The sequence below is a fragment of the Ambystoma mexicanum genome, chromosome 11 (genome assembly GCF_040938575.1).
Source record: "Ambystoma mexicanum isolate Mex_15411 chromosome 11, UKY_AmexF1_1, whole genome shotgun sequence".
NCBI lineage: Eukaryota > Metazoa > Chordata > Amphibia > Caudata > Ambystomatidae > Ambystoma > Ambystoma mexicanum.
The window spans coordinates 1,306,326,633-1,306,398,721 of NC_090934.1; positions in this window are offsets into that span (position 1 = coordinate 1,306,326,633).

The window sequence follows — 72,089 nt, forward strand, 5'->3', positions numbered from 1 at the left end:
CAATATGTAGGGGAACCCTTGTGTCAATCACAGGGACATTATTTGGGGTCACCAGGGGTCGCAACCCCTGAGCTCTCCCTTAATACCCCTGTGGTCTCCCTAGCTACCCCTGGGGAAAAACATTGTATTTATTTGTTTAAATGCAAGCTCTTGTGGCCAGCGCCATGTGGCTATTTCTGGAGTGGCTGACTTTCTTGTTCAGGCCTCTTAAAAAAACGGGGTTCCACAAGTCTGACACTTTCAGCAGTGACCCTAAATAAGAAAGAATAGGAATTACAAATCATCATTTGTCTTTCTGGAATTCTATACAATAATTGCTAGACTCATTAAAGGTTTATTTTAGGTACACTTCAGGGGGTGAGTCACTGATTTAGTCTATTCTTAAACACCTCAACTCAGCCTTTCATCCTTCTGAGGCTGATATATGAGTACCAACACAGGTTGGGTGATATCTTATGTATATTTGTTTTATATAAAGTGCTTAAGCGTAAGTGCTACATAATAAGAAATCATTATCATTTGACTATGGATTTCTGCTTGCATTCACAGTAATTTGGTAATATGGGCCTATACACACTGATCTGAACAATACATATGGTGATCCATTTTTGTACGAAATATATCTCACATTATAGTGATATTGTAACCATATTTTTCGTAGTGTACCTAGGTCGTGTTCCATCGCTTCCCTTGATATCACTTAGGGGCGGGGTTGAATTACATGACTTCCTGTGATCTCATAAGAGGTCAAGGGTCATGTGATGTCACTTCCGCTACCCTTGGCATTTTGGTGAAATGACATCCCTGGTCAATCAGTTGCTATGTGATGCAGAAAGAGTTTATCACGGTGGAAGATATTTTATAGTATAACACAAAAAAGGGAACGGATGGATTTTTATTAAAACTGACCTTACTAAAAGAAATAAAGAAACTTTGAGAAGAACTCTACTGACCCCAGATTATATACGGGTCCATAGAGGATGATTTGTTTTATGCCTTTGTCAAAAAATTGGAAGTCAAGAGAGCCCTAACCGACAGCTCGCTCTCTATTAAAGTGCAACTAATAACATCAGTCTAAATATACAGTGAGCAGACAATATTTCTGAACCTTCACTACTTATTTTAAAATACCATCCCTTCAAAGGGAGATTTTCTGAATGTGTTATGCTACCCTGAGAGTGTGTGTGTGTGGTTCGAACAGTGACAATGTATAGGTGGCACCCCAATGATTTGTGGACACTGTCGTCAAATTAGATGAAGTGGTTTCTGCAATTCATTAGTAGTTTCATCCCTCGAGACGAAGGCCGTAAATAACATTCTCTTTTCATGTCGCTGTACTCAACCAAGACATGCATTTCAATGCGTGGACTGCATGGTTCTGCGTCCTTCTGATCTATCAGAGTGCAGATGGGCCTGACAAGTGGTCATGTTGCAACAACATGGGATTTTGCTAAGTCAGGAAATGGATGAGCTGGTATCAATTTTGTTTGCCTGGAGATAAAGGCATGGTCACATGGGAAATGAGCACTCAAGACCATGATGAGATGACCATTAAAAACATAATGCCTGAGTCAAGAGTTTCATCAAAATCTCAACACGAAGGAAGAGGTGATCCTTTTGACTCATAATTTTGCGTTTGCGTCAAGCCCATCTGCACTATGAAATGCAAGGTGGGCACTTGACAATGACCCTTGCTAGATGGGACTTTGAAAGACACTTTTATGAGTGGGGGTGTGCTTTCTTGTTTGTATTGATCTTATTCTGTCATTTTTGATGACCTGCGTGGCCTATTGGTCTTTCATTTACCCCTGACCATTCTTGTGCGCACATGCTATTGCCAAGTATTATTTGAATTCTCTCTGTTTTTACTATATTTGACATTTAGGATTTTAACTTGGATTGCATATCTTCTGGCACAGAAATGAAGTCTCAAGACGGGCATGGGCTTCTACCTGATCGAGCTAAGGATAAGTCGTCTCGTTGTGCTATTACGGTAGTACTTCATCTTACTGGAGCACTCGGTGTTGAACCTGCAGTGGTCCCACCAAGTGACAGTAGCCTCATGTCACCTCAAAAAACTAAACGCAAAAGGGTGTGTAACCAGAGCGCTAATCCCCTATTAAGTCAGAGTTTGAAGTAAAATACTGTAACACAGGTAGTGTGTGGATTCTCTCATCAACAATCATAATTGAAAAACATCCTAAATTTATATAAATAAAAATGTAAATGTTCGTTTGTTCAAAATCTTAAATCTCCAAAGGTTCTTCACTGATTGCTTTGAAAATCTGACACAACTTTGTTTTGGAATAGGCACTTGTTTTTATATACCTACTATACGTAGATGTCACAACTGTGATAGGTAAAAACATGCTTTTCCTGAAAACAGTGCCATCTGTCAGACATAAAAGCAACCCACACTATAATAAATATTTTATATGTGCCGAAGAAGCAGCAGAGCGTCGTGCAGCCAGACTTCAGGATGCATGGTTGCGAGCACAGCGATCGAGTTCTGCAGCTTCAGATCTGCTTTGTTCTCAACAGAATGACCGCGACAGGATGAGAATGGCTGAAAGACGTCAATGAGAAACAGCAGATCAGCATTAATCATGACTCTGTGCTCAGCAACATGCAATTACAATCGCCTTACATTCCGGTACAACCCAGCTGATGAGTATAGATTGAGCCGACATGTTCTCATCGGCACCATGACTGAAGTGTGTCCTTATTGCAAGGCTCTGAAATTTAATAGAGAAACAAAAGAAATGTGTTACGCTGCCGGGAAAAATGAAATGCCTCAACTTGGAGAAGCGCCAGAGCCATTACAAACTACCCACAAGCATTGTGAAATTAAACATATTAGAAACATGCGCTTTCTCTTTTCTTTCTTTTCCATTTAACCAGACGTAGCCACAGCAATGCGTGCCCAGGGACAGCTAATAAATCATAAAAAAGTTGATATAGTTGTTCTTTTTAATGGGTAGCCTGAAAACCCAACACGTGTTTTGACCCATATTGTCTTCATCAGGGCTTGATCAAATTGTGGATGAAAAAAAGTAACTGAAGTGAAGTGTGTTTCTGATGTGAGTAGCAACGCATGTTTACTGACAACCAATTACACACAGCAGCAGTACAACTCTCGGCACCTGTAACATCACCATCCACCTCAGCCTCATAATCAATTATTTAGGTCATCAAACCTCGAGCCTGCAAGTGGAAAATGCACACTCACACCACCACAGCCATCGCAGCAGAAATACCAATCACATATGTGATGGCATCATTAGCAGAGTCATCATAAACACCAGACCCAATGTGGCCTCAATTGAACTAAATCAACCATTATTACTAATAGCTGCATCCGTACCACCATGATCAGTGGGCTTGGAGTCCGAGCCCAAAAATGTGGTCCTGGCTGGGGCTTGCATAGAAGAACCAGGTTATCTGCAGAACACTATCCAATCAACATCAAACCGCAGCCAAAGAATATTAGCTTCCAGCCAAAATGCATCAAGGTATGAGCCAAATAACACATTGGCATCATTATTAGTTTTAGACAACATATTTTTTAAATTGTACAATTTGATGAAATCCATTTGTTTAATAAGAAATGAAGTATCAACACATGTTAAAAGGAATTGCAACAAAAAGAAAGCAAATACCATGAAAAAAGAAATGAAAAACATTGCCAACAATATTATAAATGAAGTGATATCTCAATTGCCAAGCTATGCCTAAAATGTATCAACCACTGCTCCCCATCCATCCCTTTGCTTATTAGCATCATGCATACTTAATGTGTAGCACTTGTTGGGAGAGAAGCAGACTAGTAGCCCCTCAAGGACTCCTAGCACAAGAAAAAGACAGATAGCCAGGTGAAGCAAGACATAGCAGCAGGTATCATCACTGGTACGTGACGTTAGTGATGCAGTCACCAAAACAAGCAGTACATGCAGGGAGTCATGCCCACTCATTTAGAGCAGCATCAGGGAATGTCAGCCTCATGCCCCATGTGGTCTGGTTGGCTTCATAAATAATTTTGAATTGGACCTAAATTGGACTTTTTTTTTATTAAAGACAACCGATTAAGCTAATATTGTATTTTATTTTATTTTTTAGTATAGCGCTTAATTTTAACATACAGTAGCTCCAAGGTAAATTGGGGAAAGAAATGTGTTAATAGAATTAAGAAATAATCCAAAACAACATGTCTAAAAAGAAATTTAAGATCTGATGAAGAGTAGAACAGGTGAGCCTTCAGTGCACATCTGAATCCCACATTCAATGGGCGTAGCGGGAGCAAGTCCAGAGGGATGGGCCTTGACGATGTAGGATCTACCCACAGAATAGGTCTATTTTGACTATTGTAGGGGCAGCAATTTATGGAAGACTTCCTTCACCTTCTGGTTGGCTGGTAGTTTTTTTTAACTTTAAGCAGTTCCTGCCATTGATCCTTTGTGATTCTGCCATAGGGTCTTAATATTGATTAGTTGCTTAACAGGGTAATAATATAGGCACTTTAAAGACACAGAAATGTGATTCAAACTTTTCAGACCCAAGATTAGATGGCAGGAATAATTTTGATCCCTTTGCAAAGGCTGTAATTATGTAGCTTGTAATACTTCGAAGATTCCTTTGCAGTATTTGAATCAAGTTTTGGATGCTACAGGAATCAGCAAAATCCTTAGTGAATTACACAGTAAAGGGAGGACTTATTTCAATAGTCACAGGTGTTATACAAATATTTTGTGACATACTTTTTCTGTGGAATACAGGACAGGCCTTTGTCAAAGATGACCTACATTTCTCACTTGGGATGTTGGAGTCAGGTTTTCAGCCAACTCGTAATGCCAAAGGGAAAGGAAAAGAGGTGTTGTCAGCAGGTCCCAGTAGTTGGATCACAGTCTTAAGGGCAGAGATTATTCATAGCCATGTATTCATGGATATCATTGAGATGGTGTCCAAAACCTTGATGACCCCCAGTGTCTTCATGTTATTACAGATGAAGCTGGGTATTATCTACATTCATTTGAAAGCCAAGATAATAATGGCCAGATATTTTATGTGTGATAACGTGTTGGGTAGATTGTCAACCAAGGTTTTGTAGTCACCATTTTTTAATATTTATGAATTTCTATAGCTCCGAAAACCTGCAGGCATCGGGGCACTGTAACAAAAACACAGAAGACATTCCAAATAAGATGGTACAGGATTGCAAGGTTCTAAAGGCTCAAGGGGGCAGGAGTGTTATCTAAATAAACAGGTTTTCAGTGCTTTCTGAAAAGCTTTCAGATTACTGCCTTCCATCAGAGTGGTGGGCATAAGGTTCCATAATTTGGCTGCCTTGAACGTGAACGATTTTCCTAGTCCTTTTTCTCATTTGAATCAAGGGCATTTTATCAGTTTCTTCCCTGCTGAACACAGTGCTATTGTCGGTAGGTAATGGGGGATGAGTTTTTATCACATTTATGCACAATTGATCCAATTTTGAAATAAATTCTGGTCTTGGACGGATTGCCAGTGTAGCCTTTTCTTATGCTGCGTGATGTGTTCGCGTTTTGCCAGCTTGTTCACCATACGCACAGAGTTGTTTTGTGTCACCTGGCATTTGCCCACATTTGTGGCTGAGGCCCCCGATCAGAATGGAGTTACAGTAATCCAGTTTGGATAGTACTGTGGCTCGGGGGATGTTTGCAGCATTATTCTGGTATACGCAGGGGCGAATGTTTCTCAAAAGATGGAGGAAGTAGTTACAACTTTTTATAGTCTGATTAAAATGTACGTTGGAGGCTATAGTGGCCGCCAGTTGGATTTCCATGTTTTCACTTTATCAAGGACCGGTATACAGTTTGCCCCGATTTGGAATTTAGAATACTCTGAGTCCAGTTTTGTGCGTGAGGCAGGTGAGCCAAAGATCATTAGCTCCGTTTTTTCCCCCCATTTAAACATAGCCAATTAGTTGACATCCAAGTCTCAATGAGATGATATGTCATTGCTAGTGTTGTTGTATCTTTATCAAAAGCTCCTTTGATTTCAAGGACTAACTGTGTGTTGTCAGCATAGTTCATGAAAAACACACCCAAGTCATCAACAAGTGACAAAAAGGCCTGGCATAGAGATTAAAGAGCAACAGGGAAAAGCTTGCCCCCCGTGGAACATCACACCATATGGGGGACTTTGGAGATTGTGTGTCGCCCCATTTGATTCTTGCTTCCCTGTCCAATAGGAAGGAAAGAAACCATTCACCTGCCGGATCCGAGCCTTGACCTAAGTGGCCGAGTGTTTCTTTCAGAATACCATGGTCCACCAGGTCAAATGCAGTGGATAGTTCTAACAAGGTCAGCATGCCCATTTTATCTTCCTCGATGATATGTAGCATGTGAGACTGAAGTTGTATAAGGGCGGTCCCTGTATTGTAATTTGGCCCAAAGCCCAATTGTTTAAGATGCAAGATGTTTTCTGCATTGATAAATGATTGGTATTGTTTATCTGCAGCTTTGTCCAGTATTTTAAGAAGAATTTTGCAGTTAGTGATGGGTCTAAGGTTCGTTGGGTTTTTAGGGATCAGATTAGGCTTTTTGAGTATTGGGGCAATTTCTACTGTCTTAATGCCATTGGGAACCTTTCCTTTCCGGAAGGATGCATTGATGAGTCTGGTGAAAAAGGGTGCAAAAATGTCCTTATGTTTTAAAAATATTTTAGAAGGAATAATGTTCTTGGAGCATGCTGTGTGTTTCATAGATTGTAGAATGTTTTCCATGTCAGGAATCTCTATTTTGCAGAATTAAAAGGTATGGCGTGGCTGACCAAGAATATGGTAATATGGTGTCCATGCTATAGGAAATTTTGGAAAATGGTAATACATTGTGAGATACTGTCAATCCATGAGACCTGACATGTAAGCGAGTAAGGCTTGTGGACCCCGTACTTCCCCAGCAAGTATAGAAATGCCTCTGAGTTGGGAACATGATTCCCTTTGCTGGAAATATAGTTACTGGTGGACAGCGACCCGTAACCAACCTACCTGAAATTCTGTTCTTGCAAAGGATGTTCTATTCAGATTGCAGGAGATTTCCAACTGCAGTGATGTCAGAATCAGAGAACATTGGCTCAAGGGTGGCAAGCAGGTAGATCGAATTATCAGTCATGTTATCATGAGTAAGAAAGACTATGCTGTCTGCAGAGGATGGACCATGTGAGGCGCCTTTATAGTGGAGTCCGAGAGCATGACGTTTTTCAGAGTGTCATTTATCCAATCGTGTTTGTGAAAAGACTGTTGATTAATGTCTTTGGTGTCACGATATCAAGCATAGATCAATTTGATTTGTGGAATCAGCAGGAGAAATACATGATAGCTGTGAAGAAGTTGGGATTATACTCCAGGAGGAAAAGGTGAAATAGTATCCTCCAATGAGAAAGAGTGGGAGGAGCCTGTATCACTTTGTTTGTAGACTTTAAGAGTGACTTTTTAGTGAGACACATGAGGTATGAACTATAAATACACATAGTGGCTAATAACGGTGAAATGGTTTGGCAGTCTGATTTTGCAGCTCAGCAATGGGACACTGATGTCAAGATTTGTTGTGGGGAGTGCAAGGCTTTGCTGTTTACAGAGCCATAAAACACATCTTTCAATGTACAGGTTATCATGACTGACTGAGACACTAAGCCGAGGAATATATTGCATTGAGTTCAGATACCATAATTCCGGCAAGAGGTAATATTGTAAGTTTGATTTACCCAATAAGTAGCTCTTTTTCACATGTCTTCTCACCCTAATTTGGATGACGTGACATCCCTTGAGCTACGTTTCCCTTCCCTAGACATCAATGGGTTCACCCAAACAAAGGTTAGGGGGTGATGTTTGTCTTCTGACTGCAAGTTCATGAATTGGTAATTGAACCAACATTCCCTTATGCCCCCCTTCTGTCCTCTCCCAGACAAGTCATTTGCAACAAAATTAGAATATCTAACATTTAGGTTGATGAGCAGGCAATAGCATGAGTTCTTGCACACTGCTCGAGAAACCACTATGACAGTCAGTCATTAGTAAGTGAAAAAAGACTTGCCTCTGTTCTATCGTCTCGCAGACTGGTGCTAATGAGTTGCTCCCCTTGAAATGAAGAAAACCAAATCGAATGATATAATTTAAACTGAACCATTTATTGCGGTTATGATTAAAACAATTACACAGATTTACAAACTGCACTGCAAAGCATTGAATGGAAAGTCAGTGACACAAGTCAGAATGGCATCCTGACAATAAGTTAGGAGGTAGCATTTGCTCCTGAAGAGAGTTGGTGTTTACAGGGCAGTATGGAAAGACAGACAAGAGTTGGGGTTTTCAGGACATATGGTAGTGTGTTTAAAGGGTGTCCGATAAGGAGTAAAGTAGAAAGGTCCTTTCTCTCTTCTTGCTCCACTTGCATGGAAATCTCTTCCCCGGAACATCCGAGAAACAGTCCACATGGATTTGTTCAAAACCAAACTAAAACCCTAACTCCTTGCCTCCAAGTTACCCCCTCAACTTACCTCTCATCTATCTGCTAGCTAACATTTTTCCCTCGCCTCTGGCCTGCCCCTGTCCCTCACTTTCAGTGCATCCACTTTAGTACTTCACTCATCACGGTCACATCCCAAGCACAGCTAACTGTAACGCCTACCTGCACTTAAAAAGCTCTAATGTTAGTTGTCTTTAATCTATGTATGTCCGCTTACGTATTGTCCCCGGTGACTGTTCCATTTTTTCCCCTCTGCAACCTGGTAAGAATTCCCCTCAAACTCACCCCGTTGTAAGAAACTCACTGCTTCCCGTAAAATCTGATTTATTATCTATGGTACATTCTTTTGTGATCAAAAGAGCATTGTTCTCCCTCCATATATGAATACATAAATAAAATAGAGTTCTGTAATTGAGCTGAGTGAACTTTGCAAATGTGTCTTCATTCAAAATGAGGACACGCTCACGTTCTGGGTGAAGTGAGTGAACTGTCACGTGATTGAGAACAAGTGGAAGAGTTAAAGGAAGATTCCATGGGAGGGCCACCTGGAAACAGACGGGAAACGAAGGAGAGGAAATTTATGGAAAATATGTGTAATGTAACCCCAGCCTTCTCTTTTCAACCAAATCTCATGAAAACGCATGACTTTGTGTTATTGTTTCCCATCTAGTCCATACTCACTGCAAACTGGCTGTTAAAGGGTGGTAAAACATGCAAACCTACCTGTACGGAGTATTTGCGAGAACATGAAGATGTACAAAAACAGGAAACGGCATGTCAGGAAGACATGTGGAGGACAACTGGTACATATCCCAAATTACGTCATGGTGCAAATGGAACTGCTTCCTCTCCAATACCTGAACTTGCAGGGAAGGATATTTATAAGTGTTCAGGTTCACTATAAACGGCAGATGTTAATTAGGGGCTGGTCCTCAAAGGAACATCATTATAAAGCCTACTATTGAAAATCCTCTCCAGTAGTGGGTGGATGAATAACTAGAAAGCTGTTCACTTTTCAATAAAAGTGATATAGTTTTACTTTAAAGCAGTAAGCAATCCCATTATGCATTGGTATGTGACAATCTAGTTGGGCAGCACTTAAAAGATAGCTTGTCCTACTTGTAAGTGGGACACAAAGGAAGGCTGTTGACCACAAAATGGCACCATCGAATAGGATGGTTCAGAAGTCAGCAGGGTGCACGACTTTGAGATGGTCGCCCATAGTAATAACGTGCATGGGTTAATATGGAATTGCCTTGTGGAAACTATGAGGAATTCAGCAGCGGCATTCTGGATACGCTGCAGTTTCTCAAGGAGCAAAAACGTAAGGTCCAAATAGAGTGATTTCCCATAATGCAACCTCAACGTGAGAGTCCTAAGGACCAGCAGGGTTTGGTTTGGAGAGAGAAGGTAAGAGAGAATCTTTTTTTAGGGATCTGAAGATCTAAATAACAGGCTCTCAACAGTAGTGGGCAAGAAAACGAGAGGTGGGGGAAGTAGTCCACCAATCATGTTGATGCTTTTGCATATAAAGCAATAATGACTCCCCTAGTGGTTACTCATTAAACAAGATGCGCGCCAGAACGCTCCCTTGAACAGTCAACAGCTGGGCCCCCAAAAAGACAATACCAAGTTCAAACAGTTCTCAGAGAAGCATCAAAGATTAATTAATTATTCCAAAATGTCTATCACATCCCAACTTTTTGAAAGCATCTTCTCTAAAGTGATGTCATATTGAAGATGACAATTCTACATAATGGGTTTTGCACTATTTGTGGCCTACTTCACATAGCTGTGAACATCCAAAAAATATTCAATTACACTTTTTATATGCAGCAATCAATGGAAAATAACACAGCTACGGTAAACATAGACTTATACATTTTTTAAAAAAATGTATTAGCATAGAACTGGAGTTGGTGATCTCACTGGTCATAGAAGCAGAACAATGCGGGTATGTGTCCAACATGCACTTGGCATGTGCCATATGTTTCCATGCGTCCCTTTTCTCTCTTATAATGGTCGCCTTCTCTGTACTTTCAGGACATTCTCTGTACTTTAAGGGAAATCAATAGAGCGCCAACACCGATAATAATAGAAAGCAAACGATATTGGATATGCTGCAACTCAAACATACAAACACAATGAAATATCCAATAACACGATGCTCTGATGTTTTGCTAAACATTATCTACACACTTATCAATTACAAGTGTAGATATTGTACACAATATGTAGATCCAAAAAGCAGTATTGTTTGCCGAATCAGGGCTAGGGTCAGGTATTGGCTCATCCCTGACCCCAGCCCTGCTTCTACAAACAATAATGCAATGTGCAATATAATGGCCTGGAATATAGCTGGGGTAGGGAAACATTTGAATTATACCAATTAGTAAGATTTTATAAGAGGATATGACTCAATATGCCTACAGCAGAATTAGTCCCTTGATGAAATTCAGATTCAGGATTATACAGCATTTAATGGACCTGCTAAAAAGGGCCCCAGAGGGGGACCCTGTGGAGGACTATTAATTTGGATAATAATTTGTCTAAATTGGGATATCAAGCTTTGTGTGACTGGAATACCATATCTCCAACATCTAATAGTGAACATATAACCGTATAAACATCTTTTAATATTTCATATGTATAATAGGCCATATGGGAGTTCCCCACTAGCCACCTGGATTTTAATGCAAGAATACAGTCATAGGGAGAACATCATAACTTGGATGGTATTCATATTTTAGTTGCCTGTGATCTCAATCTCCAATTCGGACCCTTGAAGGAACTCGAGGATATGTGGGAAGAGCAGGATCTGGCCTGGGAGATACAGGCACTTGTGGTGGATTATCCATCTAAAACTCATAGGCCCTCATTACGACCCAGGCGGTAAGGGGTTTACGCCGGCGTAAACTTCGCCGACCCTTACCGCCTGAGTACGAGTTCCCGTAGCGCCATGGTGATTTTTACGCCTGCTTTTTGCAGGCGGTAAAATCCATGGCGCTAAGGGACTTGTTGTTAATTACGCCACCGTAATTTACGGTGGCGTAATTAACGCCTTCCCCACTCCCATTATGCCCTATGGGGCAAAAATGGGAATGGGGAAGGGTAAATGGGGATTGGGGACTTACCGCCCCGCCAAGGTCGGAATGGGGCGGTAAGTCCGCCAACCACCATGGCGGAGTTGGCAACTTAGCGCCATGGACCATGGTGCTAATAGCACCATGGTTCTCCGCCAAGGTCGTAATGAGGGCCATAATCAGGCTTCTGAAACTGCTCAGATTTTGTATGGGGCTAATCTGAGGGTGGTCAATAGTCATACTAACCAAGATCAACCAGTTATAAAGCAACCTTTATCGGCCACAATGGTTCATCCACTATTGATTATCTCTTAATTTCAGTAGGGGACTGAGAATTAATTAGTAGATTTGAAGTACTGGATCGCCATGAGAGTGACCACAAACCACTGTCGAGTGTAGTTTGGTTGCCGGGGAGCACTGGCACGGATGTACCAGTAAGCAGCAGGTCTACATTGATCTCCGTTAGTGGTCATGCACGCTGTTCTTGCAAGTGGGCTAAAGTATTGGCTAATGACAAAAAGCCAGATATTTATCATGCCGTCATCACTAATATTGAGAATGTAGGCAACAGTGAACATATAAATCAGAGAGTGTTGGCACAATTTGCAACCCTGACCAAAGGTTTATATACTCTGTTAACAGGCCCTGCTGTAGAAAATAGGAAATTGGCCTTGAGGAAAAATAACTGGTTCGATGAGGGCTTTGTCTATCAGTCCATACACCTATTCATAAGCCACTGTTAAATGCCCTTAGGGCAGATTGTAAATGTGTAAAAACAAAAATGAAAAAGGTCTATTTTAGCCAAAAGTGGGATGATTTGCTATATGCTGTTAAAAGGAGACACTCTGCATTGCTTTGGAAACAGGTGATTGGCTTGGAATCTCGTTGTGATCCCGAGCTTATGTATGGAATATAACACCAGATATGTGGAGGAGCCACGTCCAAGGATTGGGTAGGGATACTTTGATATTCCCAACTCCAGTAATTGTGGCTGATTCATCAGATTAAGGTATATTGGCTGTAGGCAGTGGGGGGGGGGGGTAGCCTAGCAATAAACGAGGTTGATGAAGCAATAGATGCCCTGAGAGGTCAGAAAGCCCCTGTCCCAATCAAATTCCATTGACATCTATAAGGACAAACAACAGGTATGGGCCCCATTATCGTGCCGGCTTTATAATGCAGTAATCAGTTTGAATGTATTGCCTGAATCTTGGCGCAGGGCTGAAAGGGTCCCAATTTAGAAAAAATGGGTCAGGGGTTGTCCTGGGAACTACCATCCGAGTTCACTCCTTGACGCCTCAGGACAAATATTTGCTAAGGTAATCTTAAAGCATCTTCAGAGCTGGGTGAAAACAGATGATATGCTCAAGAATTTACAGGCTCGCTTTCAAACAAGAAGAAGTACTATTGGTCAGAGTGTTTGCCTATATTTAAATTTGTCGAAATATATGATCTTCAGAAAATGCAAGGTCAATGCGATTTTTGTAGATCTAAAAATCACCTTTGATGGTGTGTCCAGGAAGATGTTATGACAGGTTCTAGACAAGAAGAGAATACGACAATAAGAGAATACCAGGCCATCTACTGGGAATAATCCAGAATGTATATGTTGACACAAAAGTGATTATGCGCTGAGGAGCTGGAGGTTAGACCATCAATCCAATCGATTTATAGAAGGACTTGAGGCAGGGATGTGTCCTGGCCCCTCTCCTTCTCTGCATGTATATAAATGGGGTTATTGGGGAGCAGGTCGCTCATTGTCTGGATTCTCATAGATTGGGTGAAGAAAGAATACAAGCCTGTTTTTTGCTGACAATGTGGTCTCTTTGGCAACTACACCTAAGGCTAAGGCTAAGGCATACTTTGGATAGTTTCATCACCAAGTGCAAACAGTTGAGACTTGAAATCAATAAGGAAAAGACTAAGACAATAATCCCATTGGCCTAAACATAGTGATTGACAGTCATATATTTTAGCAGGTTACCTTCTTTGATTATTTAGGTAGTAGGTTTACTGAAAATGGCCTATGGACAGCTCAGGTGGCCAAAGCGTGTGCAAAGCATGTGCAGTGATGGACAAAAATAGTGGTAGCATAAGGAAGTTTGCTGCCCACCATGGGTGATGTGGAGATGTGGAGATGTTACCCCTGCCCTCGAGAGCTATAAATTGCAAGCTATGCCCTCAGCCCTTTATGGTGCAGAGATATGGGGATTTCTAGTCCCCAGTCATTGGCAGCATTGGAAAACACATTTTCAAAGTCACTGCTTCCGATGAGCACCCACAATGTCCTGGTCCATATGGAGTGTGACCTGAAACCTATAGTGGATGTAGTGAACAGAAGGCTGCTGGTGTCTTGGGTCAGGATTTGAGGAACACCAGGATTAGTGAAGTATAGTGAAGCCCTCCTGCATATCATTACACTATAGGGAGGCCAATTACTACCCAGGCTCAAGCATTTAAGGCAAAGGCTAGCTGTGTTGAACCTTGAACACTCTGGGAAACCCCACTGGAGATTGGGAGCGAGAGTAAACACAGAATAAAAAATGCTGCTATAAGTGTATCAAGGAAGATCATGGAGGATGCTTGTCTTCAATTGAGATTTTTTGATATCTCTGTTTAGCTTCAGCACTTGCAACAGCATGCATTTAAAACATGAGGAATTTGCTTGCTGTAATACCTTTTCTATTTTGGGTCCTCTTTAGCTGCAATGCCAGACTCATTGCTGTGCGGAGAAAACACAATCCTCTATATAATGAAAGACAGTGATAGGCTACACACGTTTTTATAATAGTGCTCCTTTGCATTTACCTGGATTTGTTTCAAATGGGACAGGATCGAATTACGGATTATCAAAACACAATTAGAAAATCATAGAATAACATGAAACACTCATATATATGTGAATAAAGATTAGTCAAATGCAAACATGGAAGTCTCTTTTCTACCGACAATACCATGGAGCATTACCCATTTTATGCATTCCTGAACGTCTCAACAAATGCAAACAAAACACTCTGATGTCCCACAAGAGCACTTGGCAAGTGATGCAGAGTTATATCAGCAACTTTGGAAGGCTCTGGGTGATTATGCAATCTAGCAAATTACTAAGAGAACTAACCACTATATTTTAGTACATGAAAAGAATGATGTCATACTTTCAAAAAATATTTCTAAAAGCTTTAGAAGTGCTCTGCCTGTGGCGCTGACAGCGAAACCCCTTTCTGCGGGACACAGGCCTTGTGCCCCCGTCAGTCTCTGTAGTCAGCTCAGTGGAGGACACCCGACACCCTCCTTTCACTCCTGCAGACTCTCAACACACAGCAGCCTGGCTCAATCTCAGATCGCCTTCCACAGCAACCACTGAAACTCCCCAATGTTCCTTCTCTCTCAAATCCCTTCTTGATTCCTCTTTCTCCCTGCAAAAGACCACCCCTTCTCACTCTCTCTCCCTTTTAAAGCATTCTCTCTGCCATCCTACTTTTCTTATTCCTTCCTCCAGGAAGTATATTATTTCCCAGCCCTGGTCGTGATGTCATGCATCAATCAGACACCTCCCCTAGCAAGGCCAGGCCTTCAGTAAGTTTTGAGAAGTCTTTTCATTTTTTTTGTATCACCATTGTAAAGCATTGATTCTCCAGGCTCAGATGAAAATGCAACATTACCATCCTGCTCTTCCTGCTCAAACAATGAGTTTTCTTTTATAACAGAATTCCGTAGATTCATCCTGCCCTGAGCCTCAAGTCCGCACACTGTGGATTGGTTTGCAATTTATGCATTTTGTTTTCTAAACCATCATCCACAGTTTGCACCTACAGTTTGCGCTGTGGGCTATGGCACAGGCTAATCTCCCACTAATCACTATCAGATTAGTTTGGTTGAGATTAAAGGTTAATGGGCTATTCCTTAGTAATTAGTATGTTAATTGTTAGCCTACACCGTCGTGCTGTGCTATATCCTAGGCTTTGCTCACTCCTCTCTTTGATTGTATCATTCTCACCAATGTCTCACATCAGAGCTAAGGCACACAGGCTGCAACACCATCTTCATTTATAAACCGTCACACATTTTCTATAGGAGTCTGAGGTGCCACAATAATTCCTGCACGGTATACATGCTGCTAAAATTCTTGCATGGTTGAAATCATACTACTTGTTCCTACAATACACCGTGTTTATGCAACAAAGAGGAGTTTGGATTTGAAGTGTATCTTGACAGAATCTCACTACCATTTGCAAGAGCACTTTACATGGAGTATAGGCTAAACACATTGAAGGGGGCTACATTTCCGCAGAATTGGCATGGTTTTGATACCACCACCTTCAAGGTATGTGGTAAGGGCGATGAATCTATTTCACATATGTTGCTTTGTGAAGGGTATGATGTGCTGAGGAGAACATATTTATTACCCTTACTAGAACATCTGGTACTAGATGCCTGGGGGAAGCGAATGCCAACATTTACAGATGAATGGTGACTGCAGATATGGTTCAATATGTGCAGGAAATTGGCAAACACTACATTAGCCATCATGCTTATGCAAGTGTGCATATGCAGGCTTTAAAGCTATTCACTAAGCACTGACCCAAACCATCAGAAATGTTCCTCTGGCAATGTTAACTTGGGAAAGATGGTACATAATTTGATTCTAGTGACGCACTGGCATCATTCTAACCTAACGTCTGTGAGCAGGGCAAACAGAAGCTACATTCCCATTATTACTTTGGAAGAATGAAAAAGTGCCAATCAAGTTCATTCACATAATGTTACAGAGATATTGCTTACATTTTAAGTCTCAACACAGCTCATATTTTGATTCCTTTCCACAAAAACTTCACACATTATAGCAATTTATGATGTAGTTAAACACACAAATAATACAGAATTATCAAAATCTTGTGAGAGTTGGTGTACTCAAATATTTCCTTTCATCTATTTAATTGCTTATGATTTACAGCAAACCTTTGCAATAGCGCACACTCATTATTATGGCAAACAGTTCAAAACACACACTAAAATAGGTTACCAGTCATTTGGTCGAAAACCAAATGGTCGAATGATCGATGTAAAATGGTCGAAAAAAAAAGGTTGAATTTCTTTTTTTTTTTTTATTTTATGGGGGGGTTCCCCCCAACCCCCCTTTTTCTTTATTTAAAAATACTTTTTAAGCAACCAAACTAAAAATAAATAAATAAATAAATGAATAAATAAATAAATTCGACCTTTTTTTTCCGACCATTTTGATTCGATCAAATGGTCATTCGACCATTTATTTTCGACCAAATGACCGGACACCACTAAAATATGGGCAATTCCAAAAACAATGTTTTCGTTTACTTATTTTAAAATCAATTCTAAGAATTTTAAGATCAATGTATCCAAAGAAAATACATTGCTGTTCAACATTCTGGACCAGAACAATTCTATGTTTAGAAAAAGTGAATTGTAAACAAATCGTCCAGAAAATTCAGAGCGCAGTTCATAAAGTGCATTACAAAAAAATGACAAGGTGATGAAGTGATTCCACTTCATTAGCACTGAATCTACAAATGTGTAGGTTCCTAAGGATATTCTCCCTTGCGCCTGGTACTTCTCTAGTAGGGAGTACATTAAATTTAAAGTGCAACATGTCAAATCTATGCTTTCTTGAAGGGTGCTTTTGTAAATAAAAAGGCAACACATTAAAAGCTTTGATTTCATATTTAAAATGGTAGAAGAGGTAACAATTCATTAATGAAAGCTTGATTATTGATCCTGTCAGTTTCAAACATTTTCTTTTTTACTCTATTTGGAAAAGCAGTGAGATCTACTTCACAATAATATAAGCACTTAGTACTTCCATAATTTGCTGATTCCAATCACGTAAAGCCTTACAAGAATTCTGGTCCAATTCTACCCTTAGATCAAAAAATAAACAGTTGTCTGTGGGGGTGAGGGGTGGTGAAAGGTTTCTTAATAGTTGCACCAGTTAGCACAGGACTCAAATATGAAGGCAGAATTGTATTGACAACTTAAAGCCGTTTAGTGTATTACCTAAAGTTAAGACAGCATCATGTATCAAATAAATACATCTAATTATTGCTCATCGATCATGCCAAAAGAATATGAAGAGAGAAGACATTTTATCCAGAAGGTCTTACATTGCATTAGTTTCTGATCCATGTTTGCCATTCATCTTGCTCTTTTGCCAATTCTAGCACGACAACATTGATTTGGTGTAATGTAATATTTCATTTGAAGGAAAACCTTGACTTTTCATTCTACACCCTAATGTTCAGCTTATGAATCACTCATCGAAATTCCCTTAACAATATTATCTTGCCAGTCAAAGGCTGGAGTATGGTATTTCATTCAATCCTCCTTTTACAATTGCTACACTTCAGTCAATAATAGGTACGTGTGTCAGTTTCAGTAAAACATTGTTTTTGTTCTCCCCTTCTTTCTGATGATACAAGTATTTCGCACAAATGTCACCTCCATCTATGTGTCATCTACTCAGGCTTTGAAAACAATGTGTACGTATGCAACAACAATATTGTCCAATGTGCATTCATACTTATTTTATTAAGTTGAGTTTGTTTTGAGTATATAGATACATACATTGTTTCTCATTTGGGTGCCTTAGTTTCTATCATAAGCAATTCAAATCACTATTTTTTTTTTAATTGTTTTGATTAACATTTGGCAATATAAACGTTATACCCAACATCCCCTTCCCTCCCTCTGCCCCAACCCACTTTTGCCCTCTTAATCCTCCCCCTTTCAATCTCCTAAGGTCTTGTCTATCCATCTTGTCTACTTCCTTTGCTATCTCCTCCCATTACTTTTTACATCAGGTCCAAAATGTGCAGTTTATTCGGACACCACAGCACCCTGAAGTCACTTTGGAGGAATGCCAACACTTGACTTGTTCACAGTCCTGTTTGAACTGTGCCTGATAATCTTGCAGGCCATATGTAATCCACGCCAGAGCTACAAAGTCCCATATTCTTTGCAATCAATCAAATTCTGTCTGCCGTTGCTTTTGATTCAATTTATGTGCCATAGTCAACCATGCTGCTACAAGCAGAAACATGTATGTTTTTTATTTGTGCTTTAGAAGGTAAGCTGTTGTCCGGGCCCACAAGCCACCAAGACACACCTTCATGCTCACCTCTTTTTCTGTGGAACACCTCACCCAATTGTACAATTACTCCCTCCCAGAAAGGTTTGAGTGTCGGGCAGTTCCACCAAATGTGAGTCTTGTACCCTTTCCCTGTGCACCCTCACCAGGCAGTTGGGAGATACATTGGGAAGCAGAGTGTGTAGTGTTTCTGGTGTGTAATGCAACTGCAACATTGTTTTATACCACATTTCCTTAAGTTGGATGGAACACAGTAATTTTGGAATATTACCCTATACATATTCCCACCTCTCATTAGGTATGGTGCAGTAAAATGACGTTTCCCACTTTCATATATAGGACCATTGAGTTTGAGTTGGGTTGTCTATAAGGATAGTATATAGCGATGAGATTAATTTCCTTGACCCGAGTGTGTTGGAATGACTTTTTTGAAGGGGGGTCAATTGTCTGCTAGCTGCTGCCTTAATCCTAGAGTCTGATATTCAATGTCCTAACTAATAATACTGTATCCTCTCCCCTTCATCCACCCCACTTGTTGCTTACATGCTTCAAAGATGTAACCTCCTGCCCCTGCAACATGTCCCTCAGTTTGAGACATCTGACATGTTGCTACAGTTTAAATGCTCCTTTTTACTGCCCCAGGGAAAATAGTGGGTTGCGAAATAGGGGTGTAAATGTGGATGGTTGGTAGATAGGTCCCCCCATGTTAGCAGGAAATCTCATGTGTCAGCCACTAAGCCCACAATGCGAGTGATATACATGTTGGGTGGTCTGTGTGCTTTTTCTAACCGCAGTATCACCGATAGGAGAGTTCCAACCACCGCCCTGTCAATTCATGTCCATATCCTGGAGGAGTCACCCAAACACCATTCCCGTATTCCTCTTAGATGTTCAGCTTCATAATAGTTAACGAAGTTTTGCAATCCCAGGCCTCCTTTATTCCTTGATGCCATTAAGCTTCTCATCTCAATCCGGGGATGTTTATTTTGCCATACTAAAGCTGATATATTTTTATTTAAGGATCTAAAAAAGGATCTGGGGAGTGGAATGAGAAAGTAATAGAGAACCCTCGGCAGAATCACACTTTTTATTGACCCAATCCTCCCTAACCAGAAAATGGAGAGAGGGCACCACCTCAGAAAGTCAGACTTAACTTTATGCAATAGGTGCAGATAATTTGCACCATATAATAAAGTTCTGGTGATTCCTTCTTGTGCCCATCTAAATCGGATGCGTGATCTAATCTGTTGCATCTGGTCTTGCCGAACCAATCGTTTTAAGTTTTCTGACTTTTGCGTATTTATTTTAAAACTAGCCACCTTCCCAAACATCCCCAGTTCCCATACAAGAGCGTTGAGTGAACTTGCAGACTCTGCTAGTGTTAAGCGTCAGTGAAAGCCACCATTTTATGCTCTCCCCCACGATAGGATACATGGCGGCGAACAGGGTTTCTGTTCGTCACACACAGAACTCACCATTTGACCTGGAGATTGGGGGCTGGATGAGGCAGCTGTCCTCCAGTTCACACAAGGGACTTGCTTCTGGATGCAGCATGGCACACACTGCGTTTTGAGGTGCTTTCCTCCGACCAACTCAGTGCGTGTCACTCTGAGACCGAAGGCAGTCAGAGGCATCATAATGGAAGGCAGCAAGCATGACCAGTTCTTTGCTCAATGGTCTACCTTATCTGTACTCACATTTCTGAACTTTTCTGTTAAGAAAGTACTCTGGACACTAGTACTCAGCCTTGCCTCTTTCCTCATATGCATGTGATTAGTTATTTTCCATTTAGTATTGTCCTTTCCTATTCCCAAGGAATCCGACTTTTACACAAGGGTTTCCATTACCCAGACTTAGTATCCATGCTCTGTGCAACAGAGCAGCAGGTAAGCCTCTGATCATGGTGCTATTCTTGTATTAAGGTGCTGTAGTGCTGTGTGATTTTCAAGTCTATGTTTGTGTTCCCCTGTAGCCCCAGTGCCTATCTCTGGGTGTTTTATGGAAGGAGGTGTGTCAAGTAGCACTCCAGTCTTCTGTGAAAGGGCCACACATATTGTGCTAGCAATATCCAACCATCAGGATGTTCCTTGAGGTTAGGAGGGAACTTTCTTCTGTGGCTCCTGAGGATTTTCCAGCCCACCCATAATCAGTCCTCAAGGCTGACATCCCCAAAGCTAATCCCCCTAATTGATTCAGTGCTGTGTATCTTGGCTAGGAAAGTTCTAAATATAGGGCAAATAGCAATGGGGAGAGAGAGCACCCCTGTTCCATTCCATGTGCTATTGGAATTTGTCTGGTGAGGTTTCCATTAATTGATAACCTTATGACAGGGGAGAAATAATTTGGCCTGATAATTTGAATACATTTGGACCCAAACCCAATGTGTCCCAGTGAATGTAAGAGGAAAGATCACTCAACTAGGTTGAATGCTTTCTCTGCATCAAGGGACACCAATGGCACTGGATTCCTTGTAAGTGAGGTCTTCTCAATCAGGTTGCATACTCATCTTATATTATCCAATGTCTGTGGGCTTCATTACGAGGTGGGCGGTAAGGGATTACCGGCACCGGTAAGGGCACCGGTAATCCCTTACCGCCCTACTACGAGTTCCCTTTGCAGGTCCTCCCTTAATGCCTGGTTTTACCAGGCGTTAAGGACGTGATCCGCAAAGGGACTTGGAGCTAATTATGGTACCGCAATTTGTACCTATGGGGTCTCAAATGGGAATGGGGAAGGGCCCTGGTGAATGGGGAATTACCGCCCCTGCCAACCTTGGAATGGGGCGGTAATAGCTCCATTCACCAGGGCGGAGTCGATAAGGATTTGGAGGCAGCCATGGCACAATAGCGCCATGGTTACCTCCAACCTCGTAATGACCCCATGTCTCTCTGGGATTAACCTGGATTCATTTGAGCCTAATAATTTCGGTAGCAGTGTGGTCAATCTTTTCACTAAGATTTTGGTATAAATCTTCGGTTCTAGGTTGCGACTAGGTTTTGATAAATGCTATAGGTCTGTAAGACCCACAGTGTGAAGGATCTTTGTTGGGTTTCAGAAATAGACCACTTTTGTCATTGACACTGTTACCTTCCCTGATGTCCCAAAAAAGTTTTATAATTGTGTTAACCAGGGAACTAATCTGGCATTCTATTTTTTTTTATAAAAGATAGCCTTTTAAACATCTGGTCCCTGAGCTTTATTAAGCTTTATTAAGCAGAAGAGGTGTAATAGCATCCACCACTTCCTCTTCTTGAATCTCTATCTCCTAGTCTTCCCTTTCCATTATGGTGATCTTTTGAAGTGGGGTTGAGTTTAAGTATTCTATTTGTATGTCTTTGACTAGGTCATCTGAGGTATATAGAGCGGTGTAGTATTCCGCAAATACATCTATAATCGTTGTATTGTCAGTGACTTCATCGCCCTCCAGAGTTTTCATTTTGAGGACAGTTTGGGCTGCTGCTCTGTTTCTGAGCTTCCTCGCCAGTATACAGTCTGCTAAATTCACACCTACATAGTATCTCTGTTTTGCGTTTAACCACATTTTCTCTACTCGGCGTGTACGGATCAGGTGAAGTTGGCCTCTGACATGTTTAAATGCCTTTTGCAGTGCTTTATTCAGTAGTGTCATCAGAGTCAACAAAATCTCTTTTAGCTGTCCCTCCTTCTCCTTCTCAAATTGTCCCCATTGTTTTTCTCTTTGGGCTTCCATCACTATTAATGCTCCTCTTATTATGACTTTAAAGGCACCCCATACTGTCTCTTGCCTCATCCCAGAGAAGGAATTATTTGAAAACTACATATCTTTTCCCCAATTGATTTCTCTAGGACTTGGTCTTTTAAAATCTTTCTTGGGAACCCCCACTTCCATGGTCCTCCACTGCTCCTAGGAGTATCTATCTTGACTGTGATCAATCCATGATTTGATAATGACATAGAGCCTAGTTCAAAACTCCCAGGGTAGAATCAAAGTTTCTATTGAGTCCTGGGCACTAGGCCTGCGGCATTGACCCTCCTACTAACCCGGATAATGAACTGTGTGGTTTCACTAAGACCCCCTCTACCAGATTCCAAGCATCTCTCAGTAGCTTTCACAGTCCACACCACTGCATCTCTATTTGTTGCAATGTCTCACAAATGTTCCATCTTCCCTGTCACTAAGCTAAGTTTACGTGTACTGATATTTGGTATAAGTTAGCCCATTTTTATAGCACCTGGGGCTTTGTCATATTTGTAAACAGATGTTCCTCTGGATCCTAATCAAGCAGTTCTGGCATTATCGACTAAGCCACATGGCCTCCCCCTAAGGGGATCTGTGGGGGTGCTTTCTTTTGGCCCGTTTTTGCCACTTTCACCCACTGCCAGGGTTTCCTTTTAGGAGGCATGGGGTTAGAGCCTGCAACAGTGATCTCTTGAGCATCCATTGTCAACTGTATGAGGTGGGCTCCTTTTTCAGAATCTGGTTTTGGGTAACATCACAGGTAAATAAAAGTCTGAAAGAAAATGTCCACTTATATTTTATCTGTTTTTAGGATAGGGTTCTCACTATTGGCCCCATTGCTCTTCACATTTGTAGAGTGCTTTGGGGCAAGTCTTGGTACAGCTGAATCTCCAATCCATTAATTCTCATGGGACCTTCCGAGCAAGCAGCTGTCATGATCTGCTCTATTTGGCTGTATGTTGTCATTGCTGCCAGGACATCTCTGGGTCTAGCCCCTGGCTCCCCTCTTCTTGCATCTACTGGATGAATCTGGTTGATTGGAACAGACGCCCCGGGTAGTCTCCCAACAAATCTGTGAAGAGTTGTTTCAACGTGTCTTTTAGATCTTTGTCCCCAATGTCCTACGGTAGATTTTTAACGTGAATATTCAATCTAATTCAGCATTACTCCAAGTCTTTTTTTCCTGGGGTCTTCAACTACTTCCTGTAGAGTGCTTTATGTAGTGTTCATCCTTTCCTCGACTTTGGACAGGTCCCCTTTCAGTTAGTTCAGGAATTGTTTCAGTTCTGTTTTTAGCAGTATGAATTGAGATTGTAAGGACTCTCTGGTCTTTTCTTGGAAGTCCTTAAAGCACTGCTTAAGGTCTTCATTGCTGAACGCTGTGGTGAATGGTGATTGCCCACTCCATTCTTCTTCTTCGAGATCTCCAGGTCCTCCACTCCTTTCTTGTCAAACCTCTTGGCCCCAGCACTGTGGAATACTACCATCTTGAGGTTCACAAGGGATTTGAGTTTGGCCGCTGAGTTCTTGCCCTTGCCCTTTGACAGCAGGTGAACTTTGCAGAGCCTTCAACTGTTGTTGTATGAGGATAAGGTACTGACGCTGCCCTAGTTCTCCATCCTATGCTCAGGCTCCCCTAGCTGGTATCACAGTGTCTTTTATAATGTCACGTAAGGGATATATAACATTTATCTGCTCAGCTATTCTCCCTTGCATCCGAGAGATTGCCCCTGAGCACCCAGTCCTTATATTGTGAGCCTGGTAGATATACTCCTGTCTCTCAGCATCCACATCCAATACATCACCCACAGGTGTCAGGGTCCGCCTTGCACCCACAGCGCCTTCTCCTTTCTCGCTGAGCTGGTCACCCCCTTTCACCTTGGGCCTGCTGCTGGTTCTGAATCCCCACCGGATATCAACCTCTGGTGCAGCCACATGACCCCCCCCACCACAGCCATGCCTGCTGTGAGGGCTGCTTACCGGAAAGGATGTGGGAAGGCTATCCTCTCTGATCTTCTACTCCTTCAACCCTGCCCCCTCTCTATACTTCTCAAGGGGCTCCTGTCCACTGCCTAAGAGGGGCTCAGGGCTCTGCTATTCTGTCTCGTATGGGTGGTAATTCTATTGGGGCCTAGCGGTCAGGCCTTCCAGTCCCTGCCTGAGCAGGCCCACACTGCAGTCAAATAGATTAGTCGGGGGCGTGTCACACCTTCGAGAACCCTCAGCTCTCCGCTGCCACTTTCCAACTTCAGAGGTCGTCAGGCTGATCTCTTTCACCACCCCGCTCACTGATCCGTCCCTGAGACACTGCTGCAGCTCCCAGCCACGCACTGCCTGCCCTGCCTCGCCGCCTGCCATTTTGGGCATTTTCTGTCCCCGCCACCCTAAGATCTTTCATTGGGTAGTCGTCATGAGCTGCTTGAGACTTTTCATTTAACTTGGATGTGTGGATGGTGCTGCCTTTTATATTTTGTGCTGTTGTTTGGCACAGTGTGGATGGAGCTCCTCCTGCATGTCCTCCCTATGTCGGTCACCATCTTGTAATGCAAATCACAATTATTTACCTAATTGTGTCTGAGACTCAAAAAGGTTAATTTCATCACAGTTTCTTTCAATTCGCTTCTTTTTCATTCCTTCAATCTTTTCAGACAACATTGAAGGGTCAGATATGATTCTCTTGGCTCTTTAAAATTATCGAAAAGGAAGTGACTCCTCTGTACTATGATTGGGGTGTTACCTTAAGAATTATATTGTTCAACTTAAGTGGATCAATGTCAGATATAAACTGAATTCTTGAATGAAGAGTATTCACATATATGCACAAATCTCCAAGCTCTGTTTGAGCACTGCCGCAAATGCAATGTATTTGGTTGATGTAATTGCACCAAAATGATGCCTCAACCCTTCACTGTTCATGGCTTAGAAGCAAAAGAAAGTGTGCTATAAACATGTAGGAGTTAGCTGTTCTACATCCCCTCTACAAAATGGAATGTTAAGTGTTTGAAACAAAACACATTTCACTGTCTTCACGATGTGGAATAGGGGTGTAGCAACTAACATATATAGTGAAAATAGGATCTTCTTCAGTAATGCCATGTAAATTGTGCAAATTATTAAATTAAATAAAATGTATAAAACACTGACATGACTGGGGTCAAATTATACAGAAAAGCCTCCGTTTCTTATGTGATGATGCTCTTCTCTTACGGTTTATCCAGAATTCTTCTGGTCTGATATTCAAAAGTTGGGTAATTATCTAAAATTATGGAATTCGATTCCTGACTTATCTGGTATTAACATTCTGATGTATTTTATGATCACTGCGCAAAACCACTAAAGCACCACCCTTATGCACTGGTCGATAATACCCTTATCCACTGGTATTATAGTTTATGTTATTATACAGATTTTTCAAAGCATTCAGTGTGTTGCCAAACATATTATAATGACTTGTAGTCTTATAGTTCAAAAGTTTTCAATCTCTAAGTGCTAACCTCTAAAATAATTCAATTTTGTGTTCTACACAAGAGTTCAAATGGACTCATGTGTCATAGTATCATTTACTTCAAAGAAGAGCTTAAGTTTTTTATTTATTTTTTAAATTAACCATACAAAGACAACTCTTTCAATTAAGTATTCAAAGTGGAGTACGGGGCAAACAATAATACATTCATTTTAAGTGGCTGAATTTGAAACCTAGATAAAGGGATTTATGAAAAACGTATAACTATCATTGCTTTGCTGTCTGTCGAGTAGACAAGCTTGTTATTTTTCTTTTCTTGTCTTCTCTTAGGTTTTCTTTGTTTAGTGTGAGTTGAAAGGTGCCAGTTCTGGCAAAGTCACATTGGCTGCTCTTTCTAAGACATATGTTTTATATGTTATGTTTACATTCCGTCCCCCTCGCCAAGGGAAGAGGGCAGGAGCCCCTTCCCCATCACAGAAGCCAGGATTACAGCTGTTAGCTGTGCGGCATCATCCGAGGCACATTACAAGGCCTGCCTGACCTTGTCTCTTCGCCCTGCCTGACCCCCGCATGCCGGGCGCTTCGCGGCACGAAAATTAGGCTGAGCCTCGCATTTGAATCCAATTTCCCGCCGGCAGACGGATCCGACGGCGGCGCACACGAAGGCCACACAAAGGCCTGTTCCTGCGCCCTGGACCCTCATTCCATCCCCCTCGCCAAGGGAAGAGGGCAGGAGCCCCTTCCCCATCACAGAAGCCAGGATTACAGCTGTTAGCTGTGCGGCATCATCCGAGGCACATTACAAGGCCTGCCTGACCTTGTCTCTTCGCCCTGCCTGACCCCCTCATGCCGGGCGCTTCGCAGCGCGAAAACGAGGCTGAGCCTCGCATTTGAATCCAATTTCCCGCCGGCAGGCGGATCCGACGGCGGCGCACACGAAGGCCACACAAAGGCCTGTTCCTGCGCCTGTTCCGAGCATTCTGAGCCTGGGCCAGAGACGCTGCCCCTCACCAGATCCTTCCTGAACACCATCTGATCATTCTGTCCACAACCATATAACTGCCCAGGGCATCCGTTAAATCCTGCATTTACCGATGAGGCGCCCTCGATGATCCATCACAACCATGCACCTGTATATCCAGTCGGCCATGTGAGTAAACTGTCACCCAATCCTAGGCGCTACCTAACGCACGATGCACTACTCTGGACCTAGATGCTGCCACACTGCATCATGTGCTGCATTTGATTTGTGTTGTGCCCTATGGTCGCTAATAGACTTCGTTTGATTTGTGTTGTGCCCTATGGTTGCTAATAGACCTCATTTGATCTGTGTTGTGCCCTATGGTCGCTAATAGACCTCACTTGACCTGTGTTGTGCCCTATGGTCGCTAATAGACCTCACTTGACCTGTGTTGTGCCCTATGGTCGCTAATAGACCTCATTTGACCTGTGTTGTGCCCTATGGTCGCTAATAGACCTCATTTGATCTGTGCTGTACCCTATGGTCGCTAAGAGACCTCGTTTGACCTGTGTGTGCCCTATGGTCGCTAATAGACCTCACTTGACCTGTGTTGTGCCCTATGGTCGCTAATATACCTCATTTGATCTGTGTTGTGCCCTATGGTCACTAATAGACCTCATTTGATCTGTGTTGTGCCTTAGGGTCGCTAATAGACCTCATTGACCTGTGTTGTGCCTTACCTGTAGTCACTACTGCACTCTTGCTAAAAACCTACGATTTTTACCGGCACGACCATCAGAGCCAAGCCACCTACAATGGCCCGTTTAGAGGCGCCACTCTAACTATGGCTACCCTCCTCCCGTTGCTCCACGCCCACACAACCACACCACTTTACCCAGACCTACTATCTCCAATAGAATGGATAAACAGATTTGCCCGTCCACCTTCACCATGCATACCCTGTCCCACACCCCTTAGAAATACAAGACTAGGTTCTCGCCTTGTTGTACCCTCTACCACATGCCTGAACGCAGCCCCACTGACCATAACTAGAAATGATAGACTCAGCTATCGTACGAATCTTGTCACAAAATTCACTAGAATGCTCACCAATCAGACTACGAACCTCAAGCAGCCTACCTCACTTTCTGAACTCCCACCCAGTCACAACCCTACTATACCCCACTCGCCACCACAGACGAAAACTAACCCTCCACAGACTTCTATCAAGGGAGCCCTCATCAACGCTCGCTCATTGGTTGCCCACGCGCCTGATGTCGCCGACATTATCTCCACTAACCACCTAGACTTTATCGCCATCACGGAAACATGGCTAAACCCAGCAGCTGGTCCCACAATAGCGCTAGCCACTCCAGACAACTACAACATCATCCGAGCTGACAGGAAAAGTGGAATAGGCGGAGGAATAGCAATTATTGCAAAATCCACTCTTAACATCAGAGAAGTAACCAGCACAACCCTACCTTCTGCCGAACTACTATCTGTCAAACTGCCATTATCTGACACACAAACCATCTTGCTCCATATTATGTACAGACCCCCAGGACCCCCCTCTACCTTTGAAGAGGATATCTCTCTCCTACTCACTACCAATTTGAAACCGAAATCCCAAATCATCATTCTCGGAGATTTCAACCTGGGACTCAACGACCCTAATGACAACCAAGCCACTTCCCTAAACGACATGCTTACTCATCTAGGCTTCACCCAACACATTAACCAACCTACACACACAAAAGGAAGATCCTTGGATTGGCTTGCAGATGCTAATTGCAACCTTTCACTGACTGACATCACACCCTGTGCTTGGACTGACCATCATCTCATTACCTTCTCCTTACCCAGATCCCTACTATCTATCACACAACTCACAAAGTTACCTCAGATAATCTCCAGAAACAACCACAACATCACTATAGAGAACCTCAAACCTCTTCTCGCGCCTATCAGTAAAGCTAATCTACCCACGCAAAAAAACAACCCAGCAGCCATAGTAGACCTATATAACAAGACTTTAGAACTAGCCCTTAACCAAATAGCTCCTCTCAAACAACGAAAAGCCAAACCTATTGCCCATTCCAACAAATGGTTCTCAGCAGAATTAAAAGCTCTCTGCAATATTAAAAGAACTGCAGAAACTAGCTGGAGAAAAGCCCCTTCTCTCTCCACTAAAGACAAATTCGCTTCAGTTGCCTCCACCTACAAATCCGCCATCTTAAATGCTAAGAAAGAGACCTACAATTTGAGAATACAAAATGCCAAATCTGGCACCAAAGAACTTTTCTCTATACTAAGAGAACTTGAATTACCACTGCCCCCTACAGAGGACTGCATTAAAGACAAGGCCTGGTGTAACAATATCCAGCTCGCCCTTGCTAACAAAATTGCATTCCTACAAACTAAGATAGAAGCAAAAAAAGCTAGCCTTGCCTCTAAACAGAACCCCAGCAGCAAAATTAACCACACTACCCCTATCTGCCCATCTATCCACTTCTCACCAGTCACAGAAGAGGAAGTAATCAAGATAATCGCCAGCCTCAAACCATCCAATTGCAAAGGTAACATTTGCCCAGCATCCGTCATCAAAGATGGTGCTAATGAGTTAGCCCCTCTCATCACCTCTCTGATCAACTCCTCCTTCAAAAACTCATTGGCCCCCAACAACCTTAAAGAAGCGTGGGTCCTACCCCTGCTCAAAGAACCTAACCTAGATCCCAACATTCCCAGAAATTACAGGCCCATCACCACAGTCCCATTTCTTCTCAAAATCTTGGACAGGGTAGCCTATCTCCAAATACAACAACATTTGGAAGATAACAACCTCCTATGCCTGTGACAATCCGGCTTCAGACCAAGGCACGGGACTGAAACTGCCCTCTTGGATCTAAAAATCCAAATGGATGACGCCAAAGACAAGGGCAAACTGGCAATTTTGCTCGTGCTGGATCTCTCTGCTGCCTTTGATCTGGTTGACCACCAGATCCTCACTCAACACCTCTCCTCGGCTGCTGCATTCTCCCAGAATGCCACTAAGTGGATCCAGTCATTTCTGTCTGACAGGACGACTAGAGTCTTTGCCCCCACTGCGGCTGCGGACCCTATCCCAATCACATGTGGAGTGCCACAAGGCTCCTGCATTTCTCCCACACTTTACAACATCTTCACGAAGCTCCTATCTGATCGTCTTGACGATCTGGGTGTCAGCTACACTAATTATGCTGACGACACCCAGGTCCTCATCACGCTCACTGGTAGCTATGAGGAAGATGTTGCAAAGCTTAATGATATCTACTTAGAAATCCAAGCCTGGATGGCCACACACAGTCTTTGCCTTAACGACAATAAGACAGAATTGCTTATCGTAGGCTCCCAGGCGCGCCTCAACAAACTGGACCAAAGGTGCCATTCCTTTACTATTGATGGCAACATCATAAAAGCGATTGTACCCTATCACTAAAGAAACAAATAAACTCTACCATCGCAGCTACCTCATACACCAATAAATTGATCAATGCCTGCAGGCCTTTTCTCTCCACCTCTAGCTGCCTCACCCTATCTAGAGCGCTGATATTGTCTAAATTAAACTATTGCAACACACTCTACTTAGGCACTACCACTAAAATCTTGAATAGACTCCAGATCCTGCAAAATAATGCACTAAGATGTGCCCTCAACCTCCCGCGCAAGGCGCACATATCTACGGCTAGAAAAGAAGTCCACTGGCTCCCGATCTGTGACAGAATTAAGCTAAGAACACTGGTCATCACCCACAAGTGCCTATCACACACTACCCCACGGTACCTTTCTGACAAATTTTCTAGACACTGCCCCATTAGACCCACCAGAACACCTTACCTACACCAACTAAAGATCCCAAATTATAACCTAAAAACAGCAGGGGGCTCCAGTTTTCCAGTGCTCGCAGCACAATGTTGGAACACCCCCCCCCACTACAATTAGATTGGAAGCCGCATTCTGGCCATTCAGAGCCATGGTAAAATCATGGCTACTAGCCTAAACTCCCAGATTATCACCGTCATGACCTGCTAGCCGCCGCTCTCCACCTGTAGTAATGTTTACTCTACCTACAGCATAGTCAGGACCAACCTGTAACCCGGTCCGCATTAGCCACTGTAACTTTTATTCCTCATTCCATATTCTCTGTACATACTTTTCTTTTCTTGGTATATTCTACTCTTGTATGTAAGCACTCAGAGCTTGGACTAATGTACGCTCTGTCTGTTGTAATATGATGTTCGTGCAACGATATGCAACCCTGCTGTACACATGATTATGCGCCCAGTTACCTGATGGTTCGGATGCGCTTTATAAATAAAATATAGTATGCAGGCTGAACTGGATCATTCTCCACTGAATGGATCACTACAAGCAGGGTCAGTAGTAGTTTGTGTATTTGCTCTCTTAGGGTGTATGTGTTCCTAAACGTGTTGCAAGGTTTCTAACATTAAGTCAAATGTATACCTTACAAATTTATAAGCCTTTGTCTGTTCTAAATTAGATTAGAAGTTTGCTAATTGTTCATTAATATCAGCTAATATGTGTGCAAAGTCATGCTTGAAATAGTTTGTAGAAGTTGCAGCTCCAAATCATGTGTTTCCAAATTTACAAAAGAGTATTAATCCATCTTGTTATTTAACACTTTAAAGGATATGTGTATGCCCATTGGTATGAGTTTCACTTAATAATATTGGGTCAAGGTTGAGGCATTTACTTTCTTGTCATATGAGAAGTTTCCAGTGTTGTCCAATTCTGGGGAAGCATATTGATACATTCTTACAACCTCTAGTTGTAAGAGCAAGTTCTTCTTTACAAGACAGCATAGACACAATTTCCATGGTAGAATGCTGGCCATTTGACATACGATGCTATATACCAATATTTCCGATGAGGAAGCATTGGAGTTATCTCAGTTAGCCTTTGCTACTCATCCAACTCCAAATCAAGTAGCTACAGATTTCATTTTAAAATATTTCATTGTTGCTTTAGGCATAAATGTCTTTGTGTTGGGGAGCCAACACTATTTACAGATCAAAGGTTCGTGATGGGGGCCACATATGACCCCAAACTAGCATATTTATCTATGGCTTGCTGTGAAGTAAAAATATATTTCAAGACCATGGCCAATGTAAGGAAGGAAGGGGCGAATTAGCCCTCCCTCCCTCAAACATTCTACACAAGATGAACGGCTTGCTCTTGCACTAGTTGGGGACGCCTCCATCTCCCTTCTGCTGTCCTGAGGAATAAGGCCTCAGCTGGAGCAGAGGTGGGGCTATTGCAAGACACACTTGAACTCCATGATGTGTGCCCTCGACTCCATCTTTAGACTAGGCTGCACTCCGGCACTACGAAGTCTCCTCTCCCCTCTGCAGTGCCGTGCACAGCGAGCACCAACCGCCCCACCTTTTCTGCGTGGCACAAGTCCCTTTCTCACGGATGTGCTGAAGCTAACTGTAACAATTAAGACTATGTATCCTATCATTCTTCCTCTGAGATCACTGTCCTGTGTGTGAACCATCCCGAACCATGACTTGTAACTCATCCATCTCCCCAAACCTGCTCCTGCACCCCTCACCCACACTGTTGGAAAAGTACTGCTTGTGAAACCCTGTGCCCTCCTAAGGTATTCTCTAGATGTAACAGAAGCGTGCCCCCACTGTGCTGACCACCCCAGAATGCCCCTAATAAACCCAAACCCCTGTCACAGTATATCCTGTCCTAAACTAACATGTGTCACTCCACTCCCTGTCTCGCCCTGATGTACCAGACCAGCCCAGTCTCCAGGTTATCACAGAAGGCAAGAGCCCCACACCCTTCACCTTTATAAATGACCCGATGTGAGACAATGCAGTTACATATGTACAATTTATAGTCCTCTAAGATTTATTCAATGGTATATTGATGTTCATGATTTATTGCATGTTTAGACCAGCCCATCTGAATCACGTGATGTCCCACCTCCCGCCAGGTCATCAGCGAAACCTGTGGATCCAGCCCAAAAATAACTATATGTGCACCTCCCTTCTAATCAATGATATGTAACTTGCTGGCTGTATAGAAATCATCACTGATGACGCTGTAACCTTTTAAAAACAAATTGGGCCTCATTACGAGGTGGCCGGTAAGGGGTTAACGGTGCCGGTAAAGGTGCCGGAGCCGTTCACCCCATACCTCCCTATTACGAGGTCCCCTTGCGGGACCCGCTCTGGATGTCTGGTTTTACCAGACGTCCTAGGCGGGTCCTGCGAGAGGGCCAGCATGCTAACAACTGGCCTGTCATTAACGGGCCCGTTGTTAGCATGCTCCTCATTCCCATTGATCCCTATGGGGGCTAAAATGGGAATGGGGATGTCCGGGTCCGGGTTCCCTGAAGGGGGAAATACTGGGCCCTCCAAGGTCGGTATGGCCCGGTATTTCCCCATGCAGGGAACCCGCACCTGAACCTGAGTTTGGAGGCAGCCATGCCATTATTAAGGAAGCACCCTGAAGGCCCCTCTATTCCACTATGGTGGGGCAAGTGTTGTCATAGCGGAAAAGATTACAGCACTTTGAATGGGCAACCTCAACCCCTTATTAAGGGCATGGCTGCCTCCAAACTTATAATGAGGCCCATTGTATTGTTTTGTTTGCCAGAGCGCTCTAAAGGCAGCAGAGTTATTTGGATGCTGAATCTTATATAAATCTTTGACTACTCAGAATCATCTCTCGTGGTCTCATTCCCTACTGGGATGCGTCCTTTATTCAGAATTTCTTTGGTATTGTGGGGAGTGAGTACTTTCACTTGGTGACCCCCGTGACATGATCGAGGGTGCACCGAGAGAAGCCCCTGTGCCGTGCCGTGTTCCTGGGACGCCCCCAGCAAAACCATTGCCTCCTGCAGCTGACCAGTGTGCGCACAAAAGAAGAGGTTCCAAGGGTACCCGCATTGCGAATACCCGACTGCTCGCCAAGGCGGGTCACGGCTTGGTTGGGGTGCAGCCCGATTGTGGATTGACCTTGAACGGAGGCTCTCGGATCACCCTGGACACATGAGTACTGGTTGCGAGAATCTCAAAGAAGGGGAATTTGTAAAAACAATTGGTGTAAGGACAGCAATAACAAAGTAGTGGGGAGTCAGATTTAGGGCCTAGGAACTGTGTGAGTGTAACTGCTTTTTCTTCTCTTTTCTTTACATGGCCATTAGGCTTTGAATACAGAGGCAACGGAATAAGGGAAGAGTACAGGAACCTAGCTCCGAAGTGGGTAGAAAGCGGCGCTGCGTAGCATTGTCTGAAGCAGTGCAGGAAATAAGTGGAGATTGAAAACCGTTGGAGTCTCATATATTGAGTAGACTCAGGAGATATTAGTAACTTTAGTAAATTATTTTTCTTGCAAACGTAATTCTTTAAAAGTCAGCACAAAGGGGCCCAGGGAAGGAGGGAAAGAAGAGTGAATGGGAAAACAGAATATGGATAAGTGTGTCTAGGATAGGGTAGGAGTATAACTAGCAGCAAAGCAAAATACGTGTTCTATGTTATCTGTCGTTAAAGTCAAATTTGTTGGTCTGTTCAAAAAGTATATGTAAGTTTGTCATCTGTGTATGAAATATTGAAGGTATGTCCTATTGTCGCTCATATAGAAGCAAGAAGGTGTAAGTAACAATGTTTTTGTGATAATACGCAGTGAGTGTTGAAGTATTGCCAGAGTAAACAGACATATTTTTTCAATTGTATTTGTGTCACACTACCCACACACGAGTAAACACAAAGGTAAACAGGGGAGCCATGGGGGGAGACACACCTTTAGCTCATATCTATCAGCACCTCCCTCTGTATAGTGAACAAATACAAAAATACCATGAACAGTGGATCACTGAAATAAAGGGAGAGGGATTGTCAGAAGGAGGGTCATTTGATAAAAGAGTGTTAGACCTTGTGATAACCCACCTGCTAGCAAAGTATTGAGGTAACTAGCTCCAAAATAGATGTGAAATATTAAATCTTTGGAGGATGCATCCCCAGGTAATGACGTAATGAAAGAGGTATCACTGCAAGCGGCATCAGCCCCAACAGGAGAGGGGGGAGTAATAACAGAAGAAAAAATGGTAAAAGCGGGAGACAATGACCTCACTAGATTATGCACACTATTAACTAAGCCCGCAGCGTGGTACAGTGACCCATCTTATTTGCCCAAACCAAGTGCCCCTTCAACCCCTGCAGCCACCACCCTGCCTCCTTGTGATCCTAGAGGGCTGTATGGACCTACCAGTGCCCCTCCAGTAAAATTAGCATGTCTTACTGGGGACTTGGAAAGACAACTTGCCTCCACACAGATGTAGTTAACATGATTACGAGCATTATGTGACAGAGGACAAATGTTGCCTGGGGCAGGGGACGCACCATCAAGTGTAGCGGGTGGGTCAACACCTTTGCCCCAGGCACAGGGGAATTTTTGCAACATGGCCCAAACATGAATGGAAATCAGGAGAGTTTTTCTTCCACCTTAATGACACCCCCATAAGAATTGTACGGACAGAACAAGGAGGAAGTAAAGCAGGGGAGGAACAAGGAAGCGATGACTCAGACAGGGAAATATACAAGGTATGGAGTGATTTAGATGAGTACGAAGAGGGGGCAGAAGCAGCAGGATTATCCCCACCCCTGCGAGAGGACCCACAGGATGGGGTAGTAAGGCAAAGATGGCAGGGAAGACTGAGGAGCAGGTTGGGAAACATGTCATTGGGCAAAGCTAAAGGAGTAAAGGTAAGTAAAAAGGAAAGTAATGTAAGATTGCAAATGTCTCTCATCCACAAGGGAGCACGGAGACCCCACTACATACAATGGGCACAGATGGACAAGAATAACCTGTTGAAGCTACTCCCCCCGCTGTCAGGAGGGGCAGAAAGTGGATACATGCATTTGAAAAGAATACAGCAGGAGTGCCACTGGCTATAGGGGATGTAAAAACTTTATTAGTGTCTGCGGTGGGAGATCAAGCAGACTGGGTGTGGGTGAAGGCAGGTTTTCCAGGATTAACAATAAATTGTGACCGCCATGATGGGTCAGCCTTTAACAATGTGAGAGCCCAAGTGTGGGATGCACTGCGGAGAACTTTCCCTGACACCTCAGATTTACACTTGGTAATGCAATGTACTATGAGTGAGGAGGAGGAGGCTCTGCAGTTCATTCTTCAGGTGCAGGACTTGTGGAGATTAGAAACGGGCATGGCTTGGGACCAGTCCACCTCCCTTTTTTACTTTATCATCAAGAGAGGCCACCCAAAGGAGGTACAGAAGGCCTTGGATAAAATAGCTGGGATAGAAGCCAAAGGCTGGCCTGAGATTCAGAGCATCATAGTACATCATTGTAGGAGGATCAAAGAAAGAGAGAACGAAATTGCACAGAGAAGGTTGGCTTACAAAGTGAAGCTTGTACAGAATAAATTGGTGAAGGTCACTGCGATTAACGCAGCCCTACCCACTGAGAGACAGGGAGACGGGAAGAAGGTTCAGGAGGCTCACCGGCAAGGATGGCAGTATGAAGGTCCCCAATGGCAGGGAAGGCCCACAAGAGGATGAGGTGGGTATAGGGGACAGAGAGGGGGATTTGGAGGTCAAGGAAATAGAGGGTATGGGGTTCCATGTGTTAATATCCCTGCAAAAATATCGCAATACAAAAATATCCCTATATTTTTGTGGCGATATTGACCCATGGAGCCTGCGTGGGACACACCCGCAACCCCTGCATTATTTCAAAATGTGTGGGGGACACCCCCGCAACCTCTGCTCCCACAAATTATCCCCCCCCAAAATATCGCCTATGGCGAGACAAATGCCCATATGTACGGCGATATTTTTGGTGGGGATATTTTGTAGGGATACCGAGTATGGAGAACAAGGGATGCAGTGAGGGGGTCAAGGGCCCTGCTGGAATTGTGGGAGGTGGGGACACTTTTTATGGGAATGTCAAGCATGACCTATGGGATACTATCAAGGACCCCCTCCAACAAACAACAATTTGGCCACCCTCACCAAGGCAGCCCTTATAGATTACCAATGGGTGGTAATGGACAACAAGAGCAAATTTATAATGACTACCTGCAAGGAACACAACAAATTCAACACAGACAACAAGCGCAAGCACAAAACATGCAGCCCCAACCAGCACGCCAGAATACGGTGGGAACACCCACCCCAACATTTTCGCTACCACCGCCAATGGTGCACCAGTGCCGTTTCGTGGTACAGCAGTAATTGGAGACAGCGTTTACTCTGTCCCAGGTACAAACACATACCCCGATTAGGATAGCCCACAGAAATCACTTGCGTGTCTAGTCCTCTTGACTACCCTACGTGCAGAAGAGGAACCACTGGAGGGGGCGAAGATAGGAAACAAACAGTTCCTCTTTATTGTGGACTTGGGAGTGTAAAAATTGTTCCTTATGGAGGGCCAGTTTCCCCTCTCAGGGAAACATTTGGAAACACAGGGTTTTTTTGGGGCAACTTGAGAAGTTCCTTACACAAAATATTTGGATATAACACTGGGAGGGAAAGCGGTTCAGGCACCCCTGCTGTATCATGAAGATTCACCCATAAATGTGCTGGGGAGGGACCTCCTTAGTAAGCTTAATATGACCATCTCTTTTACAGAAAGAGGAATAGTGGGCTCCACTCCAGGGGTGTGTCTAGTGCAAGCAATGCTAAGGATCAGTACCATGACAAACGAGGTTGCAGTGAGTGGGGTGCCCACGGATGTTGATATGTTCATCTATGGGATTTAGGTTCTGGATAGAATGGTAACAGAGATCACCTGGAAAGAATGGAGGGTGCCATCTGATTTCGTTTTCTGCACTATGGTAAGCCCAGAGATTGTGCCTGGCACTGTCCTTTCAATAGACCTACAAGTGGTGCAAGCATTGGGCAAACGTTTTGTGGCAATAGGACTGGACATGCAAGGATGTGAATTCAGAACGGTATTATGCATAGACCCAAATATAGCGCTAAGAGATGTGACAGATGAAGAGCTGTTCAATGACAATGACACTGATGGGGACATAATAATGGAAATATGTGTGCCATGTGACATAATCATCCAGCACAGAGAGATAAATAACCCCCTCATGGCCGGTGTCAGTGCACCGCCTTCCATATTTGACCAGGATATGGAAAAAGTACCACCAGAAATATGGACAACAGGGCCTCATCATGTAGGACTTTTATACGAGGAGTAACACCAGTAAAAATTAAACTAAAACCAGGTGCAGTACCACCTAGAGTAAAACAATATCCACTGTCCAGAGAAGCGGAAGAAGGAATTAAAGAAACAATAAACACACTACTACAACAAGGTATAATTGTGCCATCAAATTCACCATGCAATACTGCGATTTATCTGATAAAAAAGGCAAGGGGCAGGGCTTGGAGGATGATCCAGGATCTCCGCCCACTTAATGGCGTCATACAAAAAGAGTTCCCTTTAGTGCCAAACCCTGCATACATTTTATGCAGCATCCCTAAAAATGCCACGTGTTTCACAGTTGTGGATTTTTGACGAAGTGCTGTGTCTAGGACAATTAAATTTGAAGGATGTTAAAAGAATCATATCAGACAGAGCAGCAGCTATACGCCACACCATGATGCCTAAAATTGTCAAGGAAATGCAAAAATTCCTTGGCATATGCAACAATTGCTCTGCATGGATATTAGACTATGCCGCATACACACGCCCCCTTCTCCAAGAACTGAAAGAAGCACAAAAGACAGTGCCCACATAAAATGGACACAAGAAATGATCACTCAATTCTATAAAATGAAAGATCTCATTACAAATGCACCCGCTTTGGCGACTCCAGATTATGATCGGGAGTTTTACTTATTCTCACAATGCGATGGAACACTAATGACAGCAAACTACAGTGGGATGTTAGACTCAGTAATGCAAGGACACTTTGCATGCAAACAGGCCATCGCAGCTGCTGCTTTCGCAATAGAGAAAAATGCTGCCATAGTGATGGGCTGCTCAGTCACACTGTTTGTTGAACACTCGCTATTTGCCATAATAGAAAGATCAAAGTCCACACTCACAACACAGAGAGCAACCACATATGAAATAATAATATCCAGCCCAAATGTACATGTTGTACGATGCAAAACTGTGAACCAGCCACATTCATTACGGAGCCCTGTACAGTGAAGGATATGCAAGCGCATGATTGCACTACATACGAAGGGGAAGAAGATGACATCCCTAAAGCAAGTGAAAATGCACTAGAAGAATGTGAAATATACTTTGTATATGGGTCAGCATCTATGGATTGCAAAACAGGAGAAAAGCATGTAGGGGCAGCTGTGGTAAGAATTGAAGGGGAAGAATACAAAGTGATAGTGCAGAAGTGCCTACCCTCATATTTCCCGGCCCAAGCAGAAGAACTGATTGCATTAATTGAAGCATTGCGTACAGCCAAAGGGTGTGCAGTAACAATATACTCTGACTCGGCATACGTGACAATGACAGTACACTCAGGCTTGTCATGATGGTGACACAGGGGATTCAGGAGAGCCAGTGGCTGTCCTGTACAACATGCAGCGCTATTGAATGACCTCATTGATACCTTAGCAGAACCATCAGTAGTGGCCTTAGTGAAGTGCCAGGCACATACAAATAACACAGATGCAATCTCACTCGGAAACGCGGCAGCGGACGTCGCCGCAAAAGAAGCAGCATACTTTAACATTCCACCATCAGCAGAATGTATAGTAAAAACATCAGCACCAAACGACAAAGATGAGGGGTACAGCTCTACACCCATTCTTTAAATAATAGATCTACAAAGGCATGCCCCACCCAATGAGCAAGAGTTATGGGAGAAAAGAGAGTGCAAACAATCACACACAGACCTACTATGGCCCCAGTTAATGACAGGGAAGTGGTGATGCCTGTAGAGTTATTACAGATAGCTTTCCAACAACTCCACTTTCCTGCTCATGTAACAAAACAGCACATTGCAGCAGACATCAAACAAGAATGGTTGATCCCAAATTTGCAGGAACATTTAACAAAATTAATAATTGAATCCTCAACTTGTCAAACATACATTTCAGGTATGACACTCAGGACGTTGCAAGGGACATTGCCGCGCCCATCAGGCCCATTTCGAGAGATACACATAGATTATGCCGACATGGGAGAAAGATGTAAGAGAGCAATGTACCTCATATTAGTGGTGTGCCCTTTCTCACGGTGGGTGGAAGCAGGACCGTGTGCACACCCAGATGCCAAGTGCGCAGCAAAGTTTTTGCTAAGGGAGGTATTCCCGAGGTGGGGGATATGTGATGTGATCCATTCAGACTATGGCACACACTTTGTAAATGACCTTTTCAAGGAAGTTACCTCATTGTTAGGGGTAAAACATAAACTCTGTTCGATTTATCACCCGCAAGCTAACGGTCTGGTAGAAAAAATAAATGGCCTCCTCAAGAGTAGATTGTCTAAATTATGACACACCCTTCTGAAAAACTGGGTATATTGCTTGCCTCTAGCACTGTTCCAACTGAGAACACAACCAAGTAAGGACCACCATTTAAGCCTGCACAAAATAGTGATGGGAAGGTGCATCCAAATGCCACTGTCTCCAGTAAGAAGAGCATCAGATGCTCACAGAGCTGCCATAGTGCAAGGGGACGAATTTAAGGAATATCTCACCCAACTGACACAGGCTGTGTGGAGTATAGAAAAACAAGTAACACCTCCAATTACACAAGATAATGAGACTGACACAAATACACCTGCACAAGACAGCCCAGCAGCACCACTAATACCTGGTGAACATGTATACGTGCACAGTTTTGTGCAGAGGTGGAACTCCTGCGATTTCATGGCCTCTATGAAGTGATATATTGCACGGCCTCAGCAGTAAATGTTAAGGGATTGGAGCACTGGGTTCATCTCTCAGATGTAAAAAAGGCAAATCCGAGCACTGCACCCCAGAGTGATCAAACACAGGAGCAAGAGGTTGCGATTCCATAAAAGCAAAGAGCAATTAAAGGAAATAATGTGTACAGTGAAAATTAGGGTGGTAACACAAAGAAAGAAGTAGCGAGCAATGAAGTTACCAAATGAGACAATAAACATGTATATATATATATATGTATACTCTCTCATGCTCTCTCTCTCTTGCTCCCTCTCTCTGTCATTCCGTTCTACAAAAATAGCTCTCTATCACTCTCTTCTCTCATTTTTCTGTCGTCCCTTATTTTACTTTAAAATGTGTATAGTAAATAAGTGAAAAGAAAAAAGTGGATTATTTTGTGTACTTAACCCATTTATATTGCCCCTCAAGGTGGAAATATGATGGAAAGGAGGGCCCTCACTAACAACACCACAGATGTAGATAGCAATAGGGTAGAATTTAATTGTAATAGAAATTACAATTATGATTGTGGCCTATACTTGTGCCCATCGTCTTTTTCTGTAATGTTGTTTTGCCTTGGCCTGTATTGGAGCATATCCTTTATATTGGGGGATATAAAGGAGGGGGGGTGCATTTAATACAAGAAGGGTCAAGCCTCATTTGGAATGGCTTTAAAGTGATCTGGACCCACAATGCTTCCTTGAAAGCTAATTTAACCACTCTGCACAAAAACTAAGCTGTCAAAACCCCAATTGTTACATACGCTGCTATGGGTTATGATGTTGATAATGTATCAACTGAATGTGATGTTCATTACCTCATGTTCGGTATTTCGGGATCGCCATATGTAAATTTGCACAACTGAAGAACCTACCTCAGATGGCGATAAAAGGCACTTTACACCCTACGTCCCTGTCATGAAAAGCCTCTAGGCGCTTGCAGTAACCTGCACTTGCACTAATCTACTGAGCTATCTTGCGTGTATTTAAAGCTTATTCGAAGTGTGGAGGAAAAATGATGAACCAGCCAGGCCTCTCGAACTGAGTGAGCCAACATGCTTGCGAGGGGTTAACTGCGAATGCCCTTCTAGAAGACATAAAACATCTAGCTTTGCAAGAAGTTCTGTGCAGCCTTTAGCAGCCAGGCACAGCCTTGCTCATCTTCGCTCTGCGAGTCAGGGGCACTGATCACACAGGAATGTCAGGCCTTCTCAAAACAACGTACACAAAGCCTGGGAGCCGAGACTGGCTGTTTCCAGTCTTGTAACTTTCCAGGTGAAAATATGCTTGCTGCCTGGGAGGGTGAGCATAGAAGATTCTCGAAAAGCTGGTACGTCATAGTGATTGATGTGCAGCCCCTAATAAGAGAACTATACCCAGGCCAGTGAGGGAGGGACTCATCCTGGGCTGTTTGTGTAACGCGTGTACGGAGAGGAACAGTGCCTGGACGACCCTCCGGGCACTATATGGGCCGGGACTCCTAGCATCACATCCCCGCTCTGGTGCAGGCCTGTGGGGGGCTTGGCCAGTCCTCCCCTCCTCTCTCGAGGAGTGCCGGGCACTTCGAGTGGCGAAGGTCCTGGGTGTGATTCAATCATATCACCATCTACAATATCTAGGGGAGCGTAAAATCAATGATTGCATATTCATCTGTGATTGATAATTGGTATTACTCAGCTTGCACTTTTATTCCCATATTATTTTAAAATGCTGCTTAATTCTCATTAGACACTGTAGTAATAAATGCAAGCATCAGAGTTTTTGTGTGATTGGCTTTCTTCCAGACTGAGTTTACCGTGCTTCGCATAAATACTTACTTGTGTGGGAAGGTGATTAGGAGTGATTATTGCACTAAGGGCTGGAAGGGAGGCCAGGGAGGGTATGGGTTCCCCCTTTTCACTACATCCCAACCACCCAAATGTACCCTGTGTCACAATCCTTGCAGAGTGGAAACGAACAGAATGATGAAACATCGACAAACATTTTTTTCTATAAGCCATCAAAAGGTGAAAATGTTACACAATGACCAAGGGGGTAGTATGAGGTGGAAAGGTGGGGTGGAAAAGAAGGGTTATGATACACACCATGGTCTGGGTTAGATGAAATTGAAGACCCCTGCCACCCGGATCAGTCCAACAAATGGTATTCAGACATGAGGGCCACAGCTAAACAAGCAACAAATCAGAGCTTTTACGTTTACTCTCTCATACCCCATGCCTCTGGCAAACCCAAGGTTCTTATACCCCCAGAAACACCCATGTCGGATGCCCAGTGTCTCTAGAATTGTGCAGAATACAAAGTACCTTCCAGGCACAAACAGTAACAGTACAAATGCTGCAAAATGAAAAAACGTGCACAAGCAACCTCAAGGAGAGATATGTTTGAAAGAACCATTTTTTATCATCAAAGGGACAATGTTCGCGGAAAATAAATGGCAAGGTGAAACAATCACATGTAAAGCTGAAGCATTGCGAGGACTAACAGAAGAGAACTTTCAATGGTTCAAACGAACATGCACTGCAGCCTGGTCACAACATATCGCCAAACTAACATGGGTGACAAACAGCACTTGAGAAACCGATCAAGATACAAAAAGAGATCCAGCATGAACTTTGTTTTCATGGTGAAGAGAAAGTACGAATGGGCTCCAACAAACACTGCAACAAGACAATCATCCTTGCAGACATGAAAAAAGGAACAGCAGCCTTAATGGACACTTACTGGGTGTGTGGCAAATAAGCATATCTACACCTCACGCTATCATGGAGAGGTACCTGTGCCCTGGTAACGCTACACTCAGCCTTAATGGTGATCCCTGAGAGCCATGTCCAAGGGGGAAAGGTGCCAATTAACACATTACCAGCACCCCAGCCAGCAACCAAAGAGCCCTATGCATACGATATTCTGTCTGAAGATGAGTTACAGGACAGTTTACCACACGTGAAGATCATCCAATTACATTTCCAGTGAATCCTCCAACCTCCTGACTCCTGACCAGAGATTCCTGACCAGTACAAACTCTTTAATTCCGCAGAAAGGTTCTTCGCTTCAATCCTACTGCCAGGACTTCAGGCACGAACAAACACAAAACGGCTGCAGATTGTGTGCTGGGAGTTGATTCAGCTGGCCAACTGCACAAAAGAAGGATTCAATGTGATTAAAGTGGAACTTTGCACCCTGCGGTTGATGACCATCCAAGACCTACTCACAGCAATGGACGGCAGTGTTTGCTGAAAAATCAGGAGTGCGTGCTGTACATTCGTACCATCTGAGGATGCGGACAATGGGACCTTGTCACGTGTGATCTCGGCGGTGCATTACTTGGGTTGAACGAATGGGGAAAGAAGGAGGCATCACCCCCAGCAACTGGTTTGATGACATGTTTAACTGGATAGCTTCCTGGTTCAGCATGATGATGAAAATGTTTGTCCCACTCATCGTTTTCCTGTTACAATTTTTTTGTGTATGTCAGGTAGAGGTTCGATATTTTGCAAAATCAATGCCTAGCTCCTCTATGATGATGAAAACAATGGGGCAACTGACAAGGGTACAAACAATGAAAGATGCACAGATACAATCAGGAGAGTCTGGTCACTCCAAATATCGTATGACAGCGGTGTATCATTATCCCGGGGACAGGGTGGATAATTTGTATCATACTACAATAAAGGAACTCAGGGATTTACAATGGTATAAGGAGGTGTGCATGGATCTGGATGGGGATGGGGGAATATACTTGACCTGCCACCTGATGAGTATGCTAGAAGGGGCCAGAGCCTACGAGGAGTATGCAGAGCCTGGATGCCAATAAAAGGGACACTGGCGTGGGATGAGGCGGTAATGGAGGCAGAGTACTCTCGGAATGCAAACAATAACAAAGGTTAGTTTGTTACTTTAGATGTAATGAAAGGAATGAATGTAAGGAAGGAAGGGACGAATTAGTCTCCCCATACATTCTCCATGAGATGAACCGCTTGCTTTTGCACTAGTGGGGGATACCTCCATCGCCCATCTACTGCCATGAGGAATAAGGCCTCAGCTGGAGCAGAGGTGCGGCTATTGCAAGACACACTTGAACTCAATTTTGTGTGGCCTCGACTCCATCTTTAGACTTGGCCGCAATCAGGCACTACGTAGTCTCCTCTCCCCTACACAGCGCCGTGCAGAGCGAGCACCAACCACCCCCACCTTTTCTGCGCATCCAAAGTCCCTTTCTCACAGATGCGCTGAAGCTAACTGCAACAATTAACACTATGTATTGTATCATTCTTCCTCTGAGATCACTGTCCTGTGTGTGAACCAGCCCGAACCATGACTTGTAACTCATCCATCTCCACAAACCCACTCCTGCAACTCTCACCCATCACTGTTGGAAAATGACTGCATGTGTAACCCTGTGCCCTCCTAAGGTAATCTCTTGATGTATCAGAAGTGTGACCCCACTGTGCTGACCACCCCAGAGTGCCCCCAATAAACCCAGACCCCTGTCACAGTATATCCTGTCCTAAACTAACATGTGTCACTCCACTCCCTGTCTCACCCTGATGTGCCAGACCAGCCCAGTCCCCAGGTTATCACAGAAGCAAGACCCCCACACCCTTCACCTTTATAAATGACCCCATGTGAGACAGTGCACTTATATATGTACAACTTATAAGCATCTAAGATGTATTCAAAGGTATATTGATGTTCATGATTTATTGCATGTTTAGAATAAGTGTGTAGATTAGCTAGTGAGGTCCAGTCACCTCTCCGACCTGGCCTAACCTTCACCTCTCACGGACCGGCCCAGCTGAATCACGTGATGTCCCACCTCTCACCAAGTCATCGGCCAATCCCGTGGAGGCGCCCCATAAAGCACTATATGTCCACCTCCCTTCTAACCTATGATATTGTAACTTGCTGGCTTTATAAATCACTGATGATGCTGTAACCTTTAAAAAACACATTGGGGGTCATTACGAGTTGGGCGGTAAGGGATACCAGGCACCGGTAAGGAGACTGGTGCCGGTAATCCCTTACCGCCCGATTCTGAGGTCCCTTGGAGGGAACCGTAACGAACCTGTGGTCTGACCACACATCCCTTACGGGTCCCACTAAGGGATCAGGGCGCTAATAACGGGCTTGCCATTCGCAAGCCCATTATTAGCGCCCTCCCCATTATCATTGAGCCCTATGAGGGCTCAAATGGGAATGGGGAATGGTTTATTCAATGGGGACTTACCGGTCCTGCCAGGGTCGGACTGCACTGGTAAGTCCCCATTGAACATGTCAAGGGTTTTGACCCATGTTGACTCAATAGACTGGGTAGGTGTGGGGATGAGCTGTCGCCGCCCATTATTCTATCCCAGAACGAACTAAATCAATAGACTGGGTGGATGTGGGGATGAGCTATCGCCGCCCACATTCACGCCAGAATAGGAGAACTGCGCAGTTGGCACGAGACCACTCCAAAGATACAACATTCTTGTGGGGGGTTCCACATCACCACTCCACTGTAAGGATGCCATCAAAACAATGTTAAGCAAGGGTCCTATACTATCAAGCAAAAGACCACTCTATTTAAATGCAGTAATTCAAGACAACTCAAAAATGGATGCAGTACCGACAAATTCCCCAAGGCGGCGCTAGCGGTCTAAACTCTGACAGGGAAACTGTATTTAGGAGTTGCAAGAGGGGCAGGGACTTCAAAGCTTGTTGGTTAATTGAAAATCTTAGCCACCTGCTATTCCCAGAGGCCAAGAGGCTGAGAACTCTTAACACCCCAGAGACTCACCACAGGAGGCAGGATATCACATGGCCCTTCTGAGTGAGAGGGAGTGGGTTTCCCCTTCAGCCTGGAGGAGAGAGACAATAGCCCCTTTCAGTTGAATGGGGTATGTTAATTTTGAGTGTTTCCTGTCAACAGCCCTCTGCCAGCAAGGAGAGACATGTGATCACTGACCCACCCAGACTTCTGGAGGCAGACCCAAACACTTTGGGGAGTTGAATTGCAACAAATATATATTTTATAGAAACAGTGATAACTTATTGTAACCAAATGACAGGAATGTACAACTTTGAGAGTCTTAGTATGGAAGATGCCCTCATGATTTAGTCCAAACTCCGATTTGTACCATGTTCTGGGGCGAAACCCCGCTAATTATGATTATTGTAGACACTGTATTTAAGCTAGAGACATGGAAAGTTACTGGGATATATGTGGAAGGGAAATGTACCTTTGTATAATTTTTGATGAAAAACCAATGTTGCAAAACCCACTAAAATCGAAAATAAGTTGCCATTTTTTAATGCAAGCTCCTAGAAACGCCAGAGTCGGGACAGTGACTATCTTTAGTAATATATGATGTGTGTGTGTGTGATGTCAAACAACTGTGTACCTGGGAAATATGTATTTGGATCAGGAATAGATTTGTGTGCACATTGACCAGGGGAGTGTCATTTCTGCAGGTCATAAAAATGACATCACTCTGACACACTATCCCTTCCCAAATCAGGGACCAAAGAATCTATTGACCTATCAAATCAAGAGAGGGGCAGGCTTAGTGATGCTAGCCTCTCCACCCACTTTTTAAAACACATAAAAAGAGACTGCTGGGACAGGTAGAGACATTCAATTCCCTTTGCTGCGGAGCGTGCTGACCGACGACTTCACATCCAGAATCCACTTGATCCGGACCGGAAAGCAGAGCAGTATCCAGAACCAGAACCAGAGGCCGCTGTATCCAGAGAGGCTAGACCAGCAGAGCAGAGCTGACCCAGATCGCTGTGAGCAGAACCGCCAGAAGTCCCGTCCAACCTGACCAGACCTTGACAGCTTATTTCAAAAATATAGTGTGAGTACTCACTGTGCAAAACCAATCTCTTAGTTAAAATAATCTAATCCAAACTATTTTAACCTAAGTAGAACTGCCTCCTAGAAATCCTGTCATCTGTCATTCTAAAGCTGCGAGCTGTCATCTGTCATTCTAAAGCTGCAAACTGTCACCTGGCATTTTGAGTTTTACTTTAAATCCAAAAATCTACCTTTATTAAATCGTCCGTATCTCTTGAACCGTTTGGGCTAGGAACAAAATTTCATCTTAGAGCTGGGATTCTAGGCTTTCCAACGAACCTAGAACCGACTTCCTACTCCTTATAGTGCCTCCGTAATTACGCTCGACGCGCGCGAGTAAATTTGCCGCAATTTGACATTTTGCACAATTTCAGCCACGTGTAAAAATCAGCAGCTTTTTGCTTTCCTTTGCTAAAATTCGTTTTAACCTGCTGGTTACACATAGAGCATTGCTAAAGTGAGCCTGAAATAATATAAAGTAGCCATCACCTACCCTGAACCTCTAGAGGGAATTAAAAGCATTTTTAGCACATTTCTCACTTCATTGTCATCACATTCAAAGCATTTTGGGCCTGTGTTTCAAACCTCTACCTGTTTTCCTCTAAGCTTGCTGGGGGGGAACTGCATTTCGTACTGCATTTTGTTGGGATTCTTGAAGACTGTGTGCTCTCCTTCCATTTCTTACATTGCATGGGGGGGGAGTGAATTGTCAAGGACAAGTGATTACATTGTCTTTTGTTGAAGCCATATCAAGTTATTTTCTGTACTGCATTTCATTCATCATTGCGTTTCCTTGAACCATATAAAGCATTCTTTCCCACCTTATTCTTCTGTTCCTATTCATAAGTTACCTCTTGCTGATTACTGCTCATATTCACAAGTGTAATATCCATTATCAATTTATTTATAGAAGTGTGATATATGTATATATTGTTTAAATTTTCAAATAAACCTTTTAATTTGCAAAACAAACCTACTTCTTGGCTCAGTGGGGTCAGGGGGATTCTAAGAGAGGGGTGTTATATAAGGGTTGTCATCCAGAGTACATGAACTGGACCTAAAAATATATCAATAAGGGTTTCCCTCAGCATCCCAGACTAGGTATTGACTTAGCTGTAGTGTTGAAGTGAAGCCGCTTAACAAACAAGACCGGTGCCGGACCCGGTATTGGAGGCAACCATGGCGCAAATAGTGCCATGGCTATCTCCAATCTCGGAATGAGGCCCATTGTATTGTATTGTTTGCCAGAGCACTCTCGAGGCAGCAGAGTTCTCTGGATGCTGAATCTTATATAAATCTTTGACTACTCGCAATCATCTCTCGTGGTCTCATTCCCTACTGGGATGCAGGCTTTATTCTGAATTTCTTTGGTATTGTGGGGAGTGAGTACTTTCACCTATTAAAGTTTTGCAGTGCAGGAAATGGGTATTGTTCCAAAATGTTGCCACGATCTCAGCGACATTACCAATACTGTGCCTTTCGGCAGTACACAAATGTCGACCCCCATTACACCGACTAAGGGGAGCGCGGGTGCAGGGATGTCCCCCGACTTACCTTGTTCAGGGTAATGGGGGTCGGGGATTGTGTGGGTGTCCCCTGCATCCATTATATGGAGAGCGGGGGAAAAGAAAGTTTAAGAAGAAAAAAGTTTTTAAAAAAGGAGTCTGCTGTGCCAGCTCTGACCCATGTAAGTGGGCGGGAACTGACGCAGCAAGGATAGAGGGTAGTTGGCGTCACACTTCAGTGTGTGCCACCAAGAAGGTGAGTGCATTGGGGGGACCTGGTAGGAGAATGCAGGGAACAAGTGATCTATCTGATCACTGTGCCATGCCATAATGGAAGTCAACATTTTCATAGACGACATTAAAACAACGCAATGATGACATGTCCCAGGAAAAGTCCAGGTAAAAGTTCTGGAAATACTTTGAACAGCACTTTTACTGCACCACAAAACTACAAGTTTGTCAGTGGGGGTCACTGATTTACCTCCAGCCAAGAGTTGAAGGTTAAACAGGCTCCAACAGCAAAAAACTGCCAGTATTACCGGCACTGGTAGTACCGGTGCTGGTAATATCGGCAATCCCCTCCATGGAGTCCTTTTTGACTCCATGGAGCGGGGATCTACTGCCCTTTCTACCAGCTGTAATATCCCGGAAGCTCTGGGATATCAGGCAGCAGAAACGGTTGGAGAGTTTTCCAGTATCCCACCAGACTTACTGACAGGATACCAGCAAACTTATAATGTATCCCCATATGTTCTCTTTCAAAATTCCCACGGAAGCAAAGAATCACATTTTAAGTGACACCTATCTAAGGGCCTCATTACACGGAAGGCGGTAAAGGTTTACCGGTACCGGTAAGGGCACCGGTACCGGTAAACCCTTACTGCCTTACTACGAGGTCCCTTTGCGGGTCCTCCCTTAACGCCTGGTTTTTATAAGCGTTAAGTACGGGACCCGCAAAGGGACCTTGGTGCTAATTACGGTACCGCAATTTGCCGTACCGTAATTGGCACCTTCACCATTAACATGGAGCCCTATGGGGCTGACTGGCAATGGTGAAGGGGCAATGGTGGATGGTGGAATTAGCGCCCCCACACACCTTGGAATATGGCGCTAATTCCGCCATCCACCAAGGCGGATCCTGTAAGGTACCGGCGGCAGCCATGGCGCTAATAGCGCCATGGCTTACCGCCTTCCGTGTAATGAGGCCCTAAGACTTTGACATTTTTCTGAGCCTTTGCTTGGATTTATTTATGCTAACACATAGGCAGCTATAATAATCTATTACTTATATAATGCTTTCGCCAAAGCTTTTTACTTAACATAATCCTATATAAAATGATTGCTACCTGGCAACCGCAAATAATAAACATTTGTCAACCTCAGAAAGATGAAAGTTTGAGTAGACCTTGCTAGGGTTCAAAACTGGGACCTACAGAACACACATAGATCCCAACAGTAGCCATTTAATCATCTGAGCTCCCTTAATAGCTGTTTCTCCTAAAAGTGCATCCAGCAGCATTTGGTAATGCATTGGCTCTGGGGGTTACATTTCTTCTTAACATAACACTTATTAATACAGTGCTTAGAAGCAGGAGGAATATGCAATTGCCCACTAGCAAACATGATAATACTAGTGTTATATTTTGTTTTAAAGAGGACTGAAGGGGTCAGAAGAAGGTGGTGGGTAGGTATCCTAATAAATGTGTCTTTTTGTAACTGCCCAGTTGATTAAACAACATACAGTTTGCAATTGGAAAGCTCTGTGAGTTAAAAGCTGAACTTTGACATGTGCTAGCCTGCACTTTTTATATTTCAGCAGGACTGAATCAGCCCTTAATCCGTCTGAGGTTGATACAGTGAGTGCTATGGCATTTCATAGTAATAACACCTATTTTTACAGCACTCAGAAGCAAGAGGAATTTGGAGTTATACATAAAGCATTATAAACACAAACATAATATCAACGACTTTACCTGATTGGGGAACATCTAGGTCACAGTATCATTAAAGTGTGGAGTATTTTGCAAAAAATAATACGCCTCAGAAACAAAACAATCAAGTTGAATCTAAGAAGCATTGGTTTGTGGCATCCGGTTGTATGGTCAATTTAAACAAACCCCAATCTCCAGCTGCACCTTTGTAGCCAAAAGTAAGAGTGGGCTTCTCTCGTTCTCAAAATGAGCTTGTGTTCCCTCTCTCCCCTTCATACAACAACATGTGCTCTCAACCCTACCTAGCTTCTGGAATATGCTCTGAAGGCCCCGTCACATATCACTGGCACAGGCTCTATGCATTCCATTAGGTGTGGCTATGAGAAATTGGACTATCGAAGATGTTCAATCTCACTGGGTAGAAAGCAAACACAGCATTTTAAAACTGGCAGCATTTGAAGCCAATATACAAAACATGAGCTGCCCCCTGCTTCCGACACTCATTGTGTGGCTCTGTGTTCCACACTCTGAACAGTGAAGAATGTGAAAGAGCACATTACAGTCATACACAACTTTCTGCACTCAGAAGGGGGTTACTTTTGTACAGCAATTTGAGAGTCAGAGCATCAGCAGAAGTGACTCCCAGTGGGGAGTGCTCAGAAAGCTTTCAAATCTGTCTCAAGAGCTCACACCAAACAATTCTATGCGATGAAGACTGGCAAGAAGCTCACTTTGAACATTGTGGATGAAGAGAAAATCTGTGCAGAACGTAATTGTGCTTTTTTCCTGCACATTTACCAACTTGATTCTGGGCAGCATGAGAACAATTTATGGATGCTCTAAAAATACATACGGATGTTTTCGGTTTTAGTGGAGAATAAAAGTTGTGAGTGTGGGTGGAAACAGTATGAAAGGTTATTTAGTCAAATTCAATTTTTTCCTGTTTCTTGTGACATAAGTTTACAGAAGCATATAGTTATGCCACATCGAGACAATGGGCCTCATTACATGGTAGGAGGTAGCCATGGCGCTATTAGCGCCATGGCTAACCCCTTACCGCATTCCGGGTCCATGTTCCCGGAATAGGGGCTCAATGGGAATGGGGAAGGAGCTAATAACGGTACAGCAATTTGCGGTACCGTTATTAGCTCTGAAGTCCCTTAGCGGGTCCCTTCCATAACGCCTGGTAAAACAAGGCATTAGGGGGGGGGGCCTGCTAAGGGACCTCGTAGTAGGGCGGTAAGGGATTACCGGCACCGGTGCCCTTACCAGTGCAGGTAATCCCTTAGCACCTACCGTGTAATGAGGCCCAATAACATTAAGGGCCTAATTCATGGAACGTCTAGCTAAGTGCAAAATGACTTTGCACTGCCTACAAACATGTTGTACTGGGCCAATTTCACAAAGTGGTGCATAGTGTATTTTTGTGGGGCAAAGTCACTCTGCCCTGAAAAAGTACTCTTTGCTCCTGTGCTAAATGGGCCTAATTTAAAACAGGGCCCATTTAGCGTGGTGCAATGAGTACTTGTGCAGTGCAAAGTGACTTTGTTCTGCAAAAATACACTTTGCACTGCTCTGTGAATTAGGCCCGGTTCAACATGTTTGTTGTCAGTGCAAAGTCACTTTGCACTGCGCTAAACTTTCATGAATTAGGCCTTATGAGTGAATGAGGCATGTTTGTAAATCAGTTGATCTTTTACTTTCTTAGGGACTAGTAAGTAACACCTGATTTTTCTGTGGATGCAATGTGTGGTTGGTAGCTCTGATCAGTCAGTGGCATAAGTTATGACTGGTGTATGTTACACGAAAAATAGGATTCTTCTGGAATCATCCTCTTAATATCTCCATTTACAGAGCACGTTCTACAACGAAAATTCCTATCTGAATTCATTTGAGAAGACGTCAATATTGGTAGCAACATAGAACCTCAACAGCAATATACCTCTGTTTGCACAATGGCCTTTTGATGAATTTTTTTTAACACCAATCAGAGTAGAGGATGAGTAGAAGGCGGTTAGAGGACCCCTGATCTAACTCTTCTGCCAAAATCAGGCCTGAATAAAAAAGCACTCTCATCCTTGCTCATATTTAATTCTCCAGCCAATTCTTCCATTCAGTGAGGGGTAGTACAGAAAGAAATCAGCACATTATAAGCTATCAAGAAATAAAATAAATATTCATCATCATATATAATATTGTACAGAGCTCTAAAAGAAAATAATATACCCAAAATGTGATATGCTCATGCCATAGAAATTAAAATGACTATGGGCCTCATTACACGGATGGCGCTACGGGATTACCGGCACCGGTAAGGGCACCGGTGCCGGTAATCCCTTAGCGCCATACTACGTGGTCCCTCAGCGGGTCCCGTCCTTAACATGTGGCCAGACCACACGTTAAGGAAGTGACCCCCTGAGATACTTCAGGGCAAATAACGGTACCGCTAATAGCGGTACCGTTATTTGCTCCTTCCCCATTCCCATTGTGCCCTATGGGGGCTCAAATGGGAATGGGGAAGGGACTTGGTGAATGGGGAATTACCGCCCCGCCAACCTTGGAATGGGGCGGTAATTCCCCCATTCACCAAGGCGGAATCGGTAAAATACCGGCGGCAACCATGGCGCTAATAGCGCCATGGTTACCGCCGTCCGTGTAATGAGGCCCTATGTGTTTTCCTCATAAATAGCAATCCCTGAAATAACCAAATCTAGATTGGGATGGTCAGAAAATTCTGAATGGAATGCAGGTGGGTTAAAAAAAATCAAAAATAGTTTAAAGCAGTGAGCTACCACTCTCTAGGTTTGTAAACACCCCCTAAACCAGGAATATACATTATGGTAGCATTGGGTCTATTGCTTGCCGTCCTACCAATCACATTACCCCCCCACATTTTGTATTGTTTTATTTTACCACCAAATTTAGTTATTTTTTTGTATTTATTTGTATTTGGTTTGAAAAAAAACCTTTACAAAATCAATATAGAACATCATTAGTACATATGCATCAAACAGAACCACAAATAAAGTCAACAGTAACATCACACATTAGTTAAAAGACATCAGTTCATCAAGTTCAATTAATCAAATTCATAATCTGAATACAGCAATTTTAAAAAACAGATATCAATTCACCAGAAAAACAAATATCAATACAATTAATCAAATTCAATTAATCAGATTCATAGCCTTGATTAAATCTGCCACCGCTAAGCCCTTTTTGATAGAGTTAATATTGAGACATCTATTCCAGATATAATCACAGTTCAGTGAACCTGAACCCTAATTTATAGGCCCGATTAGAAATAGTTGGGAAATGTATCATCCTACTTGTAGTTAAAGCTTCACAGTGTAAAACCAGATGTTGTGCAGTTTCAGTAAGTCCCTGTTTACAAAAAGTACAGTTGGGCTCTAGGTCTGAAATCTTTCTTCTTCTTAACAGGTTCTCTTTAGTTAATAAAAGATTCCATCTTTATCTATCTCTGTAGAATAATTCTATTATAGTTGTTTGGGAACTGAGAGAGAATCACAGATGGGGTCCCCCACCTTCTATAATCAAATACCAAATCATGCAGGGATGGGAATGAGTGGAATGAGTCTGTGGTACAGACCCAAAGCTTTCTTTACTCTAATTGGATTAACCAATAAAGTAGCCTATCTATCGCCACATTTGCCAGGATCGCTAAGGACCTTACTTCCAACTGTGAAAGGAAGTCACAACTGTTCTTCATATAGGGAGTTGTTTCCCTAGAAGCTTGTAAAGGGAATGAGCAATAAGGACAATTAGCTTTGAATATAAGGCAAGCATCTGCCACTGCACACGTGCCTTCATAGAGACAATCCCAAACTCGAATCTGATTGCCACTAACGGTACAGCATTTGGCACTTTCAATACTTCACGCCAAATGTTCACTTCAATAAGGTCAAGCACCTTAAAGATAGATACATCCACCAGTTCCAAGCCATAAGTTAGTTTTGGGACAATACCACCATCGTAAAAGATAACTGCTGGTTTTATTGAAAAGGGACCATATTTTCTATCAATTTTTAGCAACTGATTAATCAGGAGCTTCCCTTCTCTCTAATGTTAGAACATCCTGGCTGAGCACTATTCTGGAATCCCAAATAAACATGAGAATCCACCATTCCAATAATCTTATTCGCCATAGACCAGACTGTTCCTTTCCTTTTCGTTCTCTGGGTTATTGCTAATATCTTGGTCTTACTAGGATTAACCACAAGGCCATTATCTTGAGCAAATAAGGAGAATTTGGCCAGGAGGCATTGTAGGCCGGTCCAAGACTTATCAAATAAGAAAAAGTCATCAGCATATGCCAACCATTCCACACTCATAGAGCCTATCCTAGGTGCAATCAGTCCTGCCCCGCCAGGTAATTTACTACGTCAGAAACGTAATGGTCAAATAAGCATGGTGCCAGGTACCATCCCTGTCTCAAACCCGTAAAAGTTTTAATGTGTTCCGAGAGGGCACCATCCTTGTTTAATCTGATGCAAATGCCGGAATCCTCATAGAGGCCCATCAAGAGCCTCAACAAACCACCAGGGAGACCCCAACTAGCAAGTTTACCCCACAGTTTGTTCTTAGAGATCTTGTCAAAGGCCATTGAAAGGTCAATGGATGCCAAATAAGTGCATCCATTTGCCTTATTGCATGCGGACACTTAAAGGGCCTTCGCCATGAAACCCTTTCAATTTGTGGAGTGTCCTTTCTTGAATCCCATCTGAAAAGGACTAAGTCAACCAGTAAGCTTTGCTCAATCCTCTACACCGCCCATTTTGCAATCTGCATCAATTAATGAAATAGGCTGATAATTTTTTGGGGTCAGACCTTGAACCTCTCTTAAAGATTTGAACAATGTTCGCAGTACGCCATGACACAGGGAGAATGCCTGAGTCCATAATACTTCCGAACACTATATACAGCACCTTAGACCGATTTACATGGTCCATTTTCAAGGTGTAGTTCATAAGACCATTAGGCCCAGGGGCACACGACTTCTTGCACCTCCTTAATGGACCATGGGGATTCAGTAATGTAATTTATCTATTGACCCATAACTGTAGATATGTCCCAATAAAAAAGAATAATCCACTCATTGGGTTTCAGTAACTGCATTCAGTTCAATAGTCTGAAACGAAGGTTCAAAATTGTTAACTAAAACCCAGTATGCACGTGAATCATGTTTAATTAAGGTGCAGCGCATACATTCTGCATCCAACAGTAAGAGATTTGCTTTTTTTTATTTGACAAAGTTTTTTGTATTTTTGCTTTAACTTCTTCAATTCGAACACCAGAGTAAAGTTCCCCTTATTACCACGCTGCTGAGCCCTAATGTCTCTATGAATTTTCCTCTTCGCTTCTACCATTTCAAAATTATAAACATGAGTAGTTTTCTCCCTGACATTAGTAGAAAATATACAATTCTGTTTTACTCGTTCATTCAGTTCCCCCAGGTAATTATCAAATTACTGAGTGTTAAATACCCTCAGCTTCCATTCTAATAACCCCACCCAACTCTTCATTAATAATGGCATTATTCCGATCTGACCACCGAATAGCATTCCCTGCACAGGTAGAGTCTAAATTCCCCACCGACAGACGTGACTGCATTTTAGTTTGCAAATTAAATTCAACAGCAAGGATTTCGTAGTCACTCAAATTATTATGTTGTACTGAAAAACTCACATAGCAGCTAGTTGAGACAGCATCAGAAAAAATATAATCCAAAGTTGGGGAGTGTTGCCCTCGTCGCTACGTTGGGCTATTTTTCCCTCCCCCATTGACATAGAGTTAATTACGCTCAAACCCAACACCTCCATGGCATTCCCTGCACAGGTAGATTCTAAATTCCCCACAGACAAACGTTACTGCATTTTAGTCTGCAAATTAAATTCAGCAGTAGGGATTGCGTGGTCACTCCAGTTATTATGTTGAACTGAAAAACTCACATAGCAGCTAATTAAGACTGCATCAGCAAAAATATCCAAACTTGAGGAGTGTTTCCATCGTCGCCACGTTGGGCTATTACCCCTCCTCCCCCATTAACATAGAGTGAATTACGCTGAAACCCAAGGCCTCCATGGTTGACCACCACATCCAACTATTTCCTACTTTTGGCTCATTTGCTAAGCTCGCCCCAATCACATCCCAATTTTCATTAAGTTTTTCTGGGACTATACAATTTGAATTATTCTCTACCCACACGTTTTCTTCCATCTGGGACAGCGTTAGCCAATGTATTTACCACCAATATGTAGATGGTGGGTTGGGGTTATGAAATGTTAGCGGCGATGGGATGCTGAGCTGTTTAGGCTCAGTGGGGCCATTCGGGGGAGGGGGGACCTCCTCCCGCATTTTATGGTAAAATCAATCAGGTTAAAAATAGATCAGTTAAATTAGAGCAATAGAATTCACATACAGCGCTTTGAGGCAATACCAATGGGAAAAAGCGCTACACAAATGACAAATTACATTACAATAGACATACAACCGTTGTGGTCAAACAGCATTTTCCATCTCACAAGAAACATGTTATCAGCTGCATTGCAACTTTGAAGAACGAATAAAATTCCAGCCCAGTCTGACTTTTACACAATGAACGTCTGTCAACGAGTTGATAATACTAGATATCTCGCTGTCCTACTTTTTAGTTAATAATAAATGCTGCTCACATCCATTGCCCGCAGTCTGTGATGAACAATTGGAGTGTGTAGGGACTAGAATCTAGGTTTGACACTTGAATGTCTACTTTAGAGATTCATGTCATTTGTCATCGTAAAGTATGTGCCCACCAGCTGTGGGGGTGCTCGGATGCAGAAAGAGAACCTCTCTAGGAAGCACTGATCCAGCAAGAGTCTGTGTAGTGCAAAGGATGCTGTCATTTTCAGTGCTCATGAGAGACATATTCATTTACAAGCGAGCATGAATTCTGCACTTTCCCATATTGTTAAATATTTCTGGAACGACTGCTGCAAACTATCAAAATGTATTTTGAATCGAAATTGTGAAACTGGTTGTAAATGAGTATTTTGCATATGAAAAATATCTTTAATGAGTAATCGGCACGACGTGGTAAATGCATATACATTGCTGTCAAGAAAATATGGGTTTAATTGCAGGAAAATGGTGCATGGTGCCATACTGTGCAAATAATGCCAGTTGTGTACCATCATGAAGACGATGTGCTAGGGTATTAATGGCTGTGGCAGATGTTGGCATAGTGATTTGATATGATGTGATATTTTATTTGTATCGTGCTCATACACAAGTGTTTCAGAGTGTGACGAGGCAAGGGAGGGGAACAAGGGAGGACAAAACAACCATCCTACTAGGCGCAGTGACATTGAGGACGCGCAGGTGCAGGTGAGATGGAAGGGGGGAAGTGCAAGGGAGAGGGGAGAGGTGGAAAGTGCTGAGCAAGTGATAAAAACACCAGCAACTGGTAGATCAGAGTGCAAGGTTTAAAGAGGGTGTCTGATAAGTGCAGGTAAGGGGACTGTAGGGTTACAGATATAGACACAAGTGCAAGGGTTGCCAGGAGGCAGTGCGGGTGTGTGGCAGGGTGGGCAGGGACATTGGCCTGAAATTAGAGGGTAGCCAGGTGCACGGAGCCGAAGTGTGGTGATAGTGGTCTCATTTGTCTGGCTGGTTTGGCTTAAATGAAGGTTGGTTTGAGGAAAGGTTGTCATGTGAGCGTGAGGTAGTAGATTGATCGTGTGGATGCACAATTGGGTTGGGGGTTGGATTTACACAGATTCAGGTAGTAATGTCTTGTCAGGGGGATGCATGGTAGTGGGTGAGGTTGACAGTTATGCCTGTTGTTGTGTCAGCCTTGTTGGCTATTGTTTTGTCATAATTGGGTAGTTGCTTGTGGTCGATTCCGTCTAGCATTGCCTCATTTATTCTTGCGGGTGGTCCCTCTCTCTGTTGGGTCTTGGTGTTATTTGTGTTGTCACGGGTTCTGCCAACTGGTTCTCTTTGCATTTTTGGTATTAATGTTTCAGTTGTTTCCGACTGGTTGCGAGTTGTTGAAGAGCAAGGTTTTTAGTAGTTTTCTGAATTTTAGATGGTCTTTGGTGTTTCTTATTTCTTTCGGGAGGTTGGTCCAGGTTTTTGCCACCAGGGGGAGAAAGAGGAACCCCCACGTTTTTTCTGGCATATGGCTTAGATTCCAGGCGGGTTTTCATTGCTGGATCTCAGGAATCTCGTCGACTTGTAGATGGATATTTGGATTTGTAGAAATTCTACTCCCTGGCCGCTGATTGTCCTGTGTATTATGCACATTGTTTTGAAAGTTATACGTTGTTTGATTGGAAGCCAATGCAGCATCGCTAGCGCTGGTGTGATATGATCTCTTCTAGACAGTTTGAGGAGGAGTCTAGCCGCAGCATTTTGGATGCGTTGTAGTTTCTTCAGGGTGGTGAAATTAAAACGTTTAATGAGAACATTGACGTTCTAGTTACTAAAACAAGAGCAGCAGAAATCACCATTCAGATTCCACCTCTCATGTATAAAGGGAGCGTGCCTCTGCTAGGGGAGAGGTTCACAATTTTACATGTGTTGGTCCTAAGTGTGGAGGCCAGGTGCCCCCAAGAGGGAGCGGTCCACAGAAAGGAAACACGTCCAATGTGGCTAAGAGTAAGCACGGAAATGCCCTGGTAACTAGCAGGATTAATCCAATTTGTGCCCAAGTAGGTGCTATTAACAATCCTCCACCTACATTGATATGAGATGGCCCTCTATTAAGACATTGGATCTACCCAAGAGTAGTAAAGCAGAGGCCCATGAAAAAGGGAACCACCCAATTGGAAATTGTCTCAAAAAGAGCTGATACCCAATGGTTGCATAAATATAAAGATCCCTAATGTCTCAAGATTGGGCCCAGGAAGTTGAGAAGATCAGGATTCTTTAAGGAATGCATGTGCTCATTGGATCCATAGTTCCAAGGGCTGTCACTATATAATTAGAGAAGCTATAGTGACTTGTCGACAAGAGCAAATGCCCAATAGTTTCCACAATAGTATCAAAGTGTGCTTGTGCTCATGGATCTTGTGGATGGTTTGCTTGCCATTGATTACGTAACTCCATCCTCCTGGTTCCCAAGTAACAATTAGATTTTCCCCTCCACATGTGTTTAAAACCGGGGGTTGTATTGGACTGGGGCTAGGCTTGACTGCACGTATTAAAATGCAGGAAGACTTGAGTGCAATTAAAAAGGGAGCTGGCCCCTGTGAGGCTGACAGCCCGGTCTTTGAGGGTTTATACCTGGGAGAGATCTGAAAGAAATCGACTGACTATGGACAGGGGGCTCCAAATAGTGCAAGACACGCCACAAGGTAATCTTGTGGAATATTGCAGGGATGGCAAGACATTTAGATGACCCAGGGTGGTTGGTTGGAATTCATAAGGGGTTTTCATTTGATATTTTTACAGGAAACCTGATCCTGTATGGAGGTAGAATTACAAGGGCATAAGTCCTTCTACACCATGAAAAGAAATTGCCAAGGGGAAGGCCAAGTGGAGGGCCTTCTGATTTGGGTTGCTACCAACCTAAATTGGAAGATCGAGTCTCGGTCCTCTGATTCACCTGATCTTTTACATTTGGTGGCACACACCCGTGGAAGTGATTGTTTCCTGTTGTTTAACATCTATAATCGCCCCCCTCTCTCTGAGGGGCTGTTTTTGATCGACAGGATACAGGACCTATATGGTTGCGGTTGTCACTCGGACCCAAAGAAGATGCATACAATCTTAGAAGGAGATATTAACCTCCAACTCGAACCTATCAGGGAGTTGGAGGATATTTGGGAGGAACAGGATATTGCTTGGGATATCCCAGCTTTGGTAGCGGATAAACCCAAGAGGGTGCATAGCCAAGCAAGCAATTGATACAACTCGCACCCTGTTTAATCTACAATTGAGACTCTGCAATGGTGGATTTCCTAGCGTTCAGCCAGCCCACTATACATACTAAGGAGTAAACATCCGTTCAGTCATGGGTTATATTTTGATGATGACCAAGGATTGGAGTAAGGTAGTTGGCTTCAAGGTACTGAATTCTCAACCGTTATCTATTAACCTTAACTTTGAAATGAATTGCCATCTAAATGTAGATAACACATCAAGAGCTGAGGTTAGAACGATTTCAGGGCATGTCTGTAAAGTCATTAGATGGCCAAAAATCATAGAGCAAGAAAAGTAGCCATTAATGTATGACTCCATTCTGAGTAATTTAGAGGTGATCTGGAGTAAAGATATCGCAAAGGACAATATTCTTAGGAAGTTTTAAAAACTCGCTGAAAATCTCCTTCCACATTTTATCCGTGAAGCCTGTTAAGTTAAAAAAAAAAGGACATTAAAAAGGAATATGAGGGATGGAGCTGACTGTCAGGCTGCCAAGAGGCAGTTATTGGCTTGCCTTAAATCTGACTCAACAGTGGATAAGATATAACTTGGTAAGTGCAGATCCAATTATAATATGTTGGTCTCAGACAAGAAGAATGTCTATGTTAGGGCTTTGTGGTGCCATCTGATGCAGGCATTTGATAATGGGGTCTCTGCAGGTTTTTGGAAAAGAATCTCAGGGGTTGAAACACATGGGGATGGGATGCTTCGTTGCTTTTTCACAGCACTGTTCGGGTTCATGCAGTGGCTGTAAAAGAAAATATCACCCTTTCAGAGGCAAATGCCACTTTAGATGACTCCTCAAGGGGGGAGGGGGCAGTCTCCACCTGATGGTGCAGGAAGTTTGTAATGCCCTGTGTGCTCAGATGAGCGGTAAAGCACCAGGCCCCAATGGAATACCCGTCGGTTTTTTATATAGATGAATTGGGTGTATGAGCCCCGATTTTATGGAAATTATTTAATGCAGTCCTTATGCTTTGATTGTCCCTATATGCAAGAAAGGGGGTAGTGATTTGCATGGGAATTATAGACCAATTTCACTTTTAAACAGCGTTGGTAACATTTTTGCTATAACAGTTTTGGTTCATTTACAAACCTGGGTGGACGAAAATAATATTATTAGCGAACTCGAGGCAGGTTTTACAAAAAAATAAAAATACAATGGATCAAAGCTTCCGATTACTCATGCTGGTTCAAAAATACACAGTATTGAAAGGAATTAAATTATATGAAGTTTTTTAGACCTCAAAACCACTTTCGATGGGATGCCACGGGAGGTTTTATTTATTTATTTGCATTTGTATAGCGCACTCACAGCCCAGAGGCATCGTGGCGCTTGTTACAAGAGTTTTTAAAGCAATTTCAGTAGGCAGGTTACAGGTGACCGCAGGGTCTCTTAGTTACAGTTACAGTACTCATACATCACTCAACACAGAAGGAATTTACATTACTAATAATAGATTATGTAGCACCTGGTAAGCAACTGAATTGTTAGTTGAAGAGTCGTGTTTTGAGTGCTTTACGGAATTTATGGCAAGTCCAAAAGAAAACAAAAGCACTGTGCTATTTTAATTCAGACGCTGTATAGCAACATTGAAGTAGTGGTAAGATATGGCCTGGCCGGCGAAGTCTCTGAAGCTTTTGCAGTAATGAAAGGAGTGAGGCGAGGTTGCCTCCTTGCGTCATTGTTGCTCTGCATTTATATGGAATAGGTGACTGTGCCTCTGTTTAGATTGTCCTAGAATGGGTGTTGGCAAGTAGCCTGCCCTCCTGTACACAGAGGATGCAATGTTGCTGGCCATTACCCCTCGTGGCCTGAAATCAAACCTGGATATTTTTGTAAGAAAATGCAAAGAGCTTAATCTTAGTCTAAATATTGAGAAAACAAAGGTTTTGGTTTTCAGGCCGAGGTATATTAGCCCTAATTATTAGCATGGAGGGGGGCAGGGCTTTAAGTGGGGTAAGCAATCGAGGGGTGCCCTCATATGGGGGCGTGGCTTGTGGGAGGGGCGGTGGCCTAAAATGTACGCAAATCGTAAGGTATGCACATATATATATATATATATACATGTTATATATTTGTATGCGTACCTTAATAGGGTTTGTGTACTATGCAAGCCATTTTTTCTAAACATAGAAATATATAACATATTTCTATGTTTAGAAAAGATTGCTTGCAAAGTACACAAACCATAGTAAGGTACGCACACAGATATATAACATGTATATATTTGTGTGCATACCTTACGGTTTGCCTAGTTTTCAGGCCATCTTTTTAAGCATTTCGGGTTTATGAAAGATGGCTTTGAAAGTACAAGCCATCTTTTATAAAGCTTTGACTACGGACAAAATTGTCCGTCGGCAAAGCTTAATAAAAGATGGCTTGAATTGTGTACTTTTCAAGCCGTCTTTTATAAACCTCGAAAAATGTCGAGGAATCCCCAGGTTCGCCGAGGGTTAAAGACATCTTGGCGACCAGGGGAAACAAAGGGACAGTAACTGCCTCTGGTGACCTCTTGCGCGAGGGGTCACCAGAGGCAGTTACTATGACTGACGGAAGTGGCAGCCAGCCTCAGCGTCGCGGTGGCTGGCTGGCACTTCTGTCAGCTCGCCTGACTTCATGGCAGGCGCATCTCCCGTTGCGGCTGCAACGGGATAATGCATCCCGCCAATATTGCGGTGGGACTGGAGGGCCCCGGCAGGGCCCCGGCTCAGCCCCACTTTTTGGGGACTGCCGGGGCCCGCCCCGGCAGGCCCCGGCCCACTTAAAGCACTGGAGGTGGGGGAGACTAGAACATGTCCTGTTCTTTGACCATCTTGGAATTTGATTCCATGAGCACAGACTTTGGACTGCACACTTAGATAAGGCCTGTACATCTCTTGGAAAATATGCAGTTGCACAAAGAATGCTCCATGCTAGACACGGTAGGGGGGCACTTGCCCTAGCCCTAGATCTGTTCCGTAAACGAGCTAGCCCCAAAAGCCTCTATGGTGCAGAACTGTGGGGCTATGTGAATCCGAACGCTGTGGATGGAGTGGAAAATAAATATCTGAAGCAACTCCTCCAGGTACCCTCAGGCTCACCGAATATACAGCTGCACCTGGAGAAAGATGTATACCCGAATGGAGATCAGGTTGCTTTAAACCCTGTACTCTATTAGTTAAGGCTATGGAGTGCTGATGGACTTGAGAAATATAGAGAAGATTATGAATCATGTGTTGGCCCTAGGCGGGTCTAGGAGTATTCCCTGGCTTGCCACGTGCAAAAACTACTATATAACCTAACTGAGCCTTTGATATGGGAGGTGCCACACTCTATTGTCAGGGGTGACAAATCTAGGCTGAAAGAAAAAACTATTATCCTAACCAGGAGTAAATTAGTGGAAGCAGCAGGTGTGTTCAAATTGTGCCTGGGCTACTTAGCATGCAAGTTAGAATTTGCTCAATAAGACTATTTGGACTATGTGCGTCCATCGTATGTGAACGCCTTTTCTGTCAGCTTTAGGTTGAGGGCACTAAAACTTGAAGCTTTCACTAAATCCTGGAAATGTGGAGGGGATGGTCTCTGCCACATATCCAAAATGAGAGAGGAAAATACTGTGCATTTTTAATTTTTGTGTGAACCATTGAAATTTAAAATTTCTAAGCGTACAGCTACTGAAACCATTATTACAAAGGGAGGGTATAGGCACAGTTGCGGATCCCTTAAAATGTTGATAAAGTACCATTAGCCCTATTTCTGGATTGCATGTTACAAACGCCGGGCAATGGCTACATAGACGGGAACTCTGCCCAGACATCAGAGATGATGTCTGAACTACTGGTATAGTTATTACTAGCTTGGAAATACCCATATTTTTCTGATTGTCGTGCTGCTAGTTTACTCTCCCCATTTGAAGATGCCTTGTTTTTTAATATTTTTAATCTATTTTTAAAGTCTATATAATCATGTTTGAAATTAACTGCTGAACAAAGTCAAACTGACATGATTGGGTTTTAATAGATATGCATGCGCCTCATTACAAGTTCGGCAATAGCCTTGCCGGTAAAACCGGCAGGCTGCCGCTGAACTTGCAATTTTTTCTGGCACCTGCCAATGGTGAAATACAGGGGCATTACAGCCTTGGCGGACCCTGTATTTCTGCATTGCCAGGCGGCGGAATGTACTACTCCCCATTCCCATTTGAGCCCCATAGGGATCAATGGGAATGGGGATGCTGGATGCACCGGCACCATTCTTGAATGGTGCCGGTTCATGCGCCCGGGTCTGCTCGCGGGTGCTGGTTTGCCCACCAGGTCAGACCTGGCAGGCGGGAAGGCACCCGCGAGTAGAAATCATAGTTTGCCAGTCCGGTAACAACGGTACTGGCAAGCTTACCAGTACCGTTGTTACAGGACCGGCAAACATATAATGGGGCCCATGTGGTAATGGATATCGATTTGAATAATTAACACCCTCTTTAGAATTGCACTTTATGCAATTGCACTTGAATTCTCTGTGTCTTCAAGTTGAATCAAGTGGTATTATATGCATTTTAAATGATCTCGTTATGTTTTTACCCACTTTTTAAAGTAATGTGTTTTATTATGAATGTTTGTGCATTAATGGCTTTGTGCCTAAAAGAAAGTCACTTTGACTGATTGATATTTGTATCCAAGGATTTTAGTTCTCTTTTTCCTTCTGTCACATGCTAGAAAACCCTATAATGAGTCCCCTCATGTGGCATTTAAAAACCTCCCACACTGTCTAATCCCCCACCTCACAGTTCCTGCTAGTCTCTATCAACAGCTCAGCTTCTTTCACTATTCATTTCATAATCTCCCTTTCATGAAATATGCCTAGGTTCATTTTCCATAGTCCTGGTTTCTTCAAAGTAAAGTCTAAGGATAGTTCCAATGTTAATGGGGTGTTGCCCAAAATGCAGATACCATCTATTTCTGTTTTTATCACATTCCCAGTTACTTTTCCAGCAGTCAGAAGACAGTCTATTCACAAGAATGTGTTGGGTGCGCTGTGTGGAAACTGTACTCCCTATCACTAGGATGTTAAAATCTACATGCATCCAACAAGTTAAACTCTTCAAGCATTGCCCTAAGTGCCTCTCAATTTGTGTTTTTATATTCCTTTGTGTATCATTGCTTCTGTCTTCGTACACAGGTTCGAATCCTTGGCTCGTGCTTTGAAACTGGTCCCTGGTATTAAGCATGTTATAAAAGAAGAATTATAATAATTATTGGATCTAATACCTTGTTAAAGTCCCCTAATAACAGTAGATCACCTGCTGAATTATTATGAAGGTGCTGTGCCACTTCATGGAAAAAAGAGCATTCCCCTATTGAAGGCAAGTAAATATTACAGATTGATATATTTACCCCTTGTGTCATACGTGTAACATAGATCGTTCTACTTTTTTGTCTTTATTACTTGAAACTGTTGACTTAGGAAAGTTCTTTCTTTTTAAAATAACCACTCCTCTGTTTCTTGAATTATATGAGGATGCGGAAACCTGGCCTACCCCGTTATTACGTAGTTTCTTCATGTTATTCATTGTTAAATGTAACTCCTGTAACAGTGATATGTTCAAATTGTTTTCCATAAAAAGGTAAATACTTTCTTCCATTTAATCAGACATTTTAGACCATTGACATTCCAAGCCACAAATTTCATATGCTCCTTATTTCTATTGGTGCCCATGTGTTCGAAAGTTAGTAAAACTGAGGAATGTGAAGATTGCCATCACTTCTTATCTTCATAAACCATGTTTTTTGATGAGACAAGGAGTGGTGGTGTTACCCGCATTAAGTTGAGGGAGGGAAAAAATGGGGATTTGAAGGATAAGAAATATAGAAATGTTGATTCATCAATATGTTTAAAGATTGTTTGAGAGAACAACAATAGGAAGGGATGAAACACATTATCCATATTAAATTAGAAAATTGAAAGATAGATAGAGACAATACCCAACCAAATAGCTGTGCCCCCATTCAAGCTGGGCACAGCTGGAGGCACCAGTTTCCCTGTCAAAACGGCCCAGCTGTGGAACTCCCTCCTATCTTCCTTAAGGTCTGACCAATCTTATCCACACATCAGACTCAATTGCATTAAATGGCTCAAAGAAAATTACCTACAACTGACTACACTAGGACTACTCACGCCTGACCCACCTATTAATCTGCAGCGAAACGTTTACTTCCTTCCTCAACACCCCCGCTTGATCCACCTCTGCTCCTCGACTTTCAACATACACTGTGTATACACCCCTGTGTACAATCACCTGTGTATGTAACCATGTACTTTGTCATCACTTACTGTCAAATGCACCCTTTAACTTTCCTGAAATGTGTAACCGTAATATGTAAGCTTAAAGTATTCTTGAATATGCGCCCGGATACCCTCAGGTCTGGCGCGTGCTATAAATAAATAAACAAACAAACAAACAAACCCTGCGCCAATGTAGGAGCTTTGAAGAAACAGTCTACAGTAAAATCCTGCATCACATGAACAGAGGGAAAGTCACCTCCTATTGTGAATAACACATTCAGCTGAAGAAGGTCCATGGTACAGAAGAGACCATGCCTTCTTTATATCTTAGCAATAGTATTTTCAGGCATTGGTTGAACGATATTGTGATTGTAATACTTTTGGAATTGATGTGCCTTATCTTCGACTGTTTATTTGTTTCAGGAGAATATGTAAATATCGTAGTAATATGTATGATACTTCGTAGCATATTGTATTGCCACTTACACATCCAAAAATAAAATGCCATGTCTCCAGCATTATGACCATTACAGCAATTCCAGAGTGCTACACTAAACAATCTACCTGTAGCCTTTGCAAATGACTTGCCTCAATAATGTACAACAACGGATAGTATCAGCCTCAAGTCCACACTGTATACATTAGACCGATTCCATATGTATGCAGGTAATGAGGAGCTGTCCCGTCACGGTATTTGCATTTTACTTACAAGCAGGACTTTTACACAAATACACCATTGGTATGATAGTATATTGATTTCTTCTCTCGTTCATATTTATATTCCCAATGTGGTACAAATCAATTAATAAATAACTGGCGAACATACGAGCAAAATCTCATATTAAACAGTAATCTCGGAATAGATTAGGGTAATTCTCATCTGCTGAGATGCATCCTGTGGCCTGTAAGCCCAAAACATGGCGCCCAGGCTTGCCAGAATGAGTGAGGAGTTAGCGAAACAATTGTAGGACTATTGTTGTCATGGCAACCTTTTTAAGCCATGCAAACAGGATCAGGCTTTTCTGCCGATGTGAGGAGACTGAGCTAGCTCTTTTCAGGTAAGCCCTAATGGGAGACGGCGCATCATTCATTATGACATTAGGATGCAAAAAAATGTTGTTACGTTACAGCTGCAATCTTTAGGATCCCAATGGCTACACGATATTGGTATAGATGGTTTGTGTGAATGTTTATTAAAAAGCAAAGGGAACATGAACAGGTCGCTTTTGTTTCTAACGTAATTAGAGCATACCTTATGGTCAGAATTTTGAACAAAAAATAAGTGTGTATAAGATTGTAACATGTCTAAATCATTCACAAGAAATGACAGTAAGAATTGAAAAACAGACTATTTGGTACTTGTCTTAAAGGAACATGAAGGTAATTTAATTAGCTGTGAACATTGCGACATGACTCAGAACTTAAATGTAGGTACTAGGTTAAATAGATTGCTACAATGTTTTATAACTCCTGATTTAAGTCCATTGCAATCTACTTTCCAGGAGGGATTTATCCCTTCGACTGCATTGTTCTACAGATTTGAATCCATACATGAAAAATGTATTGGTAAGGTTTTCATAGTATTCAAATTCAGCCATTGTGGCAGTATTCAGTGAACAATGCAAAACATTTGGTGACTACAAATCCGATCTTATGTTCATTTATTTTTCTTGTTTGTCTTGTTTCTGCAAATCCTTAAACCACCACCCTGATCCCCCTCCCTTTGATTTCTGTGATTTGATTTGTTTCTCTTTTCACTTGAATGACAAATGAAAACTGTTTAGACAAAACGTAGCCCTGATTTGACAAAGACACTGCTGTGTTGGAACACGTGTTATACCAAAAGGGCACTGTTTTCTACATTTCTTTTTATGTGAATTTGAGCACTAAAAATTATATTTTCTCAAGGAACACGTGTGGTGCAGTCCTTTTTATTGTGGGAGGTCCTTTGGTTTTCTTTGTTTTATATATACATATAGATTAATTAACTTGATTTGATATGAAAGACTTGAAAATAATGTTTACAAAATGTAGAACTCAGTAACACAAAGAATTATAAAGGTGTCTATTTTACTAATGAAAGGAAGAACCATATGACAGGGATTTGTTGCATACAGCAATTTTTGCTGACTTCAGTGTGGCCTTCATTATGTTAACTATCCTTTTACAACAATGTTCTACTTTTCTCAACTGCAATGTAAAATGAAAATGTGTACGATGTTCACTGATATCATGTGAAATTTACTTAAATACCATTTGAAGAATTTAGAAAAACAAGTTATATGCCATAATGATACACATAATTGCTTCATCTACTATAGTTGGATTATAATAAACATAATGGCTCTCCTGTTTTCATCAAATACACATTCCCACATTGCAAAGAAAAAGAATTGTGAGTCAGGCACCTTACTTTACGTCAACCCTAACCTACATCTCTGGCTAAGTGGTCCAAAGTAAGAGAGGGTCAGGGCAAGTGTGAGCACTCCAACGACACCCTTTTGCAAGGAGGAGCTGGAGCCCACTTCTTCCTTGCCCCTGAAGCACCACATGATCACCTCTGCACACGAAGTGCCTCACTGTGAGCGGAATCCAGGCATCATCTGATCTGCAGTGTAAGCAGCATTACTGCCCTACTCATGCCCCCCTATGCATGAATCTGAATCCTGTTAAAATGGCCTTCCTACGGCTGCTCTGCGGCCCTACCTACTGCAATTCCAGAGATCCGGCATGAGATACGTTCTAAAATGGCTGCTGGGTCTCAAGCATCCTGCTGCTAGGCAACTAGGACTGTTGTTTATATCAACACCATTAGTTGTTGCCACCTACTTCCGCACCCTCAGGCCAACGGAAGGCGAGAGCCGGCACATCCTCCTAAGGCACACATCACAAGGCAACCGCCTGTCCATCACAAGGCACCCACCTGACCATCACAAGGCACCCGCCTGTCCGAGCCTGTCGAGTGTCTGCAGTGGCCAGGGCCGGTCCCCCTGCCTGTTTGCGCTCTGCTGCTCCTGCAGTCCATGCTGACATCTGCTATCTGGTAGGCCTCCTGTCTGCACCGGAGCTCAATGAAAAAGTTACTTGCGTTTTATTCCATACGCCATGATCAAACGCAATACCAGCTGTAACTCCTGGCCTGCTAACCGCCCCCATTACGGTACCCCTTAGCCTTATACAGCTCCATCTCGCCCAGATTCATGCGTGCTCCGATGAACTACCATACGTCTTTGTCTGTGATTTAACAGCCAGTCGCCTTCACACCTACACCCGAGTGCTACCTGACTTGTAACCAGCATTGCAATTCGACCTGCCCTCTTCTTATTTGCTTTATTGTCGGCCTCAACACCGCCATTCTGCTTGTATTGTTATATTGCACGTGAACATCGCTGCATTGCATTGTAATTGTCGTAACTGCACCGTTGTCTGATCTTGCACCTAGCTCAAACGGCCAGATTGTTTGTAGCGCTATGCCTATGGGCTGTCTTCCCTTACAAGCTATCCTGCGATTTGGTGCCCTTTAGGCCGCCTTTCGTTAACTTGAGCATGTGTTAATTATGCTGCACTTATGTCCTGCATTATGCATTTTAAATGCAATCCATTCTAGTCAAACGTGCCTCTGCAGCTCACTTCTTTAAGTGTCACTGTGACTAACATTAGCACTGTGATACGAGTTACCCTGCCTTAGGCAACAAACGTCTATTATAGCACCACTGCACCTAACTATATACTTTCGATTGGTCCAATTTGCATTAGCCTAATTTGCTTCTTAAATTATATTTCCGCCCTATTTCCACATATACAGCTATACCTAATGGTTAAAAGCCTCATGCTTGTATTGTGCCCATTTTGTACCTGAATGTTAGCCTGTGTACTGCAATATTTCCACCTCTGTTCTCTCCACCCCTGTATTGTTATTTTAGCTTGCCTATGCCTATGCTCATCCACCACCTTTGCTACTGTATTGTACTAGCTTATGCTTGCATTAGCCTAATACTATACCTAACATAGACACTGATGTTGTTATACAGTCTCCTTGGACTCACCCCAGCCTTTATATTATGGCTCTAACCTGTCTATGTTCAACCATTACCTTGCTATTACACTAGCACCAGCCCATGACCTTCGCTGCTCTTGATTAGCTAGGTACCATTCGCCCCTTATAATCCCTCTACTACATGTATGATACTAGCATGTCAACATCAGCAGCTGTAACATATTGTCACCCCCTCACTACCACCAACTTTATCTAATCCATGTCTAGGAGCATCCTAGTTGCAAACTACGCACACCCACTATACACCACTATGCACTGGTTCCTGATCTGTCTCATTCATACACTGCACATCAGTATTTGGCTTTGCCCCGTGCCTATTGTTAGCATTAGGACCTATCAGCACAACATATTGCAGAACACCACCAGCCCACATATCGTGGATCACTTTTCTCTTCCTACACGTGCAATAGTCAGCGCTTACATGCCCAGGCTCAACACAGACACCATGACATGCATTAACCCCTAACTGAACGAGCCCGCCCTCTGGCTTCTACATTTCGCCACCAAACCAATACCTAATCAACCTTGTTCTACCTCTATCAGAAATCTTGGACTGAGGTCCAGATTCATCCCACCAAAATGGTGCTCATATCCGGGGGTTAACGGCAGAATACCCTCATATCAGGATATCGCCAATAATGACACTATCCAGGTTAAACCTTTACCTAACCACCCCAGTAGTACCTACAGAAACCTAAGATTAGGATCTAGACTGTGCCTTAAAACTCCTTGCCCACACCTATTTAAGATTAGCAAATATTTGTTGCCTCACGCTAATCCTACAAACATTGCCAATGACATAGGTAC